Source organism: Rhinatrema bivittatum, chromosome 11, assembly GCF_901001135.1.
Source record: "Rhinatrema bivittatum chromosome 11, aRhiBiv1.1, whole genome shotgun sequence".
In the NCBI taxonomy this organism is placed as follows: Eukaryota; Metazoa; Chordata; class Amphibia; order Gymnophiona; family Rhinatrematidae; genus Rhinatrema; species Rhinatrema bivittatum.
Genome location: NC_042625.1, coordinates 97,133,803 through 97,205,403, shown reverse-complemented (window position 1 = coordinate 97,205,403; position 71,601 = coordinate 97,133,803). Strand labels below are relative to the sequence as shown.

Below are 71,601 nucleotides of genomic sequence, written 5' to 3'. Positions count from 1 at the left end.
ATGTTCCTTCTCGCTTGCCTCTCTCCGGATTTCTAACCAAACCACTTTGGTGCTTTAGAAAGCATTCTGGAATTCAGGCATTAAATAAACCCTAAACAGGAGATGCTAACAAAAAAGGAATGAACAAATGGGGCCATCTGCAGCAGGTCACGAAACCTAACACACAAATTCTTCTTTCAGCCTCAGAAATATGTCTGGGCTACCACTATGCTTCTCTGGGCAAATGATCTGAGGCCTGGCTCACATGCTGCCTTTTCAAAGCTTGAGGGATAATAAAAGATGCCATGCTTTTACAGTTTTATCTATTTTTACCCTGTTTTAGTGAAGGTTGTTCTAGTATTATCATTATCATTACGCATTAGTTACAAGAGATAGGAGAAGGAAGGGTCAGCAACTCGATAAGTTTATTGTTATGTTTTATGAGATGTTTTCATTTGGATGTTTGTAATCTGTTTTATTTTTTTAGTTTTATTAAGTTGATTTTATTATATTTATTGTATATTATTATTTATTCTTGTGAACTGTTACAATGGATTCCGAGTGACGGTATACAAAATCCAATAAATAAATAAATAAATAAATAAATGTAGTCCAGGCACCAAAGCTGTGGCAGCACAGCATTCAGTGGTGTAGCCAGAACTGCACCATGGCTGCTGAAAGTGACGTGGGATCCCATAGAGCTGAAGGTTGCTAAATAAAATTCACATTCTTCTGATATGGCTCTATTTCATAAAAATATTGCACTACAGTTGGTTATGATGAGGCATTAGGAGGTAAAGTGATTTGCACAAGGTCACTGCATCAGGGGAGGAGCTGGGATTAGAATATAGGCTAAGAGACGCGGCCGGTGCTTCCATTAGGAAAACTCCCACCTGCGCAGGCTCAGAGCTATTAAGAACATAAGAGCATAAGAAATTGCCATACTGGGTCAGACCAAGGTCCATCAAGCCCAGCGTCCTGTTTCCAACAGTGGCCAATCCAGGTCATAAGAACCTGGCAAGTGCCCAAACACTAAGTCTATTCCATGTAACCATTGCTAATGGCAGTGGCTATTCTCTAAGTGAACTTAATAGCAGGTAATGGACTTCTCCTCCAAGAACTTATCCAATCCTTTTTAAACACAGCTATACTAACTGCACTAACCACATCCTCTGGCAACAAATTCCAGAGCTTTATTGTGCGTTGAGTGAAAAAGAATTTTCTCCGATTAGTCTTAAATGTGCTACTTGCTAACTTCATGGAATGCCCCCTAGTCCTTCTATAATTCGAAAGTGAAAATAACCGAGTCACATCTACTCGTTCAAGACCTCTCATGATCTTAAAGACCTCTATCATGTCCCCCCTCAGCCTTCTCTTCTCCAAGCTGAACAGCCCTAACCTCTTTAGCCTTTCCTCATAGGGGAGCTGTTCCATCCCCTTTATCATTTTGGTTGCCCTTCTCTGTACCTTCTCCATCACAACTATATCTTTTTTGAGATGCGGCGACCAGAATTGTACACAGTATTCAAGGTGCGGTCTCACCATGGAGCGATACAGAGGCATTATGACATTTTCCGTTTTATTAACCATTCCCTTCCTAAATATTCCTAACATTCTGTTTACTTTTTTGACTGCTGCAGCACACTAAGCCGACGATTTTTAAAGTATTATCCACTATGATACCTAGATCTTTTTCCTGGGTGGTAGCTCCTAATATGGAACCTAACATCGTGTAACTACAGCAATGGTTATTTTTCCCTATGTGCAACACCTTGCACTTGTCCACATTAAATTTCATCTGCCATTTGGATGCCCAATCTTCAAGTCTTGCAAGGTCCTCCTGTAATGTATCACAGTCTGCTTGTGATTTAACTACTCTGAATAATTTTGTATCATCCGCAAATTTGATACCCTCACTCATCGTATTCCTTTCCAGATCATTTATATATATATTGAAAAGCACCGGTCCAAGTACAGATCCCTGAGGCACTCCACTGTTTACCCTTTTCCACTGAGAAAATTGACCATTTAATCCTACTCTCTGTTTCCTGTCTTTTAACCAGTTTGTAATCCACGAAAGGACATCGCCTCCTATCCCATGACTTTTTAGTTTTCGTAGAAGCCTCTCATGAGGTACTTTGTCAAACGCCTTCTGAAAATCCAAATACACTACATCTACCGGTTCTTCACCTTTATCCACATGTTTATTAACCCCTTCAAAAAAATGAAGTAGATTTGTTAGGCAAGACTTCCCTTGGGTAAATCCATGTTGACTATGTTCCATTAAATCATGTCTTTCTATATGCTCTACGATTTTGATCTTGAGAATAGTTTCCACTATTTTTCCCGGCACTGAAGTCAGGCTCACTGGTCTATAGTTACCCGGATCGCCCCTGGAGCCTTTTTTAAATATTGGGGTTACATTGGCCACCATCCAGTCTTCAGGTACAATGGATGATTTTAATGATAGGTTACAAATTTTAACTAATAGATCAGAAATTTCATTTTTTAGTTCCTTCAGAATCCTAGGATGCATACCATCCGGTCCAGGTGATTTTTTACTCTTAGTTTGTCAATCTGGCCTATTACATCTTCCAGGTTCACAGTAATTTTGTTCAGTTCATATGACTCATCACCCCTGAAAACCATCTCCAGAACTGGTATCTCCCCAACATCCTCATTAGTAAACACGGAGGCAAAGAATTCATTTAGTCTTTCTGCAATGGCCTTATCTTCCCTAAGAGCCCCTTTAACCCCTCTGTCATCTTATGGTCCAACCGACTCCCTCACAGGTTTCTTGCTTTGGATATATTTAGAAAAGTTTTTATTATGAGTTTTTGCCTCTATGGCCAATTTCATTTCAAATTCTCTCTTCGCCTGTCTTATCAATGTTTTACACTTAGCTTGACAATGCTTATGTTTTATCCTATTTTCTTCAGATGGATCCTTCTTCCAATTTTTGAAGGATTTTTTTTTTGGCTAAAAGATAAAAAGATTTATTGCCCACTGTATCATCACTTCTAGGTGGGTAACAATAAACATATAACCTTTTACTGCTAAAGTTTAAAAGAGCAACGAGGTAAAAGTGCCAGGTCAGCGAGGAGTTGGCTCCTGCAAATAATCAAACCAAGGCTGTAAATGAGGCTTAAGGAGGCTCTGATGACATCAAGGAACTCCTGGAAGGAATTTATGCCTCACTTTTATGAGTTCGCTCTTGGATTTTGTTCCTGGCCAGCAGTGAGTGCAGAGTTAGTGCAGAAAAACTCGCCTTCTCGGTGCACCACAGCCTCAGCAGGGACACTGGAAGCAAGAGAGAGTACAGCAAGGTAATTGTTTGGAAGTTTGGGGGTAGGGAGGGGGTTAAGAGACTAAAGGGGGCCCTTCAGGCCCACTCACACTCGACCAAAATTTGGAGAGTGCTGGTGAGTGTAGGGGTACTTACCTATAAGAGCTTTCACTCTGCAGTGCCTCACTACCTCTTCATGAAGTTTGCTCAGGGGGCAAGTCGCTCTTATCTATGCTCTTTACTCCACCACCAGCTCCTGACTCCATGCTTTAAGCTTGGAAGAGAATTCCTGAGTCCGTGATTCATGCTCCTTTTCTGATCTTATTCAAATCCAATCTGAAAACTCATCTTTGCTGCTTTAAAATCTTAACCCGAATTTCCCCCAACTAATTTCAAAAATGTTTCTTAATAAATGAAACATCCAAAATTCTTTTACCCTGTATGTTTGTCTAGATTACATTTTAAGCTCTACCAAGCAGGGACTGTCTCTGATGTGCTTTTGTCACTGCCACATATGTCAAGCAGTGCTAAAATAGTGATGGGTGGTAGTGGAGGGAGAAGACCCTAATTCCCAAATTGCTGGGTTAATCACAAAAGTCCAAGTGAACCATGGATTGCTGACTGTTCAATGTACAAACAAGGATCTGCTCTGGATTCCTGATCCACAGTACTGTATCCTGGGAAAGGGCCATTGAATCTACACGACTGTAAATCATGCCAGCCCAAACAAACCAAAAAAAGTCTTGCTATAGCATGCTTTGGGGAAAATGTCACCTACAAATCAAAAACAAGTAACAACTCACCAACCTAGAAATACAGACTTTGAAAATCTTTGCAACCAGGATTCATCCCTAAATCCAAATCTTCTTTATGGTCAGCTCTTCCAAATTACTGAAAGCAGCAGCAGCAGCAGCAAGCATAAGCAAAATTACAATAACACAAAATACAATAAAACAATTACTTAATACAAAGTAAATAACATACAAATAAATTAAAGATACAATAAAACATCCATGTAAATTAAAAAGACACATTTGGCCATACCTACAGCCTGGATGGAAGCTTAGGTAAAGAACTTCAGGGAAGAGCAGAGCGGCTTTGTATGATTTGTAACTGTGTACAGTCTCGATATGTATCTTAAAAGAAATACATTTTTAGGAAGGTATTATTTATAATCAGATAGATGCAGAGCATGGACCAGAACAGATACAGCACAGAGGGACAAGAATTCGGCAAGATTCAAACCACACAGGAGCCAGTGCCAGAAACAAATTCAGAGAAATCCTGCCCTGAGGAGGAGACTTGCTGTACCGTGTTGCAAGTTACAACACAGACCCCAGCAACAGTGCTGGAGGCTCTAGTTAAACTGTTTCCTGCAGTGGGGCAACAGTAACAAGGTAAACATTCAGGAAACTACAGGATGGCCACTGCCTGAGCTAGGGAGTCACTCTGCCACGTAATGCTCTGCCACCAGTGATTCAGTGAGTGAGGTTACCGGCAACAATTATTAGAAAGCCTGGATGCAAGGAGAGTGCTCCTAAATCATTGTGGCACTCTGTTGCATCACACGCACAATGCACCTTTTGTTCTATTTTACGTACAGTAAAGGAGAGCTGACCCCAGTGATCTGAGCACCCTAGGGTGACTCTGCAGTCACAGTATCCTATGCAGCAGTCTGTCCTTGCAGAAGGAGGATCCCTTTCAGTATAGCACAGAAAAGCAGGACACTGAATGTTTTACATTCAGCTTCCCTATTTCTAAGGATATTGATGGCTGAACTGAAATGTTTTCACTTCCCATTACGAACACTCATAAAAAAAAAAAATGTTCTGTTTACCAACGACCATGATTATAGGGGAACCTTACATCTCTCCCCTTCGTTAGCTACTCCTCTGGTTTTTTTTTTCACCGTTATCCCAACCCCTCTCCCTGTTTAATGTAATTTCTACCTGCAGTTTGGATGTAAACCGATATGATGTTCCCACTAATATCGGTATAGAAAAGCCTCTAAATAAATAAACCATCTATTGTTTCCAAAATGTCACCTCCTGCAGGATTATGAGGTAATCATAAAGGAACCTGGTTCCCCATCAGTATTCTCAAATTTTGGACACCCTACAGCATTAGAGGGGCACACATAGGGCTAGATTTTAAAAGCCCTGCGAGCGTAAATCCTGCCGGGTTTACACTGGCGCGCGCAAAGCCCCAGTACGCACGTAAGTCCAGGGCTTCGTAAAAGGGGTGGGAGGGGGCGTGTCCGGGGGGTGTGTCAGCAGTCTGGGGGCGTGTCCTGGGGCGTGTCTGGGGGTCAGGGGGCAGTCTGGGGCGTGTCCAGGGGTGTGGCAATGGTTCAGGGGTGGGCGGGGGGCGGTCCCGAGTTCCCTGGCACTGCGGCCTGTGCCGGGGGATGTCGAGGCAGCGCGGGCAAGTTACGCCTGCTTCAAGTAGGCGTAACTTGCACAACAAAAGGTAGGGGGGGATTTAGGTAAGGCTGGGGGGTGGGTAGATAACGGAAGAGAGGGGAAAGTGGGGGGACGCAGAAGATAAGTTCCCTCCGAGGCCGCTCTGATTTCGGAGCGGCCTCGGAGGGAACGGAGGCAGGCTGCGCGGCTCGGCGCGCGCAGGCTGCCGATTTTGCACAGCCTTGCGTGCGCCAACCCCGGATTTTATAAGATACACGCGGATACGCGCGTATCTTATAAAATCCGGCGTACTTTTGTTGGCGCCGGTTTGCGCCCAACAAAAGCACGCGCGCGCATACTGTTTTTAAGATCTACCTCATAGTGTTGGCATCTGTTAACTGGAGAGAGGAACACGAAGGATCCCAAACCTGGGTAGCTGCGCATACTTTACCAGCATCTAATAAGCAGAAAGCATGGCCACATGAAGTGCTGCAACTGGGAACGAAGGTCAACAGCTCAAGTGTTTTAAACTCAGAGAAATATTCACTTCTTCAGGGTGATGCATTAATCTGGCATCCAAGTGCCAATTACAGAAACACTTAGCCAGCCAGCAGTGAAGGCATTCTTGGTACCAAGGTGCTGCACTGCCCTCTGTGGCACCTCCCAACCTAAAGATATCAGCAATCTTCCATCTAAGCCTCCTGCAACTTCCCTGCTCATTGAGATTTGGGAAGGCAACATGCAACTCTCTCCATCCACAAATTGTGTTAACTCCATTCTAATACTGGTGAGCTGCACGCACTGTGACTGGGTCGTACTTCATGCTAACTCCACAATAACATAATGCATGCATTTAACACACTTCAAGGCTCCTGTTTGAAAGGAAGGTTCTCCCATTTGGAGAGCAGTGAAAAATGCCCAGGAATTCCCCTGAAGACCAAGAGGGAGAGGACTTGGTGCATACTGAGTAGGGAAATCCTCTCACAGTGAGGAAAGCAAGCCGCCTCTGCCTTCATCCTCACATCTGAAGGAAATGCTGGGAGTGGCTTTCAGGAAAGTCAAAGTGATTCACTCCACAGATCAGTAAAGTTTAGCAATAATCCCAGCATCAGAATTCCAGGAAACATTTATTACACGACATATCCAGACTTGGCTAATGGTTAGGATCTGAGCTCTCATTTCTACAAGCTTTCAGGCACAGGACAGAGAGTGATGGGAATAAATTACTGAAAAAAAAAGAATTCTGAGTTTTTGATATATTTATACTTTTTTTTTTTTTAACTCTACCATATTGGAGATGAATGGGATACTGGAGTGCTCTAACCAGCCTATGTGGTCTGCAGCCTTGTCATAACATTTATCCAAAGGTGCTGTATGTGGTTGGAGGGTGGGGAGGGGACGGGAGGGCAAGGCAAAAATCTGCTGTGCATGGATCAGGAGAGAGACTTTGAGATAAGAGTGTCAGACAATCTGAAAACAGAGAAGCAATGGGACAAGGCAGTTGCTAAGGCCAGAAGATGCTGGGCTGCATAGGGAGAGGCATAACCAGCAGGGAAAAGGAGGTGATCATGCCCTGTACTGTGTTCACTTCTTGAGACTGAATCTCAGAAAGAATAGAAACAGAGAAATGACGGCAGAACAGGATCAAATGATCCATCCAGTCTGCCCAGCAATCTTATGGTAGCATCAACCGCGCCCATACAGGTCTCCCCCATGCTTATCGGTTCCCAGACCGTAAAAATCAAGGCCCTTGATGGTTGCTGTCTGAGTTCAATTCCCTGTTACCTCTTGCCATTGAAGCAATGTTGGAGTTGCATCAACAGTATAAAGGTTTATTGGTTAAGGGCAGTAACCGTCACACCAGCAAGTTACCCCCATGTGCTCTTTTCTTCATTTCCATCCTTTAGCCTTTAGGGATCCTCAGTGTTTATCCCATCCCCCTTTGAAATCTTTCACTGTTTTTGTCTTCACCACCTCCTCCAGAAGGGCATTCCAGGCCTCCACCCACCTGCTCCATGAAGAAATATCTCCTGATGTTGGTTCTGAGTTGTTCCTCCCTGGAGTTTCAAATTATGACCCCTAGTTCTACTGATATCTTTCCAACGGAAAAGGTTTGTCAACTGAGCATCATTAAACCTTTCAGGTATCTGAAGGTCTGCTCATATCTCCCCTGCACCTCCTCTCTTCCAGGGTGTACATATTTAGGTCTTTCAATCTCTCCTCATAAGTCATTTGATGAAGATGATGTTCGAGAATATCAGGGCTTGAAGAACTGATCTAAAGTCATTCGGTTCTAGTAAAGGTTTTTAATCTCTGTAATGTTAAAAGTTTAAAATAGCCATCTTTCAATTTGGTAGCAATATGTTTTTTCAAGTTTAGTTCTGAGACCAATATAACTCCAAGATCTCTCACAAATAAAGACGGCTTTATCTTGGTGTCATTTTCAAAACTAAGGAAGGGATATCATCATACCTGTATTTTCTTTCTAACAGCATTATTTCCATTTTATCCATATTTAGAATTAATTTCATGTGTTGCAGAAGTTGTTTTATAGCAGATAAGAATACAACAATAATTTTAAGTGTTTGTTCAGAGGTGTCTTCAATCGGGACAAGAAACTGTATGTCATCGGCATACATATAAAATTTAGGCCTAAACTAGTAAGTAGATGACAAATTGACAATAAATATATTAAAAAGGATGGTGGAAAGGGCCGACCCCTGTGGGACTCCAGTTTCTAGAGGAATTTTGTCAGAGACCGAGTTTTTATTTTCACCTGGAAGGAGCGATTACTAAGGATCTTCTCAACTAAAGTTGCTCGATATTCCTTCTGTGTGGCAAGCTCGTCTATTCTATACGAGAGACGACATTTTCAATTGTTGCTCCATCTTTATGGAATCTCATTCCTTTTGAGCTGCGTTCTTTGGACAACATAAAAAGAAATTCAAGAGGCTTTTGAAAGATTTTCTGCTCCATCGGGGTCTTCAGTATTTTCTCGAATTTATGACCATGACAGATTTTTATATCTTTTTGTTAGGTATGATTTAGGATTTATCTTTGTCTGATTACAATTGTATTATATGTTTACATAATAATGTTGAGATTGTGGTTTCTATGAAACTTGATGATTTGTGTTTTTGATATGTTTGTCATGTTGTTGTTTTAATGATATTATGTATGTATGTTGTAAATCACCTAGATCTTTTTGTGTTAGGCGATTAATAAAGTTTTAATAAATGGAAATGGAAATAAGGAAATAAGGAAGAAAGCAAACCATTTTAAGACAACATCTGTAATTCCAATTTCTTTCAACTGATTAATTAAAATATTATTATTAAAAAAAAGCTGATAAATCTAAAAGCAGTAAAAAATAGCTCTGGCCCGTATGAAAACCTCTTAAAACAGTGTCTGTCATTGCGATTAAAAGGGTTGCAGTGTTAAAATTCTGTCTAAACCAAATTGATCTTTCTCTGATACAGCTGAGAAATGTTTTGTCACTCGCTTTACTTTCTTCCGCTTGACCCTTTGCTTTCCTGATTTCTTTCTTGGTTTCTCTCAGTTTTATCAGATATTTTTCCTGGTGATCTACTCACCTAATGCTCCATTTAATACAAGTGTTCTTTTCTGCTCTTCTCACCAGCAGGGATTTCTCTCTCTTACTCCACTCCCCACATCTCCTTGTCAGAGTCCATCTTGTCTGGTCTGCTAAGATGGTGACTACACAGCCTAATTAGCTGTTCAGCTGCTTAGCTTTCACCAAGCTTCCCACAAAGCAAGATAACTGCTTATTCCTCTATTTTGTGTCTCAGTGTTTATATATCCATCTGCTACAAAATGGTTAAAAATCATATAACAGGGGTGGCCAGCTCCAGTCCTCGAGAGCCACAAACAGGGTATCCACCATGAATGATAGAGAGATAGATTTGCAGTGCATGCATAGAATCCAGGGAAGAATAGGGTGCAGACAGTAGAACATCCACACACATCACCACATTCAATATGTGTGTATTTTATTTTTCGTTCATAAGTTACAATTATAAAGCTATTCTTGTATTCAAAGCTGATACAGATAGAATTGGACATGATTTATCACATTTACCAAATAATATTTATTATAAAACTATGTTACCGAACCATTATGGCACCTGTTTAATTGATATAATTTAAAACATTAGCAATACTATGTGCCTTATTGAAAACCGTTGTGACGGTATGTATCTTAACGATGGTATAGAAAGATTTAAATAAATAAATATTCAGTGGGGTTATCCTGAAAACCTGGCCTGTTTGTAGCTCTCAAGGACTGGAGTTGACCACTTCCTGTCATATGACAAAGTCATAACCCACAGAAAACTATGTTTATGGAACATATACGAACAAACAATCCTCAGCTTAGAAACCTTCTTAGAGACTTCGATGAACATGTCACAGTAAAGAGACATCTCCGTTTCATCCAACAAGCAAGATACATTGTTTACACCTAGAGTGCCAACATTTTAGGCGTGGCAAAATCCAGCCAGTGCGAAAGCCCAGAGAGGTGCTGTGCCGTACCATAGGAAATACGGCCAAAGAAGGGAATGGTAGGAGGAACTGCCATCAATAAGTAATTTGGGGTAGGGGTGCATGACCGAAGGTTTGCCTAGGTCGCTGAATACTCTTGCGCCAGCCCTGGTTACGTACAGAAAGACAAGACTGAGTACCTAAATCCGTACACCCCTGGAGCAGCGGAGAGACAGGAGGGGTGGGACAGGACATGCACATGAATCAAAGCTTTTCAGATGGAAAGGAAGCTGTAGAATTAGGGGTCATGACATGAAGCGCCAAGGGTTTAGACTCGGCACCGTCAGGAAATATTTCTTCGTGGAGCGGGACATGGCTGCAAGGAATGCCCTCCCCAGAAGAAATGGTAACGGACTTCAAAGGGGTGTGGGAAGAAACAGAGGATCCCTACTGGCAAGAGCAAGGAAAATATCTGAATGGGGGTAACCTGCACGAGCAGCTTCTACAACCCTTTACAGAAGGTGGGGAGGCGTCGAGGCAGTTACATCCCTAAACAGAAGAGGGAGAGTTACCAACGCCCTAAACACCTCGCTGGGCAGACTGTGAGCATTTATCTAAGTTACTATCAGAGCGATGCAAGAAGAGGCACATTAAAATGTATTTTAAACATCTTTATCATACCCTTCCTGTCTCTCCTCTCTTCTAGGGTGAACCTATTAGATTCTCCAGTCTCATCTCTTGTCTTTCTGTTCATAACCAGGGCCGGTGCAAGAGAATTCAGCAACCCGGGAAAATCGTCAGCGCAGGTAACACCCCCCACCCCCTGGGTTTAAAACGAGGATGTGCTAGGGGAGAATTGTGCATCCCTAGTGCTCACACTTGCAATGGGCACGCAATACGAGCGTCCATTTTTGTCTGCTTCTTCTGAGCTTGTTGGATGCCCATAGCTAAGTGCCCCTTGCTATTGTGCATGGAAATTGTGTGTCCAGAATTTGTTATTTTTAAAATCAAGCCCATAAACCTTTATTTTAAAACCCCACAAGCAGTAATGTAAGTGTCACAGCGATACTACCTAGGAGGAACCACAGAGGACCATGTTTTAAATTTCTCATAAGCGGATTGACTTAACGCCACCTCCGGGGCTGCAGTTAGATTTGCCACGTTTAAAAGTGTGCATTGGGTACCCTGGGATTTTCTGCATCAGGGAATATAGCGAATAGCCTCATCTACGTGGAATCTCCAAGCAGTGAGCACCATCGGCCACGCGGTTTGGATGCGCTAATCTCCTTACTGCATCGGGTGCTAGTCTTGTGCATGTCCAGGCACACCCAGCCTAGCGCACACATGTCCAGGCACACACACATGTCCAGGCACACCCAGCCTAGCACACACATGTCCAGGCACACACACATGTCCAGGCGCACCCAGCCTAGCACACACATGTCCAGGCGCACACAGCCTAGCACACACATGTCCAGGCACACACACACATGTCCAGGCACACCCAGCCTAGCACACACATGTCCAGGTGCACACACATGTCCAGGCACACCCAGCCTAGCACACACATGTCCAGGCACACACACACACATGTCCAGGCACACCCAGCCTAGCACACACATGTCCAGGCACACACACACACATGTCCAGGCACACCCAGCCTAGCACACACATGTCCAGGCACACACACACATGTCCAGGCACACCCAGCCTAGCACACACATGTCCAGGCACACACACATGTCCAGGCACACCCAGCCTAGCACACACATGTCCAGGCACACCCAGCCTAGCACACACATGTCCAGGCACACACACATGTCCAGGCACACCCAGCCTAACACACACATGTCCAGGCACACCCAGCCTAGCACACACATGTCCAGGCACACACACATGTCCAGGCACACACAAACCCATGTGCTAGGCTGGGTGCACTTTATTGCATCAGCCCCCTATGTTTGCAAACTGCTTAAAGAAACTTGCGAGAACATTTGCTATTTCACAATTAACAGATAAAGAAAAAATCTGATGCAGGTTTCCCAAATTGCAAAATCTGAACTGAAGTTTGAGCAAATTTGTTGAACAGGTGAGTAAAGCAGCAGTAAGATTCCCTGATTGAACTGGGGAAAATGTCAGTGAATTGGAGGAAACCCCCAAAATTCTGCTGAAATCTTCCGAGTGCCAGGTCAGCCTCAAATCTTCTGCAGCAAGAAATGCTCAGCTTTAGTTTATGCTCTCCAAGCAACAAGAGGCCAGAGGAACTCATGAGAAGAGAAGATTTGCCGTACTGGGTGACTCTCCCGGCCCATGAAGCCCAGAATCAATGAAGAGAGGGCCTCATTAATATGTAGTATGAGAATCCTCACTCTTTCAATGGCCTCATTAATATGTAGTATGAGAATCCTCACTCTAATGGCCTCATTAATATGTAGTATGAGAATCCTCACTCTTTCAATGGCCTCATTAATATGTAGTATGAGAATCCTCTCAATGAAGAGAGGGCCTCATTAATATGTAGTATGAGAATCCTCACTCTTTCAATGGCCTCATTAATATGTAGTATGAGAATCCTCTCAATGAAGAGAGGGCCTCATTAATATGTAGTATGAGAATCCTCACTCTTTCAATGGCCTCATTAATATGTAGTATGCCATGTGCAGTATTTTCTAAGCATTTGCCCCATAGACACAGAATGGGGAAAAACCTTCAGATAACCCATGGGTGAGCAGAGACCCTCAGGCCTGCACTCTTTGCACTTCTGCAAATCCTAACTCAGACCTGAGTGAAAGTCGTTTTTTTTTTTGGTTTTTTTTTTAAATCCCCCTCAAACTAACAGGAAGAGGGAGCCCAGTGTAAGGATGAGGACATCACAGCATCTGAAAAGTTTTGTGATTCTGTTTGTTTACTGTGCTGGGTGGCTTTGAAAAGTATATATTTAGTTATTAATAAAAATGTGTCTAAAAAGGAAAGAGGTCTCAGCTGCATGCGATGAATGTTTTCCCTTGGCAGCTTGCTGTGCAGTGCACACTGAGAGCCACACCTCCAGCAGAGCAAGTGGGAAAGGCTTTTGTGTAGTAGGGAGGCAAGGCATTGAGTCTGAAGGCTGGGTCTGACAGGACGTCCGTCCGTCCGGGGCGATCGGAGCAAGGGGAAGCTTCAGGTAGGTGAAAAGTTAGCTTAGACCTGGAGAAGCAGCTCTGCAGACTGGTGGACAGCTTGGTCTTTCCGTCCCGGAGCAGAGGCGCCGGGAACTTACCCAAAAAATCATAGGAGAGAAAGGAAACCTTCCAGTTGCTTTGTCTCTGTTTGAAAGGAACTTTCTTTTAGATGCCTGAACTCCGCTGTGTTAACTTTTGTAGGTCTTCATTCATAGATGAGACAATAGTTGGCATAGCATACAAGGAAAAATAAAAGCACCGGTTTACTAACAACCGGAGAGGTCAGCAGTGTGCGTGGGACGGGAGTGAGGGCATGTCCTGGTGTTCTTAGCCTGGCCAGAGATCCTGGGACAGCGGCAGGGCTTTCATTTCAAGCCTGCAGTATATGAAGTCCTCCCTGTTGTACCGAGACTGCGAAATCCAGGCTCTGTGCGCACAAAGGCAGCCTTTGGATATTTAAGAAAGTGCTCAGGCGCTGCCCGTCCGTTCCCCTTCAGTCTGAGAACCTGCTCTGCAGGTCTGATGCAGCCTCACCCTCTGCTCGGCTGGGCCTGGGGATTTTTTCCACATGAGTGCAGCAGACGCCCTGTGATTAAATAGCTGAAGGAGAAATTGGAGAGGCACAGACAGACAAGGCAGCCCTGCCATTCAGAGTGGCTATACCTTGACTTTCTGTCCGAGCAGGGTAACCCCCAAAGTGCTCAGGGAATTAGAAAACACAAACAAGCAATACCTTGTCTAGAAACTTCCGTTTGCGTCTCCTACTCTGGCCTAGATCTGGGGCCAATGGGACAGAAGCACAGGCGATCAGAGACAGGCTGAGTCCGGCCTAGTTTTGGTACAATCTGGCACGAGGGTGATCAGAATCTTTTCGGCTGTTAATGGCAAGTCTTGCACAATTGTCCAGGTGCACACACAGCCCGGCTCAGGATGTTTATTACAATGGCCCTGATTATGAAATCTAAGCGCCCATTCTTTAGCTATGGCTAAGCATTAGTAGCAGCTGCCGTCTGGGCACAGCCTAGAGGCACCACCACCACCGCTGTCTGTCCCATCTGAACACTACCCCCAGCCAACACCCTAAAAAATTACTCAGATGCTCATGCATCCAATGTGCTGTCTGCTCATAGCCCGAAACATCACATCTACTGCGGCCTACCCCAGTGACATCTCTCCAGATGGCGGTGGAAGGTAAAACTTTGACCTATTACCCTGGAAATGGTCAGGATTGACCTCCAGTCACCAGTATGTATTGGAAGTTATCAACTTAAAGGACAGACATGGCTAGTGTTTGGGTCTTCCAGCTGAACTGGCGTTTCCCAGTGCTTTGCTTGTTAAAGAAAACGTCTCAGCCTTTTCTAGCATGGATTCGGTGCAAGAAGTCGCCCAGAAACAATAGACAAGGCTTAAGTTTGAAAAAAGTGTTTCACTATTTAATAGGAGGATTCGCCACTCAAGGCTACAGGGTTTTGGAGATACTAGTGCTACATTTAGGGGGTAGATAGGGTCGTTAAATAGCCTGGCTGCTTCTAGTGCATAATTCGGGGAATTTTTAAAAGGAGCACGTGCTGACGCCATTTCCTGTTTCCAGTTCATCCACAGATCACCCAGTTAAGGCCTCCAACCCCCCAGTTATCCCCAGTTACACAATGGGGGCCTCACTGTGCGCCAGATTATGAAAGTATTTATAGGCTCGTCTGGTTTCATGCTCCGAAATGCCCCAGACCACGTGCTGCTCCTTCTTGTACCTTCGAGATGTGTGCGCTTGTGGCATTTGTGGGGGTATCCGGGAGGCTTTTAAAATCCACTCAGCATACGCAAGCCTGACATATTCCCGCATCCCTAATTAATGCGCACATCGGGCTTTTAAAATTCACCTTTTAGGGAAATAAACACTGCTACTACTGGCATTATGTAGCTTAGGATCCTGCCAGCTGCTTGTGGCCTGATTGGCCACTGTTGGAAACAGGATGCTGGGCTTGATGGACCCTTGGTCTGACCCAGCATGGCAACTTCTTATGTTGTTATGGCAATTAGCAGTTTGGGCGATAACGGTTCAAATATCTATTTCTATCAACTTCAGAGCTGAAAGCGCCTCTAAAAGCGTGAGCACCATTTTTATGTTGGGAAAAATCTGCTTTAGCAATTGCTACTGATTGTAGGTAGCAAAGGATTGTTTATCCGACGCTATGAGAATAATTTATTTTTACCACATCCCACCACTTCCTGCAAGAGGATAAGCTTCTGCATACACAGCCCCATCTCCAAATGAGACAACCTGGGCCTGCTTTCCTGCTGGATATGACGCAACTTCTCCTGTCCTGAGGCATGTGGCGTAGCCACGCGTGGGCCTGAGCTCAGGCCCACACATCAGACCACTTGCATTGCAATGGCCCGGCAAGCTTGAGAAGCAGTGGGCCAAAGAGGGAAGGCAGCCCAGGAGGGCCACAGGTGGACCCTGTCCCACGGCCACTGAAGAGAAGGCGGCCCGCGAGGCCACCGGTGGCTGGAAACAGAATGAGACCCGGGAGGTCACCGGTGGCTCCTGTCCCGCCAACGGCCAAGAAGAGAAACCTGACCGGAGAGAGCCCGTTCACCTGCTTCCCCTCATGTGCCAGCCCCTGCTGAACTGAAAAGCTTGCGGCTGTTACATGTTCTATGCTGATCTCGTGATGCACGAGATCAGCATAGAGGAAGTGATAGCCATAAGAGTTTGAATAGCGCAGGGGGACAGACGAGAGGAGCAGCAGCAGAATTGGCTCCCCCTTCTGCCCCTCATGGGGAGACAGCCTGTCTGGATGTGTTTCCGAGTGAATGGGAGCCTGCTGTGTGTTGTGTGAGCTTGCCTGGGGGAGGGGTCTGTTGGTGTGACCGGGAGTCTGCTAGGAAGTGTTTGCATGTGAGAGAACATGGGAATGGAAAAGTTGTGGTGTATGTGTGAGGGAGAGTATGTGCGTGTATGTGGGAGCCTGCGTGTGAGGGAGAGTATGAGAGTGGGAGCCTCACTGTGTGTTATATGAAGCCTGTGTGTTGGTGAGGGAATGTGAACCTGTGTGTGAGAGAGAATGTAAGAATGAGAGCCTGTTGTGTGTTCTGTAGGGGGATGGGAGCCTGCCTGTGAGAGCGTAAGCCTGTGTGTGTGAGAGAGTGGGAACCTGTGAATGAGAGCCTGCATGTGAGAGAGCATGTGAGAATGGCATGTGAGAGAGGGAACGTGTGTGGGAGAAAGCATGTGTTTCAGAGAATGCATCTGTGTTTGTGTATGAAGGAGGAAGGAAAGAAGAGAAGAGGAGAGAGAAGAAACAAAAAGATAAAAGAGATCCTGAAAAAAAGAATTAGGGAAAAGACAAACAAGGGGAACAAAGAGACTGGGACCAACAGATTAGAAAAATAGGATCAGACAACAAAGGTTAAAAAAAAACATTTTGCCTTCAGTGATTGGAATCTGCCATCTTTGGGAATGCGTTTCTTCTACGTTTGTATTTTGCTGTTTCTTTCAGTATTCCAGTGCTCAGAGAGGCTGGAGGCTGGTTCCTGGGCTTTCCATTCCATGCAGTTTGTTTCTAATCTGAAGTCCCTTATTCTGTGTTAGGTAAGGCTCTGTCTGTGTGGGCCTGTGGGACAGAGATGCAGTATTTGGTTGTCTTCGTTTCTCTGTAGGGATTGTAGCAGTGCGGCTTGTTCTCTTTGCCCATTAGGTGGCCTTTGTCTGCCTTTTTGACATAAGGTTTGCTGCTGTTTGAGACCTGAGAGTTGACTGCTGTTATGGGTTGGCATGGAAGGTTCTAGGTGTTGGTTTTTTTCTTTTGGTAGGGATCTGTCTTACTTCACAAAGTGTTTGGCCAGGTTCTTATGGCCTGGAATGGCCACTGTTGGAAACAGGATGCTGGGCTTGATGGACCCTTGGTCTGACCCAGTATGGCATTTTCTTATGTTCTTATGGCATTGGAGGGAGTTTGTTTTGCTGTCACTGCATTGAATATATTTTTTTGCATGTCCTAGTTCTGTTCTACACCCATTGCAAATCTTAAGTTCTTATGATGATTATTATGATTATTGCTGTTTTATTGGAGTTATGATATTCTCTGCATTTTTGGAAAGAGGATTCATAAAGAATACATTGATATTTGTTTTATTATGTAATTGGATCTGATATTTCTGTTAAACTTCTGTTACTTTTTACATGATGTGTACTTATAAACTGCAATAAATATACATAGATTAATAAGGTTGCTTGAAATAATAGAAATAAAATATTTTAAGGCATTTCAGTCTGAACCCGACTACACTAGAAGAAGGTTTCTCTACAAAGTAGTCCGCCCTGAAGCAGCATTTTTTGCGAACGCCGGCCGCGTTGGCGGCGGTTGTCAGACCCTCGGGTCCCAATACGGCAGCACAAAGTGAACAAATTATCTGCAATGCCAGTGATCATCAAATTCATTGAATTAAGATAAGTGTTATGCCGTATATTAACATTGTCGGGAAAAAGACTTTATGAGAAGAGACGGGGTGAATTATACCGTCCGTCCTGCTATTAATTATAAGACTGAAATTTCAATGTTCAAGTTGCATCACATTCATGGTTGAATAAGATTCTGCTACAAATTTTGAGGCATTCCTGAGGCACAAAGCGATTGAATCAGCTTGTAAACAGCTTTACCAGCTTATTTTTGTGGTTTATATATTGAGTCATTCAGCAATTAATTTAAGACCATCGAGTTGTTGGAATATTAACATTGTTACTTTATTGGGACAATTGAACATAGTAAGATTACAACTATTTGTTGATGGAAGTAAAAGAATCGCTACTTCATCTTCCTAAAGTTACAAAGTTGCCAAACAGCAACATCATGTTTTTTCTCTTTGAAATGTGTCAGTTTCATTTAAACAAATCTTTAAATAAGAGGAAACATTGATGATTCACATCAATTCTATTAACATTTGAAAAAAGTGTTCAATCAATTTACCTAAAATCAACCACACTGTTGCCTCATTCGTGCCAATTTTATATAAAAAATTAAAAATAAAAATAAAAAGATAGTATGCTTTATAGCAACTGGTCACAATTAAGTAATTTTTATAAATTCATAAATTCATATTAGAGATTACAAGACCGATGATTGGACCTATTGGCCATAGAAGTTTCTGTTAATTCAGATCTCTTGCCAAAACTGAGGTCTTATCTCTATAGTTAGATCTATATACAGTTTACTTCCAACATATATCATGATCAACTTGTTACATATTCTATATAGCTAGTCATTATTTTTACATAATTGCATACTAGCTATATCCCTTATTTTGTTGTTATCACTCATGATGAAACTACTTAGAAATTCGTTGTCAGGTGCACTCTGGTGAGAAGAGTACAAATAGTAGGGCCTAGACTTGTATGTTCCCAACTGCCCCCCCAAAGCTTCACAGCCACTGCCCCGAGAGCCCGTGTGTCACCCGCGTGCCCATGTGGCTTGCCTCCTCGCAGGCAGCAGCGCCAGGGGGCCGCAGTAAAGTCAAATGCAGCAGGAGCTGCCAGCTGATGACAAACCCAATGGAAGCTCTTCCTCATTGCTCCATTTTCGGAAGCAGCGCAAGCTCCACCCGTGCACGATGATCCGAGTGAGCCACAGGCATCGTCAGGCGGCAAACATTTCCTGCAAATTCCCGAGAGGAGACCGCGCAGTCCCTGCAGCCCGGGCGCTGACTCGCAGCCTCTCCTGAGTACATTTCCTCCTCTTTGGAGTAAACGCTGAGGGGGGGGGAAGCAGCTCCTGGACTGAAGGGATTTAGCTGTTCTAAGATTTGCCACAAGCAAAACCCCCCTTTGAAAAACGAACCCCTAGGGGGCCCGCCTCCTTCCCCTGTATTCATTTCTGTAGTCAGAAAGGTAGCGACAGCTTTCCCGAGAAACCTGGCTACAGGCACTGTTCTCTGCCACTGCTGAAGGCTCCTCTTCCTTTCAGCAGGGATTCTCCACTTACTTTCCCCCCCAGGGCCAAACACAGGCCGCCCACCTGCTTCTGCCTTTCCTCGCAGCTCCAGGGACCTAAGCAGGGGCAGCAGGCAGAGCCATTCAGTCGCCTCCTGTGGCAGCTGCCACTGCAAGCTCACACCTTTTCCAGGGTTTAGCTTGGCAAGGCTCAGATACTGCAGAGCCAACCTGGCCAATGAGCAGGTTTTAATCTTTTAAGCATATGTAGTCACCAGCAAGAAATGGTTCAAAGGAACTTGTTTCACTGTTTCGGGCTGGGCAGACGGGAAAACATTTTCCAGTCTAGGAGAGAAGCAATGTACAGGGCTGTGAAGTTGCACTTTGTATCGGTTTTATTCATATCCGATGACAAAAAGAGTCATGGAACATGGAGCTGGGGGTCTAGCGTGGCAGGGAGGTTTGTAAATACCGTGAAACATGAGCCTGCCCGGCGGCAAGTGCTGAACCCTTTCACATGGCAGCTCCTGCATTGGGTCTTCTGCAATCCAGGTACCCTGGGGCTGTAGAGGGGGCAGCGTTCAGTGTCCCTTGCCGAGGAGTCATGGTCATCATTCAGGTGAGACCTGGTGGCCAGATTTAGAGCCCATGACCGGGCTCTCCAGGAAGCCTCGGTGCATTGTCCCCAGCCTCAGGGCCAAGACAAGAAACAGTGGAAAGGAAGGTCTGTTGAAATGGGGAAAAATCCCCAAGTAGTTGTGAATGAGCTTTCTTTGGCATTAGGGATCCCGGAAATGGTTGCAGCTGAGTTGGTAGAAAAAGGAGAGAAGAAAGAACTACCAGGCCAGAAGAGAAATGCCTGTAACCTGAATGCCAAGGCTCTGTTCCAATCTGATGAGTATGCGGAATGAGATTCGTCAGGCTGCCAACTAATGGTCCCCTACACAACGTGCACCGAACAGGCCCATTCCAGTAAAACAATGTAAATGAGCATAAGGGCTAGCAAAACTCCCGCCTTGCTGATTGGTGAAGGGGAGGGAGTGGCTCGAACGTGAGAATAGAGGCTCCCCCCCCATCCTAGGCAGACTGAAACCATGACAGCATTTTTGTCATGCATTTAAATACAAAGCAGCTGCAGAGTCAGGAGGGCACCTTCATAAGGACTCTCGAAACTCAGGTGAGACAGAGCTGCTGCCACCCTGCATTCAAAATGGAACGAGTTTAACTTATTGCCACACAAGAGTCCAACAGGGAAAGGAAGCCACTGGCTGTGAGCAGTTATAAGAACAGAAGTGCAAAGGTCCCCCAAGCTGAGCATGCTTGCTCCTACAGTGGCCGATCCCAAAAAGGTGATCTTGCTCACCCCCAGGGATAAGTAGTGGGTTTTCCCTGCGTCACCAGTTTAACTATTTAATGGACTTTTCCAAAAGCTAGTTTCTGTGACCACAGCCTTTGGCAAGGACCTGCTAGAAACAGTTTTTTTTGTGCTTCTGGAGGACCACAGTTAATAGCCTGGTTTCCAGGATGCCCACAATGACTGCTCAGATATATAATTTACTTACATTTGGTCCAGGAACCAGATTCGTTTGAAGAGTTTGATTTCTCTGCAATGTTTGGGGACAGGGGTTGAGCACTCAAGGGCTAGAACGTAACATTCATTGTCAGAAGCAGTTCAATAAGAGTCACTCTCTCATTCTCTTCTGATCTTTGCACAGGTAAACACGCACCATGGACTGGAAAACCTTCCCAAGGTTTGCTGAGTGGCGTCAACAAGTACTCCACAGCCTTTGGACGGATCTGGCTCTCGGTGGTCTTCGTCTTCCGTGTCTTGGTTTATGTGGTGGCGGCAGAGAAGGTCTGGGGAGATGAGCAGAAAGACTTTGACTGTAACACTCGTCAGCCAGGCTGCACCAATGTTCCTGCTACGACCATTTCTTCCCCATTTCTCACATCCGGCTGTGGGCCCTGCAGCTTATCTTCGTCAACCTGCCCCTCTCTTCTGGTCATCATGCACGTGGCCTACAGGGAAGACCGGGAGAAAAAGAACCGGATGAAAAACGGAGAGACTGCTCCAAGCTCTACTCCAACACTGGCAAGAAACACGGAGGGCCTCTGGTGGACCTACCTCCTCAGCTTGTTTTTCAAGACAGGCATCGAAATCACCTTTCTCTATATCCTGCACAAGATGTGGAACAGCTTTGACATGCCCCGCCTGGTCAAGTGTAGCAGTGTGGATCCCTGCCCCAATGTAGTGGATTGCCTACATAGCCAGGCCACGGAAAAGAAAGTCTTCACCTATTTCATGGTGGCAGCCTCGGCCATATGCATCATCTTGAGCATCTGTGAGATCTTCTACCTGATTTTCAAGAGGGTCTTGAGCACCCTACAGAAATACAAGAACTCAAGTAAACACTCAGTGACCTACAGCAAAGCCTCCACCTGCCAGTGCCACATAAAGCTTGAGCAAGCAGAAAGCAAACCCAAGAACAAGCAGATGGAGTCGCTGCGAGCCTCTGCACCAAACCTGACATTAATCTGAAGCCCAGCTCCCGGGGCACGGGAACCATGAAACGTCAGGGTTTCTGGGGAAGCCCTCCAGCACCGATGCCAGACGAGTCGTCTTGCTTTCCGCTGGCCCACTCGAACCTTTGCTCTGACCGACTTCGGGGGCTCTTAGGACTCCTGCAGACTGTGATATTAAACACTGCCATTACATAAGACCGGGAGAGATATTTGAAACGCAAAACGTTTACACATCAAAGCATTTATGCTGTTTTATAATGTGTGTATTATATTATTTTTTTTTTTACTACTGTTGTAATAAGAGCTATCCGGACAATGTGTTAAGTTATGGAGACAGCTCAAGTGCATCTATGTCCATGCTTTTCATTTTTAAAAAGCAACAGAGCTATAAAGAGGACACTGGACTCTTCCAACTCACAAGAGCGGGGGGATGGGGATGGGAATGGGACGGGGAAGAGTGTTGAATGTTGCCAGCTTCCCACCTGCTGGTATCGCCCATGCTTACTATCTAAAAGTTGCAGCGAATACTCCTGGCACACAATGTGTGACATCACCAAACCCTACCTGCAGTACATCGCATGCACACAGGGTCTGTTCCTCTGCTCAACGACTGGAGAGCGGCTCGCAGTGAGCCTCTCTGATACTCTGTTATCATTGCCACAGTGAGTGAGCTTAGATTTTATATGCAGGTCAGAAAGGAGTAAGTAATGAATGTGGAGATCCCCGGGGAGGCTGCATTAGCTGGGATAATGGCAGGAGGTGACCCTACAACTCATGCACAGAAATGGATTGTTTTCAAATTCTCACTGCCATCCCTTTCTCTTTTGCATGCATCGGGTGGCACTGAATGGTGCCTAGATAGCATCAGCTGATGTTGCAACTGGCCAGGGATAGGGTAGGGCGGCAAAGGCTGCCATGCAGAAGGGAGGCAGTGGGCAACATTAATTTATAGCGAGTTACAGAAATATGAATTAAGGGAGTAGCAGGGGAGAGGAAAGAATACTCTAAGGGTATGAATCCTGCACCAGGTGGCCGATTCCATAGGTGCAGCACAGTATGGAGGGGACCCTCTCCTTTAAAAAGAGGAAAGTGATGGAAACATCTCTGAACCTCATCGGGGTTCCAGTCGTGGTGCCTGGGGCAGGGGAGCTCTTCCCTTCCAGTTTGGATCCAATTGGGGCCTAGTAGGGGACGTTATTGGGCTTCCAGCTGAAGGCTGGTGCTGAAAGGGGCCCACCCACCCCCAAACCTTTCTTTTTCTAGAAGTGACTACAATAATGGGACATTGGGAGTGGAGGAGAGAATAGCAAACACTACTTTTATTTTTGGTGCAGGACAGCACCACCGAATTCTCCTGTCTTTACAATGACATTCACAAATGAGAGATTTGCTTCTTGGAAGAAGAACAGATTATATTATTCATATTGACTTGCCCTCCACTCACACTGTCCATTGGTCTGTCCTATAATTAAATTCTAGGAGGACAGCAGTGCAGAAAACCCTTCGGGTGATTCCCCTTATTTCAATACTAGGCACGAGGGCTTCCTTCTGAGGCATGGAAAAGTTAGCACTGATCACATCTCAAAGTGCGACGGGACCTCCCCTGGACTCCCATTCCTAATGAGTGCATCATGAATTCCCGTCCCAGCTGGTGTCCAGGAAGCTCAGGAGGAGGGGTGGCCGTGATGCTCATGGCCAGACATTGCTCTCCTATTTCAGAAAGGCAATGCGAGTCAATATTTGTGCTCAGAAGCAGAGCCAAAACTGATTTTCTTTGGGGAGAGGGGGGCACTGTAGCCGGCCACCTACCCCTACCCTAATGTGGGTCTTCATGGCTAATGATTACAAAACCCTTGTACTTCCTGGCATCATCATCCCCTCTCTTCCTACGCTCTCCCTCCATACAAGGGCTAATGCAGGCTGCTGAAAGAGCAATTATGTAAATAGGCTTCCACCTAACTCAGACATTTGTGAACAACCAAGGGTTTGGGAGATAAATAAATTTCCTGCCAAAGGTAAACAGAGACTTTGATGGTCTCACACGTTGACATGGCTAGCCCAATGCTAGTGCTGATTCCCTGTTCAAGTTAGGGGATCGTAGACTGCCAGCGCTTCCACTGGATCCATGAACCCGCTGCCAAGGGTACATGAGGGGGCACAGACCCTCCTATTGCTATGCCATTGACACAGAAGCATTATGCTGGGGGGGGGGGGGGGCGGGGGGGCTTACTCTGGTCCTCAGGAGCCACAAAAACAGGTTTGCTTTTCAGGATACCCATGATGAATATATATGAGATATCTGCATACATGCAAATCGCTCTCATGTAGAGTCAATGTGGATATCCTGAAAATCTGGCCTGTGTGTGGCTCTTGAGGACCAGATTTGGCAAGCCCTGCATTATGTAGTAAAGAGTATCAAGATTTAATGATTAGTTGGGGGTACATGGATATGAATCCTTTCTGTTGACAGAAATTGCATGGTAGGATGGCTCGTGCTTCGTGTGGATAACAGATGCTCTGTCCACAATACAAAAACACAACCATTAAGTCATCTCCACTTAGAAAAGAATAAGGAAGTAATGGTGTGAAATGAAATGCTCAGCTTGTGCAGAACGCCACCTTCCTGCCCTGTGCTCGGATAGAAATGTTTGGGAGGTGAGACGTGCTTTGTCTCGGAGGATGACAAGGAGAAGCGCTGAAAGCAATCAAAAGCCTCAGAAGTCCCCAAGCAGAATTCAGGGAGATGATTTCACAGCCCTTGCTGTAAGATGCACCTTTAAATTAGACCCACTACAGTATATTTGTATCAAAACATTTTACCTCTAAATTTCGGTACCAGTTCTCAAACAGGCATTGGAAGAAATGCAAGGGGGAAAAGGCACTGGAGAATTTACAAAAATGAGATGCTTGCAGGATAGCACAAACTCTTGTGAAACTGGTTTAGAGCTCACTCCAGGTTGTGAAAGTTTTAGATGCACAAAGTAACCCACATCACACACTGTATTTATAAAATGTTACTTTTTTTATGCTTTGTTTTTTTCTACGTGAGTCTTTTAAAAGTTCAGTTCCCCCTTCACAAGCATTGTCTTACTTACATGAGCACAATGTGTACAGTTTATAGGACACCAATAAAACTGACTTTTTAAACATAAATGCATTCTCTCGTGGTTAATCAGAGCCACTTCAAGGAGATTCTGGGCTGAGTTTCTAAACAGGACTAGACAAGTGGAAACCACAAATGTCAGGGAAGTCTCTAATGTGCACATTCACTTCTGTCTCATTCTGGGGTCTCTCCCCCTTCCTGGGGCCCAGGCTTGCTTTCTCCTCCCTGTTGGGGGGAGCAGGATCCACTCTGTGGCCTTGTTACAGATGGTGAGGGCCAGCAGATTCCCGGGTCCAACTAAGTTCCTCTTCTCCTACCATCCCCCACCCTCCCTACATTCATCTCCTGATCCCTCTCTTCCCCATCTCCCAGGTTCCCATAAGCTGTGCACATGCACACAGCCATGAAAGAATGCACACAGGAAAGCACAAACATATACAAGAAAAGAAGAGAGAATAGGTTTCTGCAAAAGTTTGTAACTTCATTGCACACGAAGCCAGAAAGAAATTAACACATGGCCCCCAGGGTTCCTCTCTTAACCATTTGCCCCTTCCTCCTCCCCCTAATAAAAGTGTTTCTCTGGTCCTTTCCCTTATTCACCACAGCTTCCTCCTCTCAAGATGATCCATCCTCCCCCCCAGGCCTGATCCTCCTGGGCCAAGCAGCACCAGCTGCCACTTCCCCCACACATGGCCCAGAGAGGGGTCATGAAGAAGCAAGAGGGGCGCCAGAGAAGGAGGCGGAGTGCTCTTGGATGGTTGGCTGATGACCACAGTGCTTTCAGCAGTCCTCTCACCACTGGTTCCAAAGTTTACTTAAAAATTCAGTGTTTTGGAGAGAAAATGTAGATCAGCGATTCCCAAACCTATCCTTGGGGCCCACCTGGACCAGTCGGGATAACCACCGTGAATATGCATGCAATGGAGACGGTGTATGCAAACCTCTCATATGCATATTCATCATGGATATCATAAAATCACTGGCCAAGAGGTCCCCCGGGGATCTGGTACAGAAATCCCCAATGTAGATAATGAAACAATTCTGAAAATGTTACTCAGTACAAACGGATTCCAAGTGTCTGATTCCATCCTTGCCATCTGAATGCTGATGACAAAGAACTATCACCACAAAAAGAAGTAAACCAGTGAATGGTAAAACACAGCTATTAGCCTTTGCAGTCGTTACTACAGATTAGGACCCTAAACCAGCTGCCCGCGCATCCTGCTCCGATCTCCGCCTTAGGCTTTCTGTGTCATTAGCTAGTGCTGGGTAAGGAGGAAATGATCAAGAGGTCAGGATGGTGTTCGGATCCTATCTGCCGACCATTCCTGTTTGGAATTTCACACGTCAATTTCAACAAGCAAACAATTATTAATATATTGTTTTTTCCTAATGATAAAATATTATAAATACAATTCAGAGCAATAAATCATAAACAATGCAAGAACACAGCAATTCTATATACCAGAAGAAGTTTGCCCTATAAACAGAGCAGCCACAAGATAGGAGTGGTGGCCAGAACAATGGCTTCAAATTCCACTTCCTCCGTTGATGCTCCTCGTGATCTCCCATTGTCTCAGGTCCCATAAGGTATATTTGCTATGCACACATTTTTTGCATGTATAACTTTAATCCCAATTCAACAAGTCATTTAGCATACAAGTGTGCACATAATTAGGGCTCCTTCATGCAAATCACATTAATCAAGACATTAGTTACTGCTTCCCAATGCAGAGAGGTGCGTAGGTTTAACTCATGCTTTGGAAATGTAACTCCTGATCAGAGGTGGAGCAAAGTTCCTGGGGCTACTGTTAGTCTATAGGGCTGATCCTGGAGGAACCCCCTAGGCAGTCAGGTTTTCAGAATCTGCATGAGATAGATCTGCTATTAATTAAGTTGACTTAGAAATAGCCACTGCTATTACTAGCAACAGTAACAGGGAATAGACTTAGTGTTTGGGTACTTGCCAGGTTTCTTGTGGCCTGGATTGGTCACTGTTGGAAAACAGGATGCTGGGCTTGATGGACCCTTGGTCTGACCCAGTATGGCAACTTCTTATGTTCTTATGCATGCACTGCCTCCTTCACATGCAAATTTTCTCTCATTGCATATTCATTTTGGATATCCTGAGAACCAGACTGATTGAAGGTCCCCCAGGACAGGCTGGGAATCTGTACTGTAGTGCTGGGCACAAGATTTACAAAGTAAATCATGTTTCATGCACAGAGAATAGACTTTGTGCAAATATGTCTGTGTGCTTTGTTTAAAAATACACCTCACTATTAATTAACACACTATTAATCTACTTTTTTTTAGCACACTAGTAAAGAAAAACATGTGCTGAAAGGGACTTGTACCTCAATTACTACTAATGCTGTAAACTGCATTATCTAGAAAGACAGGCTAAAAATATCAAATTAAATAATTCGAGAGGACCTTATAAAATGGAGAGCAGCAATACCAAAGGACGTTTTTACATCAGGACTTTTAGCAAAGATGGGCCATTGTTTGCTTGTTTAAATTCACCAGATCATTCTCTGCCATTACATTTGAGAGAGAAACTTCTATTGTGCTGTGTCTGAGGAGGATGTGTGCAACTCTGGCGCCACCCAGCGTTCAAACCTGTGAAAAGCAGCCAAATGTAGGTAAGCCAATAAGTGCCATGCTGGGACGAACGAACATGGGCAATCCGGGTCATCAGGAAGTCCCTGGCAGATCCCAAAGGGTGGATCCAATTCTTTGTTGCTCACTCCTAGGGATAAACCTTGGCTTTCCTCAAGTCTTCCTGTCTAATAATGGATTCTGGGGCTTCCAAGCCTCTTTAAGCCCAGCTATGCCAGATGCCTTGAGCACAGCTTTATTGGATGTGCAGCGGGAAACTGTTTTAAAGCCGAAAGCTGCTAGTTTCATGGCATGTCCCCTATCTGAAAAGGTCACTTACTGTTCCCCTCCACTCATGACTTTACAAACCTCTCTCTTATCCCCTTCTCAGGCATCTCTTCGCCAGGCTGAAGACTTTAAGGATTGTTTGTACCTTTTCTAGCTCCACTTTTTTAAGTTGGGGCAACCACAACTGCAGGTGATAGTTAAGGTAGAGTCGCAGCAAAGACCGATGCAGAGCCAGGAGGACTCTCACAGCTTCATTCTCCACTGCTTTCTGGATCTTCTGATCTGCATTATGTACATCATATCGTGATCAGGCTTACCGAATGCAGTAGTACAATTATATGAATCTTTATGGGGGTGGCGGGGGGCAGTTTGAGTGTTAATACCCCATAACTACTGCTTTAGTTTAGTTTATTAGCTTGATTAATGACTATATCTTACTGCAGTAATTCAAAGCAATTTAGCTTCGCTACTGTGAAAAGTAAACCAAATAAACCCGGATAACTAGTAATTTGCCATTTTATTTGGATTAAATGAAAACAAAGGTTTTATTAAGGGCCCAACCCCCTTTACAACACTATTGTGTAATGACCCATAGGGGGAGATCTTTACTCAGTGTGGTGAAAATACCATAACCAGCCCCAGAGTACAACAAGAAGCTTTAAGTGGGACTGTGAGTGGTTTGGGACACATCTAATAAAATGCATTGCTTTGGATGAATTTACTTTCACAGGACAGAGAATTTGCAGGGATCTCCCAGCTGATGCAGGATAGATCTGAGTTCTTTTGGGTGGGTAAATGCATGAGGAGGCTTCTCTGGCATGTCTATGGATGCAGACAGTCTCTCGTTCTGACAGCTTAGGTTTCTGGAGCAAGTTCCGGGGCTCAGGTCCCACCTGTGCCTTGCTGGAGCAGCCCGGGATGCAGGTGAGCTTCAGTGCCATACGTGCCTCCTGAGCCCCTGCAGGCCATGGAAGTTAAAGGTTTGGTCAGTTTTTGAAAGCAGCGGCATTGCAAGGTACTTAAAAGATCCAGGGCACAGGCCCATAGGGCCTTCCTGCCACTCCCTGGAATTTGATAACTATGCACTTGAATCACTAAAGTTATTCTCCCACAGACACAGAATGGGAAAAACGCCTTAGTGAATGCAGGCCCTCTGGAGACAGGAGAAGCCTACAGTAACTGAATGTAAACCGATGTGAAATCTCAGATCGAATGTCGGTATATAAAAATAAATACATACATACAGTGCCTGAACAGCAGAATATAAATGAAACAAATATCACTACAATTACTTAATAGCATCATTCAATCAATTCTTCTACATAGATGTGGGAGTGAAGTCTGGACAGAATTTCAAACACACTGCACCCCAGTTCTGAAACACATTCTGCATCCGTAGAAATTCTCTTAACAACGGTCACAGGAATTTCTCCTCTCAACTGACTACACAAAAGGAAAATTATATTCAAATTCTAGTATCACATCAGTAACAGAATCATAAACATCTTCTACTGCCAGGCACTTTTTGAAGTAATACAAAATCCTGCAAAAGGACAGAGAACTTATGTAGCAAACCTACTATACCCTAACACCACTAACCCCCAGGACTCAAATAACAGCAAAGCTTCCTAAGAAAGGGCAACAATACAAATATTACTACAGGCCCTAGAACACCAATACACCAGCCAGACTGTTCTAGATCCCTATGCAGACACTACGTGCCAGCAGAATCCCTGACATGCAGAACACAGATTGACCACAAATTAAAAACAGAAGCAAACAAAACTGAAATGAAAACTCCATGAAGCTCGTCTCTGCAGGTAGAGAATAACAAATGCATTTCCTCCTAGAGTTAGCAAAATACAAAGATATAAGAAATGCACATTCCCAAAGCTGACATAATTCATGCATTAAAAACAGAAAATAAAATGTTTTCTTCTACCTTTTGTCATCAGGCAGATTGGGTTGGTTTTGGTCTCTCTTTTTGTCTTCTTCTATGTTCTTTTCTAGAGTCTCCTTTCCATTTCTTCCCTCCCTGCATCTGACATTGATCTTTCCCGTCTGACTCGCTAGCCATTCATAGCTGCATTACACCTCTCCTTGTCCCCCATTTAATCCCTCTAGCCCTGTCTCCTTTTTACCTTTCACCTTCCATCTCTCGCTCCTTTCCCAGCCTCCTATTTCCTCACTCCCTAGATCTCCATTTCTGCCCACTGCACTCACCCCCTTCATTTCCCTCACAACCTTTCACCAGCTCAGCTCCTTCCCTGGCCTCCAGACTCTCTTCTGTCACTTAGCTCCTACCCAGCCTCCTATTACCCCTCTTTCACCACCTCCTCAGACCCATTCCTCATCCCCTTCCTTTCTCGCACCCCTCCACAGAAACCCCATCTCTTTTTACTAGTTCTCACCCTCTCTCCTGTCCTCCAGGTCACCCCATCCTACCCTTCAGCCTCCTCCTCCTCTTACTCCAAACTCATACCCCCTCAACCCAACACACATCCAAGCCCTGCTCTACACCCACTATCTCAGTCCCCAATCTCCTACTTAATCTCAATCCCTGCTTTCCCAGACTTTCCCTCAGATCCTGTCTCCATTCTTCAACTGCTCTCCCCCTCTCCCCAGTCACTGAGTCCCATTCTTCCCTTGTTGTTCCCATTTCCCCCCTGCTCTTCCCCCAAATTCCTGACCCTACTCTTCTTCTGCACTTCCACCCAGTCCAGAGTCCCTTTTTTCTTCCAGATTCCTACCATTTCCATCTTCCCTGCCTCTCCTCCTAATCCTTGAATCTTATCTTTTCCTTACTGCTCCCCAATCCCCATCCTATGTTTCCCTGCTCTCCCCTAATCCCCATTCTAACCTTATCACCTAGTACCCATTCATCTAGATTCTCCCAGTCCCCTTTCTTCCCCTCCCCCCCATCCATTCTCTCAAATTTCCCCAGTCCCCATTCTTCGATTCCCCCCATTCCACAAGTCCCCAGTCTTCCCCTATTCTCCCTGCTCTCAAGTCTCCATTCTTTCCCAACTCTCCTCCCAGTTCCTGGGGGCTATTCTTCCCTTGTTCACTCCCCTAATCCTCAAGTCCCAGGTCTCCCACTACCCATCCAATCCCCATTCTTACCTTACCCAAGTCCCCCAGTTCTTGCTCTCCTGCCTTCCCTGCAGCCCCATTTTTCTCTTGTTCCCTCCCAAACTATTTCTCGGTCCCTGCGCTATTCCCATCGCTAGGGTGCGTCTCTCAAACCTAGGGCCAGCACCTGGAAGCAGGTACAGCCACAATTCCTCCTCCCTCCTGCAGTCTCCTGACGGAACCACAGAGCTCTTGAATCTACGGAGCTCCGCGGAGCTCAAACCTCCGCCGCTTCACCTGTACAGACCCCGCGCTGATGTTTGAACTTCGCGGGGCTCTTGGAGCTACGGAGCTCCGCGGAGCTCAAACCTCCGCCGCTTCACCTGTACAGACCCCGCGCTGATGTTTGAACTCCGCAGGACTCTTGAATCTACGGAGCTCCGCGGAGCTCAAACCTCCGCCGCTTCACCTGTACAGACCCCGCGCTGATGTTTGAACTTCGCGGGACTCTAAATCTACGAAGCTCCGCGAAACTCAAACCTCAGCTGCTTGGCCTACGTGGATCCGCGCTAACGATTGAACCTCGCGGGGCTCCGTAGATACAAGAGCCCCCGCGGTTCCACAATTTCTATTTCCATCAAGGGGACCACAGGAAGGAGGAGGACTTGTCCCTTTTATCCAAGTTGAGGACATTGTGGGACCGTGAAGGGCGCGGTGAGTCAGAGGAAGATATAGTTTTGTTTTCTTATAGTGGCCGCTGAGACTCGGGGCTCCTGTTTGAGTTACTTTTGTAGAAATGTGTCTGTCTTGTTGGACTCACGTTTACCATTTGGTTATTCTGATCAGATTTTAACTCTTGCTATATAGTTTTCTTAGTTTAGACTTGCTAACTAGTTCCAACACACGGTTTATTTGAGTTTATTCTAATGCCTATAGGCTGTAACCTTTTCACCCACCTTCCTATGCTGTACTTTAGACATTTAAAAGACCTACTGCATTCTTAAGCAAAACCTATTGTATCATTAATAACAGGAATTAAGGTAAAAATTCTATATCTCAATCATTGTTAAGTAAACACACTGCACTTTAATGGTGAGGAAAACAGGACTGAGGGATGATGGGCTTGTGATTGGAGGATTGACCTATGTTTTAGGCAATATCCTGGGTACAGTCCAGCTCCCCGTCGCTGACTCTCAGGATTGCCTGTAGCTATGTCACATTATCTCCTTGTGCCTCCGCTGCCATTTCTGGTATAGGGTAATAGCACCAGCATTGTTCCAACTCCTTTTCACTCTTTGGAAGCTTCCTGAGGTCATCCACTCCAGATGGCCTGAAGGAGGAAGGTATAATGTGCAAAGATACAGTTGGTAATTTACTCTGGGAATGAGGGAATCAAGCTACTATGTACTTCAGTGATGCGACCTAGGCTGGGAGCTGAGTAAAGCTAACTTTTCTAACTTATTTCTAGGACTGACGGAGAATGGGGGAGTGGGACTTTTTGAAGCATCTCCTGGATGAGGTGCAGGAGCACTCCACGCTCATTGGGAAGATCTGGTTGACTGTGCTCTTCATTTTCCGGATCTTGGTCCTGTGCGTAGCTGGAGAGTCTGTCTGGGGGGATGAACAGTCAGACTTTGTCTGCAATACCCAGCAGCCCGGCTGCGAAAATGTCTGTTATGACCAGGCTTTCCCCATCTCCCACATCCGATTCTGGGTTCTGCAGTTCCTGTTTGTCAGCACTCCAACTCTGCTCTACCTTGGTCATGTGATCTACCTGTCCAGGCGGGAAGAAAAGCAGATGTGGCGTGAGTGTGAGCTCAGAGGTCTCCAGACACAAGACCTGCAAACAGAATCTTTTTTGGATAAGAAACCCTCCAAGAAGCTCAAAATACAGGGGTCCTTGATGCTCACCTACACTATAAGTGTCATTTGTAAAAGTATCTTTGAAGCGGGATTTCTGCTTGGCCAGTGGTATTTGTATGGCTTTGTTATGCCTCCTGTTTATGTGTGTGAAAGAGACCCATGCCCTCACAAAGTAGACTGCTTTATCTCCCGTCCTACCGAGAAGACCATCTTCATCTTTTTCATGATGGTGGTAGCTCTGGTGTCGCTTCTTCTCAACCTGCTGGAGCTTGCTCACCTGAAATACAAAAGCAAATCTCAGAATCAGAGGAAGAGCTCGCCTCTATCGGCTATGAACAGCTTCCTGCAGAAGCCATCAGAGGTTCAAATCAAACCCTTTGAGGATGAGCCCTACTTCTACCTTCCTATGTCGGAGGCTCATCCTCCCTACACAGGCTCCAGCAAACCATCCCAGAATCCCTTCTCCACAATGCCTGTGAATGCTGCTGCTCTCCAGACTGAGGAAAGGCCATTGAGCAGAGTGGGAAGCTCTACTTCCAAACAACAATACGTGTAACACAAGGAACAAAATGTTCCCACCCTGAGGGCAGGCACACCACCTCATCTCTGCTCCTCCTTGTTGGTTGCGCAACCTGTCAGAATGAGCTGGAAGATTGTCTGGCAGTAAAGAGAAAACCCAAAGAAATTCCGATGTGTGGAGTTTCATCATGTCCAGGAGACCTTCATCTTTAACATGTGAATTGGTTTGCACATTCAGCCCCATTGAGTCTTAGAAATACAGACTTTGACTTTCCAAACTGTGCACTGTCATCTTCACCTTTTCTGAACATCTTTTTCATTCTGTATCTTTGAAAAGTGTATTCATGGTTTGACTGTTTATTTACTCATCAGTTTGCAAACCTCTGGGGTCATTTTCAAATGGACAAATGTTTTCTCACACAGTGCCTGATTATTGAATTCTATGCATTAGGGAGGGGGGCGGGGAGCTTGGTAATTTAGTCCTATTGTCTGCCGCAGCCCTGGACGTTCTAGAGGAATTCCCGCAATGTGGAGAGGGCTTGGGGATTGTTACAGTGGCTGTGAGGGGGAGGGGGTGCCACCCAGCTCCTCTCCCATAGGCAGGATACTGGACGGATGCGTTTAATTTGTATGCGGGTAGGAATTCTTTCAGGAAAAGGAGACGACTTTGCGCTTTCTTTTTTTCTTTGTGCGTTTCTGCTGCAGCTTTAATAGATACGGCCAGCTCCTTACCGCAGTCTGTCATTCCCAGGCTGCATTTGATCTTTTGTAAAACTTGAGAACTGGAACTAAAATATACACATGGTGCACTGTTTCTGAGTCTCACCTTCCTTTTGTTATTGTTTTAATGGCATTTTAAAACCTCCTTCGTAGCCCTGAATCTCACTTCCTTACAAATGAAGGTTCTGTTTTAACATTTTTATGAGTGATAGTGTGGAAGGGTTATTGCAAAGATTTGCTTTTTTGCAGATAATATCTGCTACAGGCAAAACACCCATGAAGGTGTGAAAAACATGAGAAGGGATCTAGTGCAGCCTGAGTCTGGCGGGTAATAATTTAATCCTAAAGAAAATGCAGATTTGTGCACTTGGGTTGCAGAAACCCAAAGGAGCAGTAAGTCCAGTATAGGGTAGGGGCTGAAGGTCTTCAGTGCACAGAAGAGGAGCAGGATCTGGGGGGTGATCATATGTGAGGCAGAAGATGCTTTGGTGCATAGGGAAAAAAGAATAGCCAGTTAGAAAAAGGTGGCAATACAGCCTCTGTCTAAATTTTTGCTGAGACCTCATTTGGAGTCCCCTGTACAATTCAGGAGACCACAGCTTCAAAAGGATAGAAACAGGAGGAGGCCAGAGCACCGTTCCGAAAATGGTCCGTGATCTTCATCGTAAGCATATGGGGATAGACTTAAAGGTCTTCCTATGTAAAGGAGGGAAATGGAGATATTGAAATACCGCTAAGGAATAAATGCACAGGAAGTGGGCGTCTTTCAGTGAAAAAGAAGCTCTAGGATGAGCTTTGTGCATCAGGAGTTGGGGGACCCTGCATCCCACCTGTGTTTGCCCTGACCCTAACGTGACAGATTTCCCAATTTTACCCGCTCACTTATGAAGAGGAAGGTCACTCTCTGTTATTGCTTGGATGGCGAGGGGTCTTCTTTTCCAATTTCAGACTAGATCCATAAGCTTTCAGGAAAACACTTAGGTTTATCTGTATTAAAGTTAGAAACCAATGCTGAAAATGTGGTTTCTGGAGGTTGAATGGCTCATGTACTTCATCGCAGAGGGGGACGGGGTCAGCTTGCAAGGGTTTCCCCTGCACTGAGGTCTGCAGTGCTGCAGGAAGTGGCTGGGGACTCTGCAAGAATTTGCAATATTATTTTAACCAGATGGTGGCGCTGACGTCCTAGCTAGTGGATTGGAGTTTGACTCGCTTGTGGTAGAAATGAAGGTTAACAAAGAAGCTTTGGGTGAGAGATTTTACTGGCCTAATGCAATCCATCTGTGCCAAGCTTCAGGCCTGCAAAAGGTGAGGGGGTATCAACAGCAGCAGAACAAGGGGCCGCAATGACTCTGGAGTTTTGCCCCATGACATCTCTCACAATCCAGATTTTGAAGAAATAAGTTAAGTGTTGGCTCTGATAATTAATTTCTCGATCCTTCTGCTCCTGCCTCTGACTTCCTTCCTTCTCCCTTTAAAACTATTCACCTCTCCCTTTCACTGTTGTTTCTAGGGCAATGATTCCAGCCATTTCTGACCCCCTCTCCTCTCTCCCTGGAGGTTGGGTTTTGTTTGGTTTTGTTACATGGCCTGACTTGAAGGAAAAGTTGCTACATGTGCTCTGTTTGCTGCTTCCTCTCTCATCCTCCTGTGCAGCTGTGAGAACCCCAGCCTGCTCTTTCACGGCTGCGCTGCTTCCATATACGAGGGGAGTAAAAATTAATGTACAACTTTTTCTCTTTATTTGGAGAGGGAGGAGTCTGACACTTTCCTCCATTTCTTTGGGTTTCCAGATCAGTTAGAACCAGTGATAAGAAATGCCAAGCTGGGTCAGACCAAGATCCATCGAGCCCAGCATCCTGTCTCCACCAGTGGCAGTCCAGGTCGCAGGTACCCAGCAGATCCCAGATTCCTGTTACTCATTCCCAGGGATAGAAACAGCTTAAGTGATGGACGTCTCCTGCAGGTTCTTGTCCAAACCCCGCTGTGCTGGTCACCTTGATCACATCCTCTGGCAACAGATCCCACAGCCTGACTGTGCGCTGAGTGAAAAGCACTTTCTACCGTCTGTTCTGAATCTGCTGCTAGTCACTTCCATGGAGTGTCCCCGTGTTTTAGTATTATTTGAAAGGGTAAATAACTGCTATATTAAATCATTAGCAAAAAGTGCCCATAGTTGCTGATCTATAATAGCCTGTGTGGACTGGAGGGTGGCCAATGTAACCCCAATATTTAAAAAAGGCTCCAGGGGCGATCCGGGTAATTATAGACCAGTGAGCCTGACTTCAGTGCCGGGAAAAATAGTGGGAACTATTCTCAAGAACAAAATCACAGAACATATAGAAAGACATGATTTAATGGGACACAGTCAACATGGATTTACCCAAGGGAAGTCTTGCCTCACAAATCTGCTTCATTTCTTTGAAGGGGTTAATAAACTGTGAAGGGGATAAAGGTGAACCGGTAGATGTAGTGTATTTGGATTTTCAGAAGGCGCTTGACAAAGTTCCTCATGAGAGGCTTCTAGGAAAAGTAAAAAGTCATGGGATAGGAGGCGATGTCCTTTCGTGGATTACAAATTGGTTAAAAGACAAGAAACAGAGAGTTGGATTAAATGGTCAATTTTCTCAGTTAAAAGACAAGACTTGCTCACATATCTCATCCATGGGACAGGAGTCATCCCCAACGGCTCCAGCTCTGCCGATGCCTGAGGGTGGCCAGCGCCATTTTGAATTGTGGCTGCAGTGGGTCAGGAGCGACTGAGAGTGGGGTAAGATGCTTGGGGGGAGGGGGAGTGCTTTGGCAGTGAAGGCCTGGGGGGGAGGGGCTTTTATTAAAATGTAGTGGGGCTCAGACCCAACCTGATACCATTTTTTGTAGAAAGAAGTGTAGCTGCCTTGTTAGTCTACTTGAACAAAGGGAAAAAAGGTTAACAAATATCAACAAAATCCTCCCAAAATAAATGTTGATCCCTTTTTTATAAGACTAGCAATATTTTTCTTGACTAATGTTCCCTTTCTCCAATCCTTCTGATTCAAGGAATATCATCTTACACAAGTTAGTCAAGACATGGATTGCGTTAGTCCAATAGAAAGAGTCCACCAGGTTTTGGTTAATTTAGTTTTCTTTTCTGTTTTAAATGAAGAAAGGAGAAACTGTTCTGTGCATCCCGCCTGGCTGTGAACGATCACTAGCACCTCAACGTATCATCCAGTGAATGAGAGGCCATGAAGGACCCGAGGGACTTGGATAAGCTGAGCACTTAGGAGTCAGATAAAAGCCTCTTTGACTCTCCTTGCATGACAACATTAGGATGACTTGTTTCAGGATCCCCATAGTCAGGGTAACCCAAGTCTTGATGTGCTGCTGCCTCACAGCTGAATGCTTTCAAGTCCTTTGGATAGGATGTGAAGTCATTTCCACTCCAACACTATCAGTCCGATACAGTACAGTGCGCTCCGGAGTGCACTGTTAACCTGCCATTGGACGTGCGTTTTCCCTTACCCCTTATTCAGTAAGGGGCGGAAAATGCGTGTCCAAACTGCCAAACCTAATAGCGCCCTCAACATGCAAATGCATGTTGAGGGCCCTATTAGGTATTCGCGTGCGATTCAGAAAGTAAAATGTGCAGCCAAGCCGCACATTTTACTTTCAGAAATTAGCGCCTACCCAAAGGTAGGCGCTAATTTCTTCTGGCACCGAGAAAGTGCACAGAAAAGCAGTAAAAACTGCTTTTCTGTGCACCCTCAGACTTAATATCATGGCAATATTAAGTCAGAGGTCCTGAAGAGTAAAAAAAAAGTTTAAAAAAAAAAATTGGAAGTCGGCCGGCAGCTGTCGGGTCGAAAACCGGATGCTCAATTTTGTTGGCGTCCGGTTTCCGAACCAGTGGCTGTCAGTGGGCTCGAGAACCGACGCTGGCAAAATTGAGCGTCGGCTGTCAAACCCGCCGACAGCCGCCGCTCCTGTCAAAAAGGAGCATTCGCCCGCTCTCCCGCGGACTTTACTGAATCGGCGTGCTAGTTTGGGTGTTCAGGAGATGAGAAGCTGTGCCTTGCACATTGTGACTCCCCACTGCTGTCAGCTCTTCAGAGGAGGGCCTTCTGCAAAAGCTCACCAGGATGTACTTTCAGGGTGGGAGAAGAAGCTATGGTGAACAGGTGCATTCCTTCCCTGCTCTAGTGCTTGGGAAGCACAAGGCTCACCAGTGAAACTCGGGCTGCTCTCATATTTCTAGCCCCCAGTTTCAGAGTGCATTCAGCCAGAGTAGGGAAATCATTGAGCTTGAATGCACATCGTCATTTAATGTGCCGTTTTGGGCTGTTTGTTCAAAATCTGCCACAACCAATGAATTTGGCATATAATAGCAAAACAAAGGGAAACGCACTCTGCTGATGTCCCAAAATAACATTGCTTCCAAGAATAATTTTCTGTTTATTGTTCATAAGCCAAAGTCCATTTCCTGCATCAATTTGCTTCATGTAAATTGCAAGTTCATCTCAAAATGTTCAGAATAAGGACAAGAAGATTCAGCAAAACAATGAATAACTGCAGAAAAATGTTCAATTAACTATAATTCCCTGTATGAGCTCTGCCACTGCTGATTTAGAACACCCCAAGATTTTTGCATTTCTCTATTCCTAAATAGTTCTGCCTGTGTATAATCTTGCACTGCTTCTCAAATTGATCAGGTATTTATTTTTAAACATAATCCATCTGCTAACATCTGTTCCAGATGTAAGCCCATATTTAAGATGCTAGTATTGTGCTTTCAGAAGGAATTGGGCAGAACAGGTTATAATTTTCTTGTAATTTACAAATAAATCTAGGGAGAATGAGAGGCTGCAGCCTTTTATAGACTGTCTTGGACCAAATCCATGCACATTCCACTGTCTTTGGCAGGATCTGTCTGATGGTGTTTTAATCTGTCAGGAAGAGCCATACCTTTTTGCAATGCACTACCTCATGTTTATGCAAATATTTCTCATGCATATTCATTAGAGATATCCTGAAAACCCAACTGGCTGGCGGACACCGGTTTGAGCACTCCTGCTTTAATGTACTGCATCCCAGAGGCACTTCTTCCCTTTCACTATAGTAGAGGTGGACAACTCTGTGGCTCTCGAGGACTGAACAGGCCTGGTTTTCAGGATATCCACAATGAATCTGCATGAGAGAGATATGCATACAATGGAGGCAGTGCATGCAGATTCATAAGAACATAAGAAATTGCCATGCTGGGTCAGACCAAGGGCCCATCAAGCCCAGCATCCTGTTTCCAACAGAGGCCAAACCAGGTCACAAGAACCTGGCAATTACCCAAACACTAAGAAGATCCCATGTTACTGATGCAATTAATAGCAGTGACTATTCCCTAAGTAAACTTGATTAATAGCTGTTAATGGAACTTATCCAAACCTTTCTTGAACCCAGCTACACTAACTGCACTAACCACATCCTCTGGCAACAAATTCCATAGCTTTATTGTACGTTGAGTGAAAAAGAATTTTCTCCGATTAGTCTTAAATGTGCCACATGCTAACTTCATGGAGTGCCCCCTGGTCCTTCTATTATCTGAAAGTGTAAATAACCGATCCACATCTACTCATTCAAGACCTCTCATGATCTTAAACACCTCTATCATATCCCCCCTCAGCCGTCTCTTCTCCAAGCTGAAAAGTCCTAACCTCTTCAGCCTTTCCTCATAGGGGAGCTGTTCCATCCCCTTTACTATTTTGGATGCCCTTATGGAGTGATACGTATGAACATGCCATACTGGGTCAGACCAAGGGTCCATCAAGCCCAGCATCCTGTTTCCAACAGTGGCCAATCCAGGCCACAAGAACCTGGCAAGTACCCAAACACTAAGTCTATTCCATGTTACCATTGCTAATGGCAGTGGCTATTCCCTAAGTAAACTTGATTAATAGCAGGTAATGGACTTCTCCTCCAAGAACTTATCCAAACCCTTTTTAAGCCCAGCTACACTAACTGCACTAACCACATCCTCTGGCAACAAATTCCAGAGCTTAATTGTACAGCGGCATTATGACATTTTCCGTTTTATTCATTGTGGATATCCTGAAAACCAGGCCTGTTTTTGGCTCTCGAGGAAGGGTTTTTCCTCATGCTTGAGGAAAAAGGTAATTCTTGATGTGAGGATGTGGCACATTCACTTCTAGGGAATAAAATAAGCTCTGGAATGTTCTTTTCTTCTGTTTATTCCCCTCCTCCCCAGTTATTCTTTAATGGAAACCTTCCAGTGATTTCTTTATATTGGGTTAAAACCAGTACCTGCCAGGATGTGATTTTTCCAGCTCTCCCCTCTATCTTCAGACATTAAACACGCAGCTAGCAAACTCCAGCACAAGTGTATGGTCCTTCCCTCCCGCAAATCCCCACCCCTCGATTCAGCATCCTCCCCGAATTCCTGCCCTGCCCCCAGCATCCTGCATGTACCTTGGCCCTCCCTGCAGTTCCTGTTGCCGCTCCCTGAGCCATGGACGTCTCTTCCCCTCTCCATCCAGCACTTCCAGTAGTTTGGCAGCTGGAAGGATTCCATAACCATTGCTTCTGCTCGTCCCCTCTGTGCTGAGCAGAGACAGGCCAGCGACAAGACAGGTAGGTGAGAAGAAACCTCTTGTCTGCTTCAGCTCACAGCTGCCTTCTCTGCTACCCTGATGATTTCAGGCACCGCAGAAAGTTTGCTGATTACTGGTTGGGCTTTTTTTTGGAACTGCTCAATCAGATCAACAGAAAAATTCTGTCAGAAAAAGAAAGTTACTGCCAGTTAACCCCTTGCATGCAGCCGGTAGCATATTTCCAGGCATCACAAAAGATTGTTTTAATGTGTCCTGCCACCTCCTTCCTCACAATTCTGTGTCCCTCTTTCTTGCTAATAGTGCAGCTCCCTAATGAACAGTTCATAGGTCGACAACTGCAGGGTTTGCTTTTCTTTTAAATCCAAAGCAAAAAACCTTTTTAAATGAACTATCCAGCTTCCGGAATGGCAGTTCAGCGGGTTCTGCAGGGCGAGATGGTCTCTCTGTCTTCCTTATGACGGATGTTATGGCACCGTCAGCCTAAACAGAGAGAGAGCTGGATGGCTGTCCCATGCCCAAGACCCAGTTTCAGTCCCTTTTTCTGGATCTTGTCATTTTGCATTCACTATAACAGGGGTAGGCAGCTCTGGTCCTGGAGTGCCTCAAACAGGGCTGACTTTCAGGACAACCACAATGAATATGCATGAGACAGATCTGCATGCAATGGTTATTCATTACAGATGTCTTGTATGCGGCACTCCAGAACCGAACTTGGCTATCACTGCACGATATAATAAATATATGGAGGTGTTTGTTATATTTCTTTGGCATTGTCCCTGCCTAAGATCTCTCCTGGCTCTGTGGCCCTTTCCTAATTTTCTTTTGGACTTACATATAGATTTAAGCTTTGAATAAAACTCTAACATAAAAAGGATTTACTTTCCAGCAGGTTCCATCCTGCCCGTAAGAGCTTTCCTTGAAAAGGGATTCATTTAAAAGTCCTGGTGCACTGTGAACGTTTTGGGGTGCCCATGCTGCGTTTTGCACTCTTATTTGCAGGTGATTTGGGGTTTTAAGCACCACGTTAAGACAGGTGAGGGCAAACTCCAGTCCCAGTGGCCATTAATCTGCTGGCGTTTTCAGGATATCCTTGATGAATGTGCACGACACAGACTTGCATAGAACTGAAGCGGTTAACATGCAAAACTATTTCATGCATATTCATTAAGGATATCTTGAAGACCCGAGGACTGGAAATTACCAACCTCTGCATTGAGTACTTAACATTTAATCTGATGCAGTATTAAGCTAAAACATATTTCTAACAACCATTTACAAAACAGCAAAGTAGATGAGATTTTTTTGCATACAAACAGATTTCCATGGGTATGAGCATACAATTCATGTATAGTTTGACAGTGAATTATCCTCTAATTTACAGATACAGCATCCAAAGAGAATGGGAGATTGGGGCTTCTTGGAGAAATTGTTGGACCAAGTACAGGAGCATTCCACTGCCATCGGCAAAGTCTGGTTGATGGTGCTCTTCATTTTCCGGATTTTGATCTTGGGGTTGGCTGGAGAGTCTGTTTGGGGGGATGAACAGTCAGAGTTTCTTTGCAACACTAAGCAGCCAGGTTGTATCAATGTCTGCTATGACAAGGCTTTCCCCATTTCTCATGTCCGGTTCTGGGTTCTGCAGTTCTTGTTTGTCAGCACACCAACACTGGTGTACCTGGGTCATGTGATCTACCTGTCCAGGCAAGACGAAAAGCTGAAACAGAGGGAGAGCAATCTCCGAGCTCTCCAGACAAAAGATCTGCAAGTCGATGTGCAAATCGCAGGCATTGAGAAGAAGTTATCTAAGATCTGTATGCAAGAGGATGGCAAAGTCAAGATCCAGGGTGCCTTGATGTTGACTTATACCGTAAGTGTCATCTTCAAAAGTTTGTTTGAAGCTGGCTTTCTGCTTGGACAGTGGTATTTGTATGGCTTTATGATGGCCCCAGTGTATGTATGTGAAAGGGATCCATGCCCCCACAAAGTGGACTGCTTCAACTCCCGCCCCACAGAGAAGACCATCTTCATCCTCTTCATGATGGTGGTGTCTCTGGTTTCACTCCTTCTCAACCTGATGGAACTTGTCCACCTTGTTTGCAAGTGCATGCTTCACAATGTGAAGAAGGGTCCACCTAGCTCACCTCCAAGAGATCTCAACAGCTTCCCACAGAAATTATCTGAGGGTTCAACCAAATCGTTTCCTGATGACCCCTGCTGCTGCCTTCCCATTACAGAAAACCATCCTTCAGCACCAGCCTGTATCAAGTTATCGAGTGAACAGAACTGGACCAATTTCACCATGGAACATCACCTGGCAATGCAGAGCAGAAACAATGCTGCTCTGGAGCAATCACCCCAAGGCACCTACTCACCAACAGATTTGGCTAGCCATCCCTTTGGAGTTCATGAAAAGCCACTGAGCCGAGCTAGCAGTGCTAACTCTAAACAAAAATATGTTTAATTCAAGCAGCAAACCAAAAACTATGACAGTCGCTTCCCTAGTCTGAGGCAAGCTTTTTCTTTAATATTGTGTTCATATGCGCATCACAGCATGTGTCGGTAGAAACGCCCTCAGAATAAAACAGCAAAGTTTATTCTTATAAATGACTGCATGAGGATATCATGTTAACTCATCAGCTGCTTACCTTCCGTTATTACATGAAATTAATTTATCTCAGGGTAGCACAGAACTGAACAGCCCCATTTTCTTTTCACTCATCACCCAATTGTCTGCCGCTCTGTGAAGAGACAAGGGGACAGCAGCATTCATTATGCCTAGGCATAGGTTGTGAGTACTACACTTGGATGTAGTTTAGCATCTTCTATGTTATGCAGATAATACTCAGAACGCGTGCACCATCCATAGTGCAGAATAAGATCTTGCATTTAAAAAGAAAAATTATGATTGAGTAGTGCCTTTTGTGGCTTAAAACTCCTTAAAACCTCTTTCAACAAGGTACTCATGTGACTGTAGATAGCAGAGAAGCAGAAATAACCATTTCTATCTAAATCAGCCCTTGATAGACACCGATACCCAGTGACCCCTCTTTTTGAGTGCATGTACTCAGCTTTTAGGAAAATATAATCAAGTTATAATATCCCATCGGAGCAAGCTTGGCCCAAGCAATTACTGACAGAGGGCCCCTTGGAGCCCTCTCTTTTCCCAAGTCAGTGACTTACTGAAAAAAGAAATCTAGGATGATTTTTCAAGATTCATATTTCAGCAACTGTATTTTTTATTTCTATTTGTGGGCTCCTGCCAGTCCATTTGTATATACTGGTAATATAGTGAATCAGACTCTGCTCTGCTTTACAAGAAACTGTGCAGTGTCTGTGAAATCTGGGGGTAAAGGCAACGTCTATGGAAAAAGCAGAAGTTCAGGGCTTGGTAGGAAACTCAGCTAATTCCACAATTTATTGTGCCACACACACACTTTAATATAGCAAACGTGCAGATTGCAAATTACATCAGCAACATTTTTAGCTGCTGGATCAGGATTTCTTTCTTTTGACAATAATGCCCAAACCGCAGTGTCTGGAATTATCCTGGACACAATGCATTTCTTTGCATTATTGTGGCTGAGACGTTCTGGTATTCACCGGAACGCATTCAGGTTCTGATAACTTGAACTTCATCCTAATTCTCAGCCCCAATAAACAATGAGCGTAGCTCAGGCAGCGCGAGAAGCATAAAATGGAACATTAAATCAAGTCATACCCTTTTTATCTTAGAATCAGAGCAACTTCAATTGGGTCCTTTGGCTATGGGGTGAAAGAAGCCTGTGGCTTGCACTTACATTGGATTTTGCCATAATGAAGATCTCATACCGGAGCCATCAAATAGCAGGACATAGCCAAGAGTACAAAGAAAAGAAGAAGAAGGTGCCATTGAGTTAACCCATTAAGGCCCTTCCTGTGATTAATGTTTCCCCTCATTCTTTCACAGGGCAACCGATGACTCATATCAGAAAAAGTCAAACATCAATGCAGAAGTGCAATCTTCTGTGCAGGTGCTGAACATCTGGCCCTTTAAAGATCTCTGTGCCTCAGTCTACTTTCTGCATCACATCGCACCTCCAAGAGCCAGTCCTCCAAACCAGCTGAGCCTCCCCTTCTCCAGCCCAGAGCCTGCCCCCCCCAGCTTCCTGCACCACCTCCAGCCTGCCCCCAGGAATAGTCCAGCCCAGAGTTATTGGCAAAGGCTGCTCTCCTCCTCCTCCCTTGGCACGGTCTTTCTGACATATTTATATGAAAGTTACAAGAGAGCCCTTCCACTGGAAAGGTCACTCATGATGCTGCCCTCTCTCCTGAGCTGGAAGCTTCACCGCTGAGCCTGCAGACAGGTAAGCCAAGCTTGCTTTCTCGTACCCAATTACAGCATGCATTGTAGAGCAGTTAATGGTGCGGATTTCGGTTCTGGTGCCCTCCAGGTTCCCCCTTCGTTGCGTCATCCATTCAGCAAAGCACAGGATGGCATTTGTAACTTCTAAAAATATTTTCATGGACCTAAAAAAAGTGGCATCAATCTGGTTTTCTGTTATTGTATTCATCTCCAAGTTGACAAAACAACAACATATTTGAGCTAAGTTACAAAACAATATGACCCGACAGTCATCTTGCACTTACAACAAAGTTATCACTTTTCTTACTTTTATCCCCAGCACCCACAATGTAAGAAACAGCAAAGACTCTCAGTCTAAAACTGAAAAAGGGGCACCAGGCCCCCCCTCCAGCAACTCTCACCGGTTGTTTTCTCTCCCTTACCTTTCTTTTCTTCTCCGTTCCACATCTCCAGCCTCTCATAAAATAGGCAGGAAGAGCTGATTTACAGCAAAAGGGAGGAAGGAATGAAGTGAAAAGCAGTCGCTATGGTGTTAGTGGAAGAGCGAGGGTGTCCTGGGAAGCAGCTTGCTTACTAAGGACCGTTTCCAACACTGCCCGAAGAGCCCAGCTGTACTGCTCCCCGTAATTATGGAGTTAGCAGGGCAGGAAATGCAGAGATGAGGCATGCACTGCATCGCACTGCACAAAACCTTTTTGCACTTGCTTGCCTTCGATTAACAGAAGTTGAGTGGTGACAGTGGTGAAGTAAACTTCTCAGCTCTGGGCTAAGCCCCTTCTACGCTAAGTGAGAAAAGGTTTGCATGTATTTATTCAGATGTCTATATCACTACTTCATTGCAATGCTCATGGTGACTTGCAACATAGCAAATCACATATAACCTAAGCCAAGCATCGCATAAATATTAACAGTGGCATCATGATAAATATATCATTTACAATCCATCTTGTTACTGAGGCAGGGAGGGTAGCAGGTCTGGGTGCTCATGAGAACCTCTTGCACCCTTCATGAGGCCCAATCTGATACCCAAAAATGACCTTACCTGTTTTTCTTTCTGGTAGAATCCTAGGATCTGTAAAGAAACAGCCCGAGACAGACCCTGGACACCAATCTCTTTATATAAATCAGGGGACCAACTCCAGTCCTCAAGAGCCACAAGCAGCTCTGGTGTTCAGGATATCCAGAATGAATATGCATGAGATAGATCTGCATATAATGGATATCCTGAAAAGCAGGCCTGTCTGTGGCTCTCAGGGACCAGAACTGGCCAACCTTAATATAAATGATGAAGTCCATCAACCCCAAACTCCTTTCCTTTGTATGTAATGTAAAATGATTAGAAATCCCCAGGACGTAGTTCAACTGCTCCCCTCCCCCTTTTGTTTCTTCCTGCATCGTGGTTTCTCACGAGTGAGAAGAGATCTGGGCCACTGGATTATACCGCAGCAGGAAAACTGCCTGCGATCAAGCAATGCTCACAGCAAGAATCGGGAATGAGCAGCAGGGAATCCGCTGTAAGAACTTAATCAAAATATACGCTGGTTCAGAAGCAGGCATGTTGGTAAAATTCAGCTCTACAATAGGTTATACCTGCAGTTTAAATGTATTCAGCATATGCATTTTGAGTATTCAAAGGTCCTGTACTCAAATCAGCACTCCTCAGGCTATTGCTCTAATTCTAAAGACAAGGATTTGTTCATGCAAACTTATCACTACAGCTGTCCTTAGGAGAGCGCTGCTGATCTGCTCCCATTCTTTCTGCTCCTGAGGACGTGAAGGCAGGTGAAGGCCATTTGGTTCTTCCTCAGAGAGCCTCTGTGCTTATCCCATGCTTCCATGACCTCCAGTACTGTTCCTGTCTCCACCACCTCCACCTCCACAGGGAGGCCATCCATGCACCCACCACCCTCTCTGTAAAGAAAGATTTCCTGCGTCTACCCCCTTTCACCCTCATTCTAAAGCCTCCTTTCCATTGAAAGAGACCTGCCTCCTTTGCATTTAATCTTTGGAGGTATTTAAATGTCTATCATTCCTCCAAGATATACATGTTTAGGTCTTTAGGTCTGTCCCTATATGATTTATGATGAAATCAGCGACCATTATAGTAGGCGCCTCTGGACCAATTTTATTTGGTTTCTATCCTTTTGCAGTGCAGTCTCCAGAATTTTACACAGTACTCCAAATGAGGTCTCACAAGTGACTTATCCAGAGGCAATATCATCTCCTCTTTCCTGCTAGCTAGTCCTCTCTCTATACACCCATAGTCCTTCTGGCTTTTGCTATTGCCTTATCTACCTGTTTGGCCATTCTTATGATCATCAGATGCGATCATCCCCATATCTTGCTCTTGTTTTGTCCAAGAACAGTCTTCACCCCCTATACTTGGGTTTTTACAACTTAAATGTATGATCTTAAATCTTTGTAGTATTAAATTTTACCTGACAAACTCTTGACTATTCCTCAAGTTTCACTAGATCCCTCCTTATGTTTTCCACACCTTCCTGTTGCAGATTTTGCTTTAATCCACAAAAAAGCAAAACTTTCCTCAATAGCTCTTTCTCGGTATCACTTTTGAAAGTGTTAAACAGAAGCAAATCAAGGACTGGTCAATGAGGCACATCACTGGCAGGCCCTCTTTCCTTAGAATGAACTCCATGTACCACTACCCTTTGCTACTCTCACTCAACCAGTTTCTAATCCCCTTGAGACTTGTGTGGGCCCTAGCTAAGCCAGGCGTTCCCCCCACCCCTGGTGACTCTTTTCTGTCTTCTTTCCACTGCATGTGCATGCATTCCTGGTGAAAGTGGATAGCCATTCTACATTTCCTCCCTCTGAATATGCATTGTGGTTGTGCCCTAAGAAGAGAAAGTGCGAGCTGGGTGTGCAGTAAATGTGAGTGCTGAACTGGTGGAAGCAGGAGTTTTCCTTCAAGCCCCATCTCACTAGTTCAGTTCTGTCTATCCCCTCCCTAACACCTGATGCCCCTCTAGCACATCATCAGGAAAGGGGAGAGAGAAAAACGCATGTACAACACTTTAAAAGCAACAGAATTTTACAGGAATTAGCACTGGGAATGTCCTGCCTATTCCAGGCACTTGCTGACAGCTTCTTTTTTAAGTCAAATAAAACAGGATCACGGCAACATTAGCCCTCAGTGGTTCATTTCAGCTTTGTTTTTAGCAGAGGATTAAAGAGCAGGGCAAGATAGTAATCAGTAGTCACCATGCTTCTTGATTTGTTTTGGTTTCCAGAGAGAGATTTTGCAGAACTGTATTCGTAAAGTTTTAGGAAGGATGTGATGTGTTTATACAGGTTGTTTCTGTACAGGTCATCCTAGTCATGGAAGGATGGAAAAAAGCACAATGGAAAGTAGCTAGGAGTTACAGAGAGGTGCAGCACTGGTTGGGTGAGAGAACTGGTGTTTTGCTTGGATCCTTATGCATGTGTCTAACAGAGAATATCTAAAATAACAGGAATGGCAAATTGCTCAAAATGTAGAGTTGGGGTTTTTGTTATTGTTGTTGCTTTTTTTTAATGGGAGGTTTATTCTTCCTGATTTGGTCTGAGACTAAGCAGTTTTATATCCCAGTGAGGTCTGGTGGCAGGGTGTTAACACTCTCCTCTTCACCTGTACTGTACAGGTTCTCAGGGCAAACCTCAGATCATGGCTCAGACCCGGAACTTGGAGCTTAGCCAATGCAAGGCCGAGAAGCCATCTGAGTGTCAATGTGAGCAAGCAGCGTGATAGATAGAGGAGCTCTATTTAGATCCATGGTAAAGTCCCTGGACTGAGCCAAGCAATATTCCCTCTAACCTGTGCAAGAGTCCACTGCCTGCGTTTTAATGCAGGATGAGCTGTAGTCTTCCTGCAATGGAATCATGCAGAGCAGCTGGGACCCATTGGACCCACAAAATTCAAACTATGGGAGGGCTTCTGTTCATTCCACAGTTAGAATGTGGTTAGTGGACTCCCACTGCTTAGAAGAAACATTGGTTGTTATTTATTGTAATTTTTTTTTTTTGGCATGCTAACATACAATGATGATGGGGCAACTCATAATGCTTTCAATAGGGTCTTTAGCAGTACATTCAGTTGTGGTGAATCAGTATTTTCAAATACAATAATAATTGCACATTTTGTAAATTATCTCAAAATGTAAATAATGTCTTCATGGAGCTCTGTAAAATCTTTTTCTGATGCATGTATTTTATGGAAATCTACAGTGGAAACCATATTTATATGTTCACATTCCTGTTATGACCGGGATGAACTGGAGCTCTGCGGCATGTGGACACATGATACAGACTTCTGTGCTGTGCAGTTATTGAAACTTGGGGCCTAAGGATCAGATATTCGGTGCATTGCAAGTAGAATCAATGCTAAAGTGTATGATGATTACCGCAGGCTATTCTACTGCCTCTCTGCTCTTAGACCATTGAGATTCGGCACATGCAAGTAAAAATAAAATATAAATGTAAAAACATATTTCACAGATGTTTACTTTTAACTGAAATGTGCATTGTCTCAATTTAAAACAGATGGAGCTAACAAAGAGTTTCTAATTTACAGATACAGCATCCAAAGAGAATGGGAGATTGGGGCTTCTTGGAGAAATTGTTGGACCAAGTACAGGAGCATTCCACTGCCATCGGCAAAGTCTGGTTGATGGTGCTCTTCATTTTCCGGATTTTGATCTTGGGGTTGGCTGGAGAGTCTGTTTGGGGGGATGAACAGTCAGAGTTTCTTTGTAACACTGAGCAGCCAGGTTGTATCAATGTCTGCTATGACAAGGCTTTCCCCATTTCTCATGTCCGGTTCTGGGTTCTGCAGTTCTTGTTTGTCAGCACACCAACACTGGTGTACCTGGGTCATGTGATCTACCTGTCCAGGCAAGACGAAAAGCTGAAACAGAGGGAGAGCAATCTCCGAGCTCTCCAGACAAAAGATCTGCAAGTCGATGTGCAAATCGCAGACATTGAGAAGAAGTTATCTAAGATCTGTATGCAAGAGGATGGCAAAGTCAAGATTCAGGGTGCCTTGATGTTGACTTATACCGTAAGTGTCATCTTCAAAAGTTTGTTTGAAGCTGGCTTTCTGCTTGGACAGTGGTATTTGTATGGCTTTATGATGGCCCCAGTGTATGTATGTGAAAGGGATCCATGCCCCCACAAAGTGGACTGCTTCAACTCCCGCCCTACGGAGAAGACCATCTTCATCCTCTTCATGATGGTGGTGTCTCTGGTTTCACTCCTTCTCAACCTGATGGAACTTGTCCACCTTGTTTGCAAGTGCATGCTTCACAATGTGAAGAAGGGTCCACCTAGCTCACCTCCAAGAGATCTCAACAGCTTCCCACAGAAAGCCTACAACCTTCCCAATGCTCCATTCCAAAACATATCCTACTTCTGTCCTCCCATGAGTGAGGACCATCCTCCCTATATGGGATACAAGATGGCAAGTGAAGAGAACTGGAGCAACTTCAATATGGAAAATCACCTGACAGGACACAGCAGAAGCAAAGCAGCTCTAGAACAGTCATCCCAAAGTGCCTTCTCCCCACTAACCATGCCCATCCATTCTGTGGAGGCTCATGAAAAGCCATCAAGCAGAGCCAGCAGTTCGGCATCTAAACAACAGTATGTTTAAAGCCAATTAATGCACCAGCACTGAAAGTGAGACAAGTCTGGGAAGGAAGAATGAGATGTTGCAATTTTAATTTAAAAAAATCTTGCTGGAAAATCATTATTTTTAAAACTCTAGTTGATTATCTCTGCCGTTGCAAAAATGTCCTTATCCAAGTAAGATCATGCATTCCTGACAACACACTGTAGATAATTCAGACAAAAGCCTGCTTGAAGAGCATACAGCCAAGGGTTAGGTTAAAGTTTTCGGAAGTAGAACCAGTTGGCTACAATTTTTTCAGGTTAAGCAAACGCAGTCCTGGTTTTGCCTGTTGTGATTTCCCTAAGGGAGTCAGGTCTCCAAGCTACAAATACAGTGGTGTAAAACTGGAATTAGATCTTCCTCGTCCTGAAAATGTGGAGCCATTTGGTGATCCTCCTGCCTCAAGAACAATGCCATAATGGAGCCAGCTTGCACCAATCTGATGCCACCTACACTGAGGTACAAAATCCAGTGGAGACAAATAAGCAATGATGTCATTAGCAAAGGACAGTTTATTCCTCTTTAGAGCTTGTTGGCAGTTCAATTATAATTTCAGGTTTTTTATTCAATGTGAGAGGATCATTATCAGTAATATATGTTGAGAGACAGATGTGTGAAAACTTCTTCCTTAGAAGATGTAATACCAGATGTACTTATTGATTTTATGCAAAGTCTGGCTCTTAATATCCCCTGTGCACTGTTAACCTTTTGTTACACTGTTTCCCAAAGATTTTTGGCAGTGAGTCTGTCTCAGTAGCTAAGAGGCTCTTTGCTTTTATTAACACCAGTTTAACTAGGAACTGTACAAAAGCATCACCTTGAGCTACTGGTTCAGTGGTAATGACACTGTCTGCTGGCACCAAGTTGCGAGAGATTTTTTAAGCTGCCCTGATTTTCCTGTAGCTCATCCTAAAGCATTCTAGGAATGGTAGTCTGGAATGATTAGGCTGAGATAATAAGGATTATAAATTCCCAAATATTCCAGGAGACACACGTGGACAAAATTGTCCCACTGAACCCAGAACCACCTGGTCAGCCCAAGCCATATGCACTGTTCACTTTTTGTATGAGAGAGGGTGTTAAAGTACCGGAATGCCCAAGTCCTGCCCAAACCACACCCATGCCCCGCCCCTTTGTGTATGAGAGAGGGTGTTAAAGTACCGGAATTCCCAAGTCCTGCCGAAACCACATCCATGCCCCACCCCTATGTGTATGAGATTGGTTGTTAAAGTACCGGAACGCTCACATCCTGCCCAAACCACACCCATGCCCCACCCCAATGTGTATGAGAGAGGGTGTTAAAGTACCGGAATGCCCAAGTCCTGCCGAAACCACATCCATGCCCCACCCCTATGTGTATGAGAGAGGGTGTTAAAGTACCGGAATGCCCAAGTCCTGCCCAAACCACACCCATGCCCCACCCCAATGTGTATGAGAGAGGGTGTTAAAGTACCGGAATGCCCAAGTCCTGCCGAAACCACATCCATGCCCACCCCTATGTGTATGAGATTGGGTGTTAAAGTACCGGAATGTCCAAGTCCTGCCCAAACCACACCCATGCCCCACCCCTATGTGTATGAGAGAGGGTGTTAAAGTACCGGAATACCCAAGTCCTGCTGAAACCACATCCATGCCCACCCCTATGTGTATGAGATTGGGTGTTAAAGTACCGGAATGCCCACATCCTGCCCAAACCACACCCATGCCCCGCTCCTTTGTGTATGAGAGAGGGTGTATGTCTTTTTTGTTATTTAGACAGTAATTCATTGCTCACGTTTAGAGTGGAGTTTGCAACTTGACTCATGCAACCAAAGCCGCACAAATGTCTGTGAAACTAAGATATACATTCTCAAACTGTTAATTTATCGTGTTAATGCCCGCTGGCCAGGTTAGCAAAGTTTAGTCTTCAGTTTACATAAGTAACTGGGCTGTTTAATATCCATCTTATATGATATCACTATTAGAACCATGGATTCTGTAATAAAATACTGAAGTTTTGTGCTATGCTGGCTCCACTTACTAGCCAAAGGATATTTTAGGTAGCCTTTCATATATCCATCATTCAGAAAGAAAGAGAGTTGGGCTTGAGAATGCATGAAGGGATCAGAACCCACCTTTCTTTTCTTCAGCTTGGTTGGTACTGCTGGTACCCAGCAGCCAATTAAACAGGAGGGATGGGCTTGCCTTTTGCAGCGAGCTCCAGCCTTTGGTGATACTTTGCTCCCGAGTTGCACTGGGCCTGTGGGCAGGGTTTTGTCACACACACAGCTAAGTCACGCCCATGTGATGCCCCACTTACATATGCAAGGCTCAGCTATACCAGTCCTGATTTTTTCACATTTCCATCCCAATGCATTCTGGGATTTGTTGTCTCGATGTTATACCACCGAGTAGCATTACACATGTAAATGTTTTGTCAGGGGCAGCTTCAGGATGGAGTGGGGCCTACCGAGGAAATGAAGATCTGTTGTCACTAACAACTGCTGCCTCCACCCTCTCCGAGCAGCTGAACCCACAAATGGCCCCCAGTAGCTTCCTTAAGAAGATAAGAACATAAGAAGTTGGCATACTGGGTCAGACCGAGGGTCCATCAAGCCCAGCATCCTGTTTCCAACAGAGGCCAAAACCAGGCCACAAGAACCTGGCAATTACCCAAACACTAAGAAGATCCCATGCTACTGATGCAATTAATAGCAGTGGCTATTCCCTAAGTAAACTTGATTAATAGCCGTTAATGGACTTCTCCTCCAAGAACTTATCCAAACCTTATTGCTAGAGGATGTGGTTAGTGCAGTTCGTGTAGCTGGGTTTAAAAGGTTTGGATAAGTTCTTGGAGGAGAAGTCCATTACCTGCTATTAATCAAGCTTACTTAGGGAATAGCCACTGCTATTAATTGCATCAGTAGCATGGGATCTTCTTAGTGTTTGGGTGCTTGCCAGGTTCTTCTGGCCTGGATTGGCCACTGTTGGAAACAGGATGCTGGGCTTGATGGACCCTTGGTCTGACCCAGTATGGCAATTTTTTATGTTCTTAAGGAAGCTACTGGGGGCCATTTGTGGGTTCAGTTGCTCAGAGAGGGTGGAGGCAGCAGTTGTTAGTGACAACAGATGTTCAAAAGCATTTATGTGCTTAAAACTGGGTTTTACATGAGTAAATGCACTTTAGTTATGTACGTGGACGTTTGAAATTTGCTACAATATCTGTCATTGAATTGTCAATACATTTTACCCGTGTTAATTGCACTTAACACAGGTAAATAGCTTTTGAAAATTGCTACACTAGCATGTTACATTTTCGTATGCAACTCCTTTGAAAATTCACCTGTTTATGAGAGAGTTGGCATAGGGAAGAGGAGGGGCCTGTACATCTTTAGCCTGTGGTGGGACCGGAAGGTGACCCCTCCAGCCTTAGGGTCTGGAGGGATCACTAGGGATGTGCATTTGTTTCTTCTGTTTGGCTGGTACCCTCAGACCTCAGGGACTTTATAGCACACGGGTAAAAACAGAGAGCGAATATGTATTTTTAATAATGAGTGATGCACATACGATCCGTTTTTACCCGTGTACTATAAAGTCTGCGAGGTATGTGGACAGCCCTAGTGGTCACAGCTTTCACCCCTGCCTCGAGAAGCCTCTGGTGCTTGTGAATGCCGACGTGAAAAACAAAAATCAAACCCCACTAATCAGGTTATCCAATGAATAGTTCTATATGATCATTAATCAACCAGCACCCACCATACTTTAATTAAATTAGGTACCTGCAATCATCCCCAGCCACATTTATTATGTGAATTTAAGTTAACTGGACAGTGTTGTTCCCAAAAGCTTTCAGGCATTGCGACTTAGTGGGCTTTGGTTTTTGTTTTTCAGTCATTTTTTGTTTTCTGACGCGCATCACCAGGCAGGAAGTGCCAGGCAGCTGTTTAAAAGCACGAAGCTGCCTCCTCTCCTGCAGTTCTTTGTTCAAAAGAAACGTTTTACCTCTCAAAGTCTGCCACTTTCTTCTTGTAGACACAGGGCTAGCCCGACGTGTGCTTAATTCTTATTCTTGTTTGTGAGCAGAGCGTTCTCGGAGACAGAAGGAGTGCTTTTTCCCTGGGGATGCTCCTGTTCTGTGATATTAGATTGACGACCACTGTTTGTTTATGAATCTGTGACCTATGTCATGGTGTGGAATAAAGTTCGACGTGAAGGAGACTCTTCTGGGTGCTGCTGTTTCGCTCACAGTGGGCAGGGCGAGCTGCTATAAAGTGGGGTGACAGTTCCATTTCGTCCACATACTGACTGCAGGTACGAATGATGGAGGCCGGAAAAGGACACTGAATCACAGCTCGAGGGAGCTGAGGAACAGGTGAGAGCTTAAGTTGCACAGCCCTGGTCCCGATACCATTTGGGAGAGAATGATAGGCGGGGGAGAGGAACCCCCTGGCCTGGCGTTCAATTGACCTTGTTCTACCGTCAGGTCACCAATTCTCCCCTTGTACAGCTGCAGGTCCCCTGAGGAACGTGGGGAGAGGAGCAAGGCCTGCTCCTCGTACAGTGCAGCAGTGCTGCCACCACTCCCATACTGATGGTAGACGCCTTCCTTCAGATGCCCGCAGCAGTATGAAGCACGGCTCACACTCCCATACTGATGGTAGACGCCTTCCTTCAGATGCCCGCAGCAGTATGAAGCAGGGCTCACACTCCCATACTGATGATAGACGCCGTCCTTCAGATGCCCGCAGCAGTATGAAGCATGGCTCACACTCCCATACTGATGATAGACGCCTTCCTTCAGGTGCCCGCAGCAGTATGAAGCACGGCTCACACTCCCATACTGATGGTAGACGCCTTCCTTCAGATGCCCGCAGCAGTATGAAGCACGGCTCACACTCCCATACTGATGGTAGACGCCGTCCTTCAGATGCCCGCAGCAGTATGAAGCACGGCTCACACTCCCATACTGATGGTAGACGCCTTCCTTCAGGTGCCCGCAGCAGTATGAAGCACGGCTCACACTCCCATACTGATGATAGATGCCTTCCTTCAGATGCCCGCAGCAGTATGAAGCACGGCTCACACTCCCATACTGATGGTAGACGCCTTCCTTCAGATGCCCGCAGCAGTATGAAGCACGGCTCACACTCCCATACTGATGGTAGACGCCTTCCTTCAGATGCCCGCAGCAGTATGAAGCACGGCTCACACTCCCATACTGATGGTAGACGCCTTCCTTCAGATGCCCGCAGCAGTATGAAGCACGGCTCACACTCCCATACTGATGGTAGACGCCGTCCTTCAGATGCCCGCAGCAGTATGAAGCACGGCTCACACTCCCATACTGATGGTAGACGCCTTCCTTCAGATGCCCGCAGCAGTATGAAGCACGGCTCACACTCCCATACTGATGGTAGACGCCTTCCTTCAGATGCCCGCAGCAGTATGAAGCACGGCTCACACTCCCATACTGATGGTAGACGCCTTCCTTCAGATGCCCGCAGCAGTATGAAGCACGGCTCACACTCCCATACTGATGGTAGACGCCGTCCTTCAGATGCCCGCAGCAGTATGAAGCACGGCTCACACTCCCATACTGATGGTAGACGCCTTCCTTCAGATGCCCGCAGCAGTATGAAGCACGGCTCACACTCCCATACTGATGGTAGACGCCGTCCTTCAGATGCCCGCAGCAGTATGAAGCACGGCTCACACTCCCATACTGATGGTAGACGCCTTCCTTCAGGTGCCCGCAGCAGTATGAAGCACGGCTCACACTCCCATACTGATGGTAGACGCCGTCCTTCAGGTGCCCGCAGCAGTATGAAGCACGGCTCACACTCCCATACTGATGGTAGACGCCTTCCTTCAGATGCCCGCAGCAGTATGAAGCACGGCTCACACTCCCATACTGATGGTAGACGCCTTCCTTCAGATGCCCGCAGCAGTATGAAGCATGGCTCACACTCCCATACTGATGGTAGACGCCTTCCTTCAGATGCCCGCAGCAGTATGAAGCACGGCTCACACTCCCATACTGATGGTAGACGCCTTCCTTCAGATGCCCGCAGCAGTATGAAGCACGGCTCACACTCCCATACTGATGGTAGACGCCGTCCTTCAGATGCCCGCAGCAGTATGAAGCACGGCTCACACTCCCATACTGATGATAGACGCCGTCCTTCAGATGCCCGCAGCAGTATGAAGCACGGCTCACACTCCCATACTGATGATAGACGCCGTCCTTCAGATGCCCGCAGCAGTATGAAGCACGGCTCACACTCCCATACTGATGGTAGACGCCTTCCTTCAGATGCCCGCAGCAGTATGAAGCACGGCTCACACGCCCATACTGATGGTAGACGCCTTCCTTCAGATGCCCGCAGCAGTATGAAGCACGGCTCACACTCCCATACTGATGGTAGACGCCTTCCTTCAGATGCCCGCAGCAGTATGAAGCATGGCTCGCACTCCCATACTGATGATAGACGCCTTCCTTCAGATGCCCGCAGCAGTATGAAGCACGGCTCGCACTCCCATACTGATGGTAGACGCCTTCCTTCAGATGCCCGCAGCAGTATGAAGCACGGCTCACACTCCCATACTGATGATAGATGCCGTCCTTCAGATGCCCGCAGCAGTATGAAGCATGGCTCACACTCCCATACTGATGGTAGACGCCTTCCTTCAGATGCCCGCAGCAGTATGAAGCACGGCTCACACTCCCATACTGATGGTAGACGCCGTCCTTCAGGTGCCCGCAGCAGAATGAAGCACGGCTCACACTCCCATACTGATGGTAGACGCCGTCCTTCAGATGCCCGCAGCAGTATGAAGCACGGCTCACACTCCCATACTGATGGTAGACGCCTTCCTTCAGATGCCCGCAGCAGTATGAAGCATGGCTCACACTCCCATACTGATGGTAGACGCCTTCCTTCAGATGCCCGCAGCAGTATGAAGCACGGCTCACACTCCCATACTGATGGTAGACGCCTTCCTTCAGATGCCCGCAGCAGTATGAAGCACGGCTCACACTCCCATACTGATGGTAGACGCCGTCCTTCAGGTGCCCGCAGCAGAATGAAGCACGGCTCACACTCCCATACTGATGGTAGACGCCTTCCTTCAGATGCCCGCAGCAGTATGAAGCACGGCTCACACTCCCATACTGATGATAGACGCCGTCCTTCAGATGCCCGCAGCAGTATGAAGCATGGCTCACACTCCCATACTGATGATAGACGCCTTCCTTCAGATGCCCGCAGCAGTATGAAGCACGGCTCACACTCCCATACTGATGGTAGACGCCTTCCTTCAGATGCCCGCAGCAGTATGAAGCACGGCTCACACGCCCATACTGATGGTAGACGCCTTCCTTCAGATGCCCGCAGCAGTATGAAGCACGGCTCACACTCCCATACTGATGGTAGACGCCTTCCTTCAGATGCCCGCAGCAGTATGAAGCATGGCTCACACTCCCATACTGATGATAGACGCCTTCCTTCAGATGCCCGCAGCAGTATGAAGCACGGCTCACACTCCCATACTGATGGTAGACGCCTTCCTTCAGGTGCCCGCAGCAGTATGAAGCAGGGCGCAGAGCTAGCCATGGATGCTAGAACAGCCCCAAGGCTGCTTCTAAGGAAGGTGCTGGCTTGCAAGTCTCCATAACTCTAGGATTTAATGTTCACATCGGGGATAGGGTATCACAGCAGCTGAATTTATTCTGTATAGTCTTCATTCTGAAGAGCACCCCCTACTGAGCTGCTTCCTGCAGCTCCCCATGCATCATCCTAGCCAGGCTTGGCTTCAGAGATGAGAAAGGCGCAGCGTCCAGGCTGCTGGGGCTCAGGCTACGATGTGACCCAAGTTCAGTCTCCAGTCCGTGCAGTCTTGCTTTTTCCTTGTGCAATGAATATTGCAGGTTCCACCAGGCTGGCAAGAAATCTTCCCTGCAGGAAGCAGCGCCATTGCTTCCGTGATATTCTCTTCATCTCTGGCTTCAGGACTGTTAGGGTTTCGGCTTCGTTTCACAGTCGTGCAGACGTGGGTTCTGGAGGGAGCTTTCATAGGAGCAATGCGTTGCCGTTCTCCATCTTTCTATCTAGGGCACACAATTAAAGTTAAATTTAGTGTCCTATGGTTGGGAAAGCCTTTGTTTCTGTTAGGAAGGGCCTTTCCCCTTCCAGATGCTTGTTACGCTGTTGCTTGAGAACTTGACGATCCACAGCTAATAAAGTACACATTGAGCAGATCTAGCACCTTTCCCAGTTCCTGTGATGGGGGTGGGAGGAATTTCTGACGAGGAGCCATTTGAAAGAAAATCCAGTCTTTCCATTGTGTTCAAGCGGAGACTCATTTGAGCTGTCTCCATAAGAAGTCTGCCCGTGCAGCCTGGAGAGCAGGAGTCAGATCTCCCCTGTCGCACTCCTAGCTCCCACTTTCTAAACATCCTTCCTGCTTCCATAGTGCAAATACTGAGGGTGGCAGGGACTCAGGGCTCCAGCTGCTGGATGCACAGCACGGAGCATCGGACTGCTGGCTTCTTGCAACAAGCCAGTGTCTAAAAATAAGAAAGCAAAACATGTGGCATCAGAAGGACTCAGTTTCCATTAGCGTCACCCATGGCATTTTCTTCTGTAGCTGAAACCCTACAGTAACCAGTGACAGCAAAGAAAAGGATTCAGTTTGTCTGTGTATCATTTCCTGTCCCTATCAGATTTAAAAAAAGATCATCAAAGTGCAAGAAGAGGCTAGAATGCAATTATTTTCCTTTTTAACAGGAAATGTGCTCTCATTCCAGTTAACTGCAGAGTTTGCATGGGAGATCCGTAGAGCACTCGCTGCAGAGGATGTGCTGTCAGTGCTCATCTGCAGGGCTAGATTAAGATATGAAGCTACATCTAAAGGAGGTAGGAACAAATTCCTAAAACTGGCCTTGCTTCTCTGCCTAGGTCACCCAATGTCCCAGGACAGTGTTAGGGTGCGCAATACTGACCCAGAGCCCTAGCAAGGCACTAGGAGAATGCGCCGTTCTGAGCCAGAATTGACCCAACACAATCTTAGGGGACATGCTTCCCTCTGACCCAGTACTGACCCAGTGTCCAGCACGGTGTTAGGAGCACTCTCCCCTCCGAGCCAGCACGGACCCAGTGTCTAGCATGGTGTTAGGAGCACTCTCCCCTCCGAGCCAGCACTGACCCAGTGTCCAGCATGGTGTTAGAGGCATTCTCCCCTCTGAGCCAGCACTGACCCAGTGTCCAGCATGGTGTTAGGAGCACTCTCCCCTCCAAGCCAGCACTGACCCAGTGTCCAGCATGGTGTTAGGAGCACTCTCCCCTCCGAGCCAGCACTGACCCAGTGTCCAGCATGGTGTTAGAGGCACTCTCCCCTCCAAGCCAGCACTGACCCAGTGTCCAGCATGGTGTTAGGAGCACTCTCCCCTCCGAGACAGCACTGACCCAGTGTCCAGCATGGTGTTAGGAGCACTCTCCCCTCCGAGCCAGCACTGACCCAGTGTCCAGCATGGTGTTAGGAGCACTCTCCCCTCCGAGCCAGCACTGACCCAGTGTCCAGCATGGTGTTAGGAGCACTCTCCCCTCCGAGCCAGCACTGACCCAGTGTCCAGCATGGTGTTAGAGGCACTCTCCTCTCCGAGCCAGCACTGACCCAGTGTCCAGCATGGTGTTAGGGGCACTCTCCTCTCCGAGACAGCACTGACCCAGTGTCCAGCATGGTGTTAGGAGCACTCTCCCCTCCGAGCCAGCACTGACCCAGTGTCCAGCATGGTGTTAGGAGCACTCTCCCCTCCGAGCCAGCACTGACCCAGTGTCCAGCATGGTGTTAGGAGCACTCTCCCCTCCGAGACAGCACTGACCCAGTGTCCAGCATGGTGTTAGGGGCCCTCTTCCCCTCCGAGCCTGCACTGACCCAGTATCCAGCATGTTGTTAGAGGCACTCTCCCCTCCGATTCAGCACTGACCCAGTGTCCAGAATGGTGTTAGGGGCACTCTCCCCTCTGAACCAGCACTGACCCAATGTTCCAGCATGGTGTTAGGGGACATTCTCCCCTCTGATCCAGCACTGACCCAGTGTCCAGAATGGTGTTAGGGGCACTCTCCCGTCCAAGCCAGCACTGACCCAGTGTCCAGAATGGTGTTAGGGGGACATTCTCCCCTCTGATCCAGCACTGACCCAGTGTCCAGAATGGTGTTAGGGGCACTCTCCCCTACCAGCCGGCACTGACCCAGTGTCCAGCATGGTGTTAGGGGGACATTCTCCCCTCTGATCCAGCACTGACCCAGTGTCCAGCATGGTGTTAGGGGCACTCTCCCCTCCGAGACAGCACTGACCCAGTGTCCAGCATGGTGTTAGGAGCACTCTCCCCTCCGAGCCAGCACTGACCCAGTGTCCAGCATGGTGTTAGGAGCACTCTCCCCTCCGAGACAGCACTGACCCAGTGTCCAGCATGGTGTTAGGAGCACTCTCCCCTCCGAGACAGCACTGACCCAGTGTCCAGCATGGTGTTAGGGGCCCTCTTCCCCTCCGAGCCTGCACTGACCCAGTATCCAGCATGTTGTTAGAGGCACTCTCCCCTCCGATTCAGCACTGACCCAGTGTCCAGAATGGTGTTAGGGGCACTCTCCCCTCTGAACCAGCACTGACCCAATGTTCCAGCATGGTGTTAGGGGACATTCTCCCCTCTGATCCAGCACTGACCCAGTGTCCAGAATGGTGTTAGGGGCACTCTCCCGTCCAAGCCAGCACTGACCCAGTGTCCAGAATGGTGTTAGGGGGACATTCTCCCCTCTGATCCAGCACTGACCCAGTGTCCAGAATGGTGTTAGGGGCACTCTCCCCTACCAGCCGGCACTGACCCAGTGTCCAGAATGGTGTTAGGGGGACATTCTCCCCTCTGATCCAGCACTGACCCAGTGTCCAGAATGGTGTTAGGGGCACTCTCCCCTACCAGCCGGCACTGACCCAGCGTCCAGCATGGTGTTAGGGGGACATTCTCCCCTCTGATCCAGCACTGACCCAGTGTCCAGAATGGTGTTAGGGGCACTCTCCCGTCCAAGCCAGCACTGACCCAGTGTCCAGAATGGTGTTAGGGGGACATTCTCCCCTCTGATCCAGCACTGACCCAGTGTCCAGAATGGTGTTAGGGGCACTCTCCCGTCCAAGCCAGCACTGACCCAGTGTCCAGAATGGTGTTAGGGGGACATTCTCCCCTCTGATCCAGCACTGACCCAGTGTCCAGAATGGTGTTAGGGGCACTCTCCCCTACCAGCCGGCACTGACCCAGTGTCCAGAATGGTGTTAGGGGGACATTCTCCCCTCTGATCCAGCACTGACCCAGTGTCCAGAATGGTGTTAGGGGCACTCTCCCCTACCAGCCGGCACTGACCCAGTGTCCAGCATGGTGTTAGGGGGACATTCTCCCCTCTGATCCAGCACTGACCCAGTGTCCAGAATGGTGTTAGGAGCGCCCGCACCTCTGAGCTGAAAGTGAAAAATGTCACCACATTGCATTACTGCCTGCAGCTGTCATATATTCATTCTTTTATTTTAGTATTCGATATGCTTGATTGAATATTGGTTAGGGTGCAGTAGACAATTTATTTTATAATAATGTAATGGGCTGCATGCGATTATACAGATGATGTGCTGGCTGGGTTTGTGTGATGATATTTTGGTGTTATTTTATAATTATTGTATTTCTTAATATTAAATTGTTGGGGGTGACTTTTTTTTTCACTATTTTTAACTTTTGTCAATTATATTATAATTGGCCTTTGAGTGGTTTTGGCTATGTAAGGGGGAATATAAATTGCTTAATTAAAATTAAATTATATCGCATTAATTGAAATGGTAATCATTTTCAAGTTAGTGCTTCACCAGTAGCTGGTGCTACTGGTGAAGGCCTGCACCTCCTCACGTGTGACATAAAGGTGCTGGGATGGCAGGAGAGCTGCCCTTCCTTTGATTTAGTGCAGTCACAGGCAGCGTTGGAAGTACAAGGCCGCCAGGCGGTTTCTGTGCCCCGCCCACCGCTGCAAGCTCGGAGTCTTCTCTGCCTGTGCGCTGCTAAACTCTTGGGCATCTCTTCATGGCCTTTCGTGATTACTGGAAACCTGTGTGCTGACCCTGAGCCACCCTGTCCAGTTTACACAAGTCTCTTACAGATGGACCTCTGAAAGGTGCGAACACATTGTGGGGGACTGGGATGAGGAGGCCCAAACTCCAGTCATCTCCTCTGGGGTTGGAGGGCCTGATCTCCCATCCTGCCTACGAGTGCCCAGATCTGACGTGCAGCCCTGGGGACGGAGCTCGCCCTGAATCCCTACGTGGTGCGTTTGCTGTGTTTGCTCTCTGTCAGAGCTCCTCCAGGAGAGGAGCTTGGCTGTAAAAGTTGAAGAAACAGATGCTCCCTCACCTCATGGCCAGATCTCTTTCAAATGCTTATTTTGCAGTTTTCCTGGTGTTTTCAATACATCTCTCGCAGCAGAGCTAATATTTTCATTGGCGAAGTAGCTGTGGCCCCCTAATGCCTTCCCAAATCCCTCTGGCATGATAAAAGCACAGGAGGTCTGGGTAGCCTTCCTCTGGAAGCAGTCAGGGGCTGCCAGCTCATGCCAAGTTGCAATAACACTGCACTATTGTTTGGCTGTTTTTGTAAGATTGCCTCTCGCTGGCAGTGCAGGAGCCGGCGCTGTCCTGGGCTTCCTATTGTGCTTGGACAGCTGGAGGAAGCTGCCCTCTTGCCTCTCCAAGAACAACACACGCGATTCTCCGGAGCCTGCAGCGGAGCTGTAGGGCACAGGGGGCAATTCTTGCCCTGTAACCCCTCTGCTTCGAGAACTGCTGGCAAAGCAAAACCACTTGGCTTTCTTTTCCCAGGCGGAGGTCACAGAAGCGGCAGCCGTAGCCTTTATGCATTCAGTCCTGAGAGCTGCCGCCATTCTGTGCAAGCAATCAGGCCTCCTCCTTGCTAGCTGGAGCCACGTAACGGGCACCTGCTATAGGAATTCCCATAAGGATTATTTTCTTATCCGTATCCCTGTAGCAAAGGACAGTGACCACTCCCCCTACTGCAAGGCAAAAGAGTGGCCTGGGAATCCTTCTTCAGGCGCAGGTGGCAGCCATGGAAAAGGCTGAGAGTTAACTCTCAAACCTGGGTGAATAGGGAGATGTGGCTTCCCTTCCTGCTCCCTCTACCCTGGGCGCGAATATCTCCGTAAAGGATGTCCTATCAACCTTGGGGGGTCAATCAGATTCTAGATGTTTTGTCATTGGTGCCAAATTCCTTGTCTTCCTTGAGATTCATCGAAGAGTGAAGCCTTGCCTTGAAATGCAGGATGTTAGATTTACTGCTTCATCCTGCTTTAGCATTTGACGATTGGACTATAAATACTGCAATTCCTCTTACCTGGGTTTGCCTCTTAATCGGTTAAAATGGTTACGACTCCCCCAAGATACGGCTGCCGAATTCATCAATGGTTTGTGGAAAGTTGCTGACCTCCCCCCCGGTTGCTGGGATTTTGCAGGATTAAGCTGAACATTCTTTGCCTCCGAGATGTCCGAGAGGGGTGGGAGAGGAAGGTTTAAGCCTCGGTATCTGCCTGGTGTCCCCCGCAGAAAGAGCTGTAAGGCAAACAAAGGTTTGGAGCCGAGGGATCTCTGGCCTTCTTTCAAGCTGATCTTCCGGTCGTCTATGAAAATAACTATTGGGTCGAACAGGACATGAAGAGAGATTCTGCTGCAAACTTAAAACAAAAACCCCTAAAAGAATATTTAGTCTTTATTAAAATTCTTCATTACTTAAATTGCTTGAAGGTATTTCTAATTGGCCTCTCATATTGTATTTTTAACCCTTATGTGGCCCAGGGGGTCCCCAACTAGAAATCATAGATTTTATGTAAAGCCTTGGTCTGATCATGGAGACCCTGTTCTTGAAGAACTGAAGGACTACAAGTCCCAGAATTCAGTGAGGTGGAAGCAGAATGGCACAGCTTTTCCTGCTGATCTGGAGCCAGGTTGTAACTTTACCCCAAATCCAACACACTTTGGCCTGCAATTATCTCAAATAAACCAGAGATCCTTGTCTACCGTAAAGCAATGCACAGATATTATCAAACTCATTTCCTGAGCTCTAAGGGTTTCATTTAAAGAATATAAGGGGTATTCCCATGACTGCAGCTTCCCATAAGAAAAGAGCAGGTTTCCTGTGTCAGTGCAGCTGATGATCGCCAGACCAAAGGAAAGCAATAGACTAATTAATCTGAGAAGTTCAGGAGACATAAATAATCCAAAGAAAAATGGATCATTAGAACCTACGTGGGATGTCACAAAACCATAATGCTACCTTCATCCCTCAGTATTTATGATCATGTTGTAAGAGTCTAACCTTTAAATTCCTATTTGCCATTTCTCAGACATTTTTGGCACAATGTCTTCTCCTAATTAACCCACCCGATCAGGGCTGCGAAACAGCTCGTCCTAGGCTACGCAGTTCCAATAAATGTCATCAGGATGGGCAGGGGAGAAAAGGGGGAGGGGAATTGTCCAGGGCCCATTACTGGTGGCTCCCAGGAACTTGCAAGCTTCGTTATTCAGGAGGGAGGAGAAGAAAGCTTGAGGGTTAAGCTGGGCTACAACCATTCTTGGGCACTGTAGACAGGAATAACTGGGCAGACTGGATGGCCCAGTCGGTATTTTTCTTCCATCATCTACAACGTAACTATAATTAGTTTAGAAATTCTTTATTAAACTGTTGCACAGAGATAACACCAAACATTATGACAAAAAGAACATCTGGATTACATAGGCACAAGCAGCATATCCTTGTTAAGTTTATTACGTTAATTCTCTGCCCCTGGCTATTTCAGTTCACGAGTTCACACGATCTTGTTTTATTGTAACTTTGCTTCTTCCTCAATGTTAATGTTTTAACTCCCTCGTCCCATGTGAACCGATATGACGTGATCTGTAGCAGGAATGTCGGTATAGAAAAGAGTTACATAAATAAATAAATAAATAGTATTAAACCTTATGCAAGAATAAATGGGTCACAGTATTTGAAAATCGTAGCATTGCTCGTTTTTTACATATTTTCTACATATAGGACATCCTCAACATATTGGTAAGGATCTTAGGAACAAGAAGTCAAAGAATTGCCTCCTGACTGGCTGGTTCTGGTCCAGTCATCAAAACCAATATGGATCACCGCCAAAATGCCGGGCGAGCGCCCTCTCGCCACTGCAGAAGCATGTCGCCCTATTTCTGCTTGTGCTCTGGAGGCAGTGTGTGAGGACAGGGAGGCACAGCTTGAACTCAGACATAAGATGAAGGGCTGGGAGCAGCCTGGGCCAGGCCGAGCCAGGCCTGGGCTTATCCCAACGCCTGCACGGACCTGTAGTGTCTCAGAGGTTGAAGGAGAGCCGCACAGACAGAGCCTGCAGGCTGCCGTGCTTGAGGCTCCTTTCTCCTCTGAGAAGGAGGAAATACTCAGCCCAGGCCGGCTCAGCTTCCAGAGCACTGCATGTGCTTTATTTTTGTTAAGTACAACTGGCAACCCCTCCCCCACCAGGACGCCTTCACCCCCAAACTCGTTCCCCCCGGTCAGCAGCAATCCCCGGGCTGATAATAAATTCTCATTCATTCAGCCGAGGCTGGACCTTCGATAACGGCACCGCCCAGACACAATGGGGACCTCGGATCTTCTCCCCCGTGAAGGAAAGAATAATACAGTGACATGGGGGCGGGGGGCGAGCTTTCCTCCAAGGAGGATGACTTTTCTTTCTTTCTTTTTAGTTTTTTTTTCATTTTAAACAAAACAATCACAAAATGAAGCAAAATGTCAGGAAGGGAAGCCCAAAACGAAGAGAGGGCTGTGCAGGCCCGGATTTCGGTTTTTAGTCTGGCTTTTCTCGCTCTTTCTACTTTATTATGTTTACATTTTAGGATTTTGCATTTCTCCTAGAGAGTTCTCCTGCCGCAGCCCCGAGGGATCTGATTAAAGATGAGCGTTGCAGGCCCTCTCTCCTTTTCAGCCAGATTTAGCAGGCGGCATGTGCAGAAGTATTTTTCTTGCAACGATTGGACAATTATTTCTTGGGAATTGCAGGCCGATGTATTAGGACTGAAGGATGTGACCTCTGTTTTATTGTTGCCTCTTGATTTGGATGCTTTCTCGGCGGTGGAGCCGGGAAGCAGTGAGATGGCTGCACATTGCATTCTTATTTGCTGGGATAAAAGCTTGCTCTTCCCTCCTCAGCTTCTGGCCGGGTTTCCAGCGGCTCTTTTCCCTGTGGCCATTGGAATATGAAGGACTCTCTCCTGAGAGCATCTGACAGCTAAGTAAACAGAGCAGGGCAAGGAGGAGATGTCTTAGTTACTGCTGGGTCTCCCAGGCCCTCCTGCCACATGGGAAACATAATAAAAAGTTAAAAAAAGAGACCATTGCCGGAGGAAGAGGAGCAGCTGCTGCAGCACATCAGGGACGCGCTGGGAACAGCGAGGAATCGGCCGGGCACGTCTGGGAAACACGCCCTCCTTCTTAATGTGCGGCCCGTGGGCCCTCGTCTTTCACACTGCTCCTTAAAATTCCTTTCCACACCAACATTGCAAAAGGAAGACACTTTCTGTTGTCAGAAACACGTGTGCACTTCCCAAGGCTATGGCCTTATTTGTCCGTATCCAGTTCACGGCCTTGGCCCATATTTACCCTGACAAAATTCCAGCCCCGGTCAGCAGTAAAGCGCAGTGGGCTGGCGGGGGATTGTTTTCTCTCCGCAGGGACAAACAAGCACCGTAGGGTAGGGTTCACAGAATAAGGAGAGGGTGCGTGCCAGGAACCCTCTGAAGGGTCACTGCATCTGTCAGACCCTTTTCAGATATAGCCGAGCTGATGATGGGATTTAATTCATGAAACATTTCCGGTAGTCCTGGGGACACTGAGCTCTGCACTTTCTCAGGCTGGCTGGGTCTCTCCGAGGAAGAGCGGGAAGGAGCAGTTTGTCCTCATCTCATTTTTCCTTTTATTGGTTCTTAATTATAAACTGATGTGACACTTCCACGAAGTTAGGACCCCATTCACTCAGCGTTTTCCCATACATACAAAGTAGGAGAAAAGCTTTCCGAAATAGGCTTCTGAGTTTGCAGATTTAGGTTTCTTTGAGGCTGCTCCTGCGCCTCTTATTCTTGTCCAGGTGCTGCGGCCTGGCAGACCATGATAGCTCTCCCCCAATCCTGAGAGGGACAAGTCATTTGTGTTCATTAACAAGGAGCCCTCCTATTAGGTTCTGGCTATCTGCGGTTGGGTGGTGGCCTGATGGCCTTTGTTCTTAGGGAAACAGAGGGATGGCAAAATACCAGAACCCATTGTGACAGGCTGGCATGCATTCTCTGCAGGATAATATTCTCAGATCCCTGACTTCTACATCAGGATGAGAGCTTCAATGGGATCCAAATCATTTCCCGAAAGAGCAGGCATCTCACAGCTCGACAGCCTGACGTCAGCCAGGGACCATACAGTCAAAAGGAAACCGAAAATGGGCTCCAATTACTTTTGGACATGAAGAACACCTTGAGGGCATCAAAATCAGCCACACACAGGAGGCTGTTTGCATGTTGATGGAGAGAGTCGCAGAACAGCTGTCGATGCCAGGCTGGAATGGGCGGATCTGCTAAATGTTTACCAGTGGCACGGGCACAGAGGTTCACGCTGTGACGAGGCCTTAAAAGCAGAAGCCTAGCTCAGGACAGGGGAAAACAAAGCATGAAAAGCCAGTCTCTTCCTTCACAGAAGGAAGACAGAAGGCTGAGCCACTTGCAGGACAAAGAAATAGGGCTGTGCACGGAAAGATCTTCGCTTTGCTTTTTCATTGTGTTTTCTAGGTTTTTTTGTGTTGCGTTCCATTATTTTGTGCTTTTGTTCTTGTCTCTCTTTACTATAATTTATTTATTTATTTATTTATTTAACATTTTTTATATACCGAAATTCTAGCAACAATGTTGCTAATCATTTCGGTTTACATATAACATTGGAGTGACTTAACATGCGAGTCTTACATGGAACAGGGAAATGAACTTGGAGAAAATTGAATAAATACTGATAACAAATAACATTAAAAACAACAGTAGTTGTTTCTCATGAGAAACAGCCTAAAAGTTAAAAGTAGTTGTTAAAAGTAGTTGTTTCTCATGAGAAACAGCCTAAAAGTTAATGCCCTTCCTTTCCAAACTTACAATTCAGGTAGGACCCTTCCCAGAGAGGGCTTAAGATTTAAGTTGTTACCTGGGAGCAATGGAAGGCAAAGTGACTTGCCCAAAGTCACAAGGAGCATCAGCGAGAGAAGAGTACAAGAAGAGTACTGTGTGCAGTACTGGTCGCCACATCTAAAAAAAGGATATAGGTGCGCTGGAGAAGGGCAACCAAAATAATAAGGGGCATGGAATGGGTGCCCTATGAGGAAAGGCTAAAGAGGTTAGGGCAGTTCAGCTTGGAGAAGAGATGATTATAGATCTTTAAAATCATGAGAGGTCTAGAATGGGTAAATGTGAATAGATTATTTGCTCTTTCGGATAATAAAAGGACTAGGATGAAGTTAGCACGTAGCACATTTAAGACTAATCGGAGAAAATTATTTTTCACTCAATGCACAATTAAACTTTGGAATTCATTGCCAGGGGATGTGGTTAGTGCAGTTAGCTGAGATGGGTTTAAAAAAGGTTTGGAAAAGTTCCTGGAGAAGTCCATCAACCAGTATTAGTCAAGTTGGTTTAGGGAATGGCCACTGCTATCAATGGCATTAGTAGCATGGGATCTGCTTAATGCTTGGGTACTTGCCAGGTATTTGTGACCTGGATTGGCCACTGATGCTGGGCTTGATGGACCCTTGATCTGACCCAAATGGCAACTTCTTATGTTCTTAAGAGGGATTTGAACCCTGGCTCTCAGGCAGCATTTCTAACCATTAGGCTGCTCCTTCACTCCTGCAGCACATGCCATGTAAATTACTCTCTTATTTCAGGGGATATTTGAAACTGCTGTAGGAAAATATGGAGGTTAAGAGGTTGTGAGGAAGCTGGTGCACAAGCCTGTTCTACCCAGAAAAATCCAAACTCTTCGGTGCACACATGATAATAACCATCACAATAGCCAGAAAGATTTTGCATTGTGCTGCGCACGGGCAGCTGTATACAATAAGATCCAAACATTGAAAAAGAACTTGCTTTTATCTGCGAACAATCCCCTGCTCTACAGCAGGAGTTTTATATAGCTCTCTGCTCAGAGCTTTCAAACAATGCCCCGTCTGTCCAGCACAGCCCCTCTGATAGCCGCTTACAGGCGTGTGTGAACCACTAAGCTGGAGGAAATGGCTTTCAATAGCCTCAATGGCTTCCTGCATCCTGACATTGTCAGTCACCTTGCCACACACTTCCTGCTGCTCTCTGGCCAGGGAATACGCTACTCTTCCACAACACTTTTGGGGTATGGGTGCAAATCATATGCGGTGACAAGGAGCAGATGGGTCCAATCTTCTTGGCTTTCATTTGGTTCTTGACTCCCATTCTGTTGCACTATTGGGGTCGGAACCTCCTTCCCTATGAAAAGCAGGCCTACAAGCCACAGACTGCATTGGGGGCCTGTGCAGAGAATAGTTTGCCACAGGACAGTATAAATCCATGGCAGCACCTCCAAGGACCCTACAGTGTAAATGTACAACGGTACCAAAATAATGCAAAACTAGCACACAGCGTACTCGTAACATCTCAGTAATGCGATTCCTAACGCTACTCCCACACTACTATATTCTAGGGTTACAATAAACTTCCAGCAGAGCTGAGCTTGCTTTAAGAAAGGACCTAAAAATGAGGCTATTTTAATTCCCTGCCACATTATCATGGATCGGAGATGCACAGAGATGTGCATCTCCGATTTTATATTTGACTTTGTACTTTGTGGTTGTTCTGCTGGTTTTACGTATTTTGTTGTTTTGTATGTATTAGGTTGGATGTTGCATCATTATTATTTTCTGGGCTAAATTTTGTTCCATGCCTTGCTGTGATTTTTAATTGGCAATGGTAAGTTACACTTTAAATTAAATTAAATCTAACACACACTCCAGGAAGTTCAGAGGATGAAGCACCTAAAGTCCCAATAAATCGTGCTTTCCTAAGAGATTCCTTGGCTTTACCAGTTCTCAGCTTTCTGGGCAATCACTGCAGGCATTTACTAAAACTTGCATTCCCAAGATTTTTGCTTTCATGCACATTTCACTCCCTGCTTTGTTTGCCTTTTCTTAGTAAGATTCTTATTGAATCTCCTTCTCAGGCAGGAATTGTTCTCGGGTTTCCATGCACAGTGGGTGCAGTCAGGATGGCCAGAGAAGAGACCCAGGCTAGACTGCCTGCATAGTCAGGAGCTTTCATTAATTCACAACAATTCCTGTCATTTATATTTTACTGTAATTGTTAGGTGGATGATGGATGATGGTGAAATAGAGTTTTCATCCTGTGAATATATGTTTTACTCTAACTGATTTGAGTGGAAAACCAGTTAAAACAGACAGATAAAAAATAGCAACCTGGTTTCTGTCTAAAACCTGCCAGGTATCTGATCTCTGCTTTCTCAGCGTGTCTTTTACTCCCTGGGTATGGCATACGGGTAAATTTTAAAAGGAATGCATGCAGCATACTGTTGGCACACATACATCAGAGAGAGAGAGATGGGGATAGGGAGGTGTTGTTACAGCAGATTCAGAGGCATTCATAGTAAAACTGACATCAGTAAAGAATTTTAGACCTTATAAGTGATGAAACGTCTAACAAGAGGAGTGGATTTGTACACTGCAGTGCTTTCAAGACTGACTCCACACAGAGTCTCTCTCACTCACTCTCCCACCCACCCAGGAACTGCCCCTTTTCTGTACGTGCACCTTTCCTGGCTTCTTAAATTTGCATATGTTTTGTGCGAGTAATGCTTTTAAGATCTGCCTCTTATAGCGCAGTCCATGCACCACTTCTTTGAACTGCTTCTGCCTTGTCGATGTCTTTTTGTAGATGT

The 71,601-nt window shown here is 45.9% G+C and overlaps 3 protein-coding genes and 1 pseudogene across 4 annotated transcripts; all 4 read left to right on the top strand.

The window, feature by feature from the left end:
* Positions 1-13,209: 13,209 nt before the first annotated feature.
* On the top strand, positions 13,210-21,793 carry LOC115073358 (annotated as a pseudogene).
* A 9,632-nt stretch (positions 21,794-31,425) lies between these two features.
* LOC115100957 (gap junction alpha-4 protein-like) lies at positions 31,426-34,037 on the top strand. The gene is made up of 2 exons (XM_029620078.1): positions 31,426-31,555; positions 32,310-34,037. The coding sequence occupies exon 2, from the start codon at positions 32,322-32,324 to the stop codon at positions 33,258-33,260; it is 939 nt and encodes a 312-aa protein (XP_029475938.1). The 5' UTR covers positions 31,426-31,555; positions 32,310-32,321; the 3' UTR covers positions 33,261-34,037.
* On the top strand, positions 31,451-43,024 carry LOC115100955 (gap junction alpha-4 protein-like). Of its 2 annotated transcripts, none has more exons than XM_029620076.1 (2): positions 31,451-31,555; positions 41,924-43,024. In XM_029620076.1, the coding sequence occupies exon 2, from the start codon at positions 41,942-41,944 to the stop codon at positions 43,001-43,003; it is 1,062 nt and encodes a 353-aa protein (XP_029475936.1). In that variant the 5' UTR covers positions 31,451-31,555; positions 41,924-41,941; the 3' UTR covers positions 43,004-43,024. The 2 variants fall into 2 exon arrangements, with proteins under 2 accessions (XP_029475936.1, XP_029475935.1); XM_029620075.1 differs by lacking the exon at positions 31,451-31,555 and adding an exon at positions 40,429-40,561.
* Positions 43,025-44,766: 1,742 nt separating this feature from the next.
* LOC115100956 (gap junction alpha-4 protein-like) lies at positions 44,767-52,553 on the top strand. The gene is made up of 2 exons (XM_029620077.1): positions 44,767-44,885; positions 49,455-52,553. The coding sequence occupies exon 2, from the start codon at positions 49,473-49,475 to the stop codon at positions 50,529-50,531; it is 1,059 nt and encodes a 352-aa protein (XP_029475937.1). The 5' UTR covers positions 44,767-44,885; positions 49,455-49,472; the 3' UTR covers positions 50,532-52,553.
* Positions 52,554-71,601: the final 19,048 nt, after the last annotated feature.

Coding starts and splice junctions, on each gene's coding strand:
- LOC115100955 (XM_029620076.1), top strand. CDS start 41,942: ATGGGAGATTGGGGCTTCTTGGAGAAATTGTTGGACCAAGTACAGGAG.
- LOC115100957 (XM_029620078.1), top strand. CDS start 32,322: ATGGGGGAGTGGGACTTTTTGAAGCATCTCCTGGATGAGGTGCAGGAG.
- LOC115100956 (XM_029620077.1), top strand. CDS start 49,473: ATGGGAGATTGGGGCTTCTTGGAGAAATTGTTGGACCAAGTACAGGAG.